We start from the raw sequence: 71326 nt of genomic DNA on the forward strand, positions 1-71326 counted from the left end.
CCCTTAGTGGGCAGCCACTCCAAGCCGTGCCCACTTAAGGTTTCAGCACACACATTTCTGACAAGGGGCAGCCTCCGGCCTTTGCTTCAAAACCTACAGAAGGGGCGGCCCCACTTCCAGAGGAGGGGAGTTGGTTCCCCAACAGCACACAAAGCACCAGGCCTGCAGGCAGGAAGACCCAGTTCAAATCCAGTTACCAGAGGTGTGTAGGCAAGTTACTGAACCCTGTTGTCTGAGTTTACTCAGAGAGATTCTAAGAGCCCCAACCTCCCAGGGTCCTTGGAGGATCAGATGAGATCATATCGTAAAGCATGCTCTGAAACCGCCGGTGATCATTATCATCTAAGGGGCAGGGAGCCTTCCTTCACATCCTTCTGCAGTTCCCCCCAATGTTCTCCTTGGGGCCAAGCACATCTATTAATTCTGAGACAGTCCTTCAAACACATTGAGAGGCTGGGCTCCCCAGATCTTCTCAAACACAGACATCTTTCGTCCATCCAGTGCACCCCATATTAGACAATGTCCAGACCCTTCCCCAGGCTGGGTAGCCTGCTCTGGTCCATCAGTTTGATCTGCCTGTCAGCAAGCTGAACACAGAACCCCAGAACCGCCGGGTACCAAAGCAGTCCAGCTTTTATCTTTCCTCAAGTCTTGTTCCCTTTCCTCCTCCATCCCTCTTTTACACGCTCCCTCTCCCACCTTCCACTATTCTCTCAGGGTGGTCTCTGATCAGCAGGGGGTGCTGATGGCTGGAAAGCACTCTGCAAACCCTTCAATACGATGCGAATACCGGGTCTCATCATTATGATTATTACGGTGGCGGCAACAGTGATCATTACCCTCTAGTCTGGTGGCAACTCCATTTGCTGAGCTCGAGACGTTTGTAGAGTAATACAGACAGCGATATTGCTGGTAAATATGGAATACTCAGGATCTGGGGGGTGGGGGATACATGAACACAAACTTTTTTTTTTTTTCCTTTTTCTGAGGCTGGGGTTAAGTGACTTGCCCAGGGTCACACAGCTAGGAAGTGTTAAGTGTCTGAGACCAGATTTGAACTCAGGTCCTCCTGAATTCAGGGCTGGTGCTCTATCCACTGCTCCACCTAGCTGCCCCTACTTTTGGTTTTAATTTGTGTCACTGGCTTTTTAAACTTAAGCAAAACAACAAATCAAGCCCTGACTTTAGACATTTCTTAAGTGTAAGTGAACCAAAAATGCATCGCTTAATAAGGCAGTGGGAGCTGGGTCCAGCAGAGCCCCTGCTTATCTGGATAGAGATGCACTCCTATTAAGGACCACACCTAAGTGCAAAACCCAGAAAGCCTAGAAAGGGTTAAAGGGCACTGCAGCCGTTAAGGAGCAGGGAGGAAAGGTCCAGGCTGTGAATCATAACACCCCTGCAGGAACTGCAAATCAGCCTTTAGTGCTGGGCAGATGTTGCTTGTGGACTGGGAATGAAACAAATCGGAGGGAAGAGGGAACTTATCATCCTCTCACGTGAAGGAATCTATTCTGCTGGTCAGAATTAGATCCCCAGCAGCCACTAGCAGGTGGCTCCCGTAACACAGCCCTCAATAAAATGCCAGGTCTTTGAGGGGAGGGGCAGTTTGTTTTTTTATTCGGTATGTCCAGGGTCTGGAACAGAGCAAGAACTTAAAACGAGTTTTTTGAATTTTAGGGAAAAAAATGATCTTGAGTTAGAAGAAAGGACCTTTGAGGTGAACTGGCCAAATGTCCTGATCTATTTTTAATGCTTGACTTCCGCCTTCACCAGTACAACAATCAAATGACAACTGCTTTTTGAATTGTGTACATTGGTTATAAACTTTGCCAATTCCAGCTCTCAGGTTCTAGGCGCCTGACTGACCAGCGGAGGCTTCTGGAGGAGACCGCCCGAGTCAGAGGAGCCGAGCCGGCCGAGGGTGAATAGAGACCAGAGAGTCCAGAGAGAAATATTCCCGGAGAAGACACCGCACAATACAGGCCGCATGAAACACAGCTCACAAGGCTCCTGGCCATCGGGCTCCCGGAGGCCGTTCCCTCCTCAGCCTCCATCCTCCTGCCCAGGGGCGAGTGAGAAAGCCGGCGGATCCCGCCAGCCTCCTCCCACCTTCCACTGCAGATGAGCTTTCGCTGCCCATACCCACCTGCCCACTAAGCACAGATGAAGCCAACCTCCCCCGGCCCGCCTGTCCTGCCCTTCAGGCCCGGGGCAGAGCACTGAGGGGGAGGAAGTGACTGCTGACTGATGGCCCACAGGTGACCACGGATCTGAGGCAGGATGCACAGTCCGAAGCAGGGGCTGAGGGGTGTTAGCTGCTGTACTCACACAGGACACAGCACTTCAGCCACGCCCACTCCCACCTGCACACTCACACAGGACACAGCACTTTAGCCACGCCCACTCCCACCTGCACACTCCCACAGGACCGCAGCACTTCGGCCACGCCCACTCCCACCTGCACACTCACACAGGACACAGCACTTTAGCCACGCCCACTCCCACCTGCACACTCCCACAGGACCGCAGCACTTCGGCCACGCCCACTCCCACCTGCACACTCACACAGGACACAGCACTTCAGCCACGCCCACTTCCACCTGCACACTCACACAGGACACCGGCACTTTAGCCACGCCCACTCCCTCCTGCACACACACAGGACCCCGGCACTTTAGCCACGCCCACTCCCACCTGCACACTCACACAGGACCCCGGCACTTTAGCCACGCCCACTCCCACCTGCACACTCACACAGGACCCCGGCACTTCAGCCACGCCCACTCCCACCTGCACACTCACACAGGACCCCGGCACTTTAGCCACGCCCACTTCCACTCCGACTTGTACACTTTCTCAGGGCGCCCTCATTTGCACTCACACTTATATGTGGATATACACACACACTCTCGGGCCCACGCGCCCACACCATACCGCCAATCCCCAAGAGGGAGGACCCGTGCTCTGACACCTGGGCACGCCCTCAGACATCCACACCCACGCTCCCGCCCACCGCCTCCCGCCCGCTCCCATGAACGCGCATGCGCAACACCTTCCTCACCAGCCGCTTTTGGTCCTAGAGAGCGAGGAGCCGCGTCGGCTTGGACTCGAGGAGCGCGCTTGCGCACTGCCCCACTCACTCGCGGTTCCGCCCCCTTAGCTTGCTGTTGCTGGGAAGAGAACGTGGCGCCTACAACGGCGCAGGCGCATTCACTCCCTGTTTCTCGCCTCCTCAGGGAGGGTGGAGCAGGAGGAGCGGGGGAGGACGGGAGCTGGCGCTGGAGCACTCACTCACTCACAGTTCCTCGCCCCCTCAGCTTGGAGTTGGGGTGGGGGAAACTTAGAAAAGAAGCCAGCGCAGGCGTAGTGTGCCCGGCCCCGCCCCCTCTGCTGAGAGGGGTATTGGGCTCACCGCGTTGTTTCCCCTGTCACTCGGGTATCGAGAGTCGGGAAGGGGCTGGAGGGGAGGACCAGGGTGGAGAAGGGACGGGGCTGGGGATCTGCTCTCCCGCTCACCCGACCCCACGGCCTCGAAGTCCAGCCCAAGGGGCGGGAAACTCCCACCCAGATAACAGCCCCCTCAGCCTCCAGTTCTTTGTAACAAAGGAGTGTTGTAGACGATTTTGTCCTTATGTGTTTCCCCCTCTCTTCTCTTTGGGACGCAGGCCTGGTGTCTGTCGGGGTGATGACTTTGGGGACTGGTTACAAACTTCTTTCCTTACTGCTCAGACAAATTTAACCCCTCAGTGCCGGCCGGTACCTGTCCACCCACAGCATCGACATCAATGGTTCTTCCCATTTGGGAAATGAAATCCTTGTGTCCTGAACAAAAGAGTAAAAACTCTGACAGACTCGTCTATAGCAAGCTTCTCTGAAATTTTTATTGCCTTCCTTTTCAACATTTATTAGATGTGAGTCACAGATCACTTCTAACCAGCGCTAGTTTCTAGGATACCAAAAAATCTAAAGGCAACTTAGAAAAGCATGTAGTTAAGCTCCTTTCAGTTACCGGCACCAAGAAAGGGGATTAAAAGTGATGTTACAGGCCTTTGGCTAACCTCCTCCCCCCCAAAACAAACCACCACAGACACTAGTATCAGTCTTGTTACAGTCATCCCCATTAGCAGTCTTTGAACAGGTAAAGTTTCAAGCCACTGTAGCCACATCACATCATGTCAATCTCGATAATGCCCGTTACAACAGCTCTGCTCATCTCCACTGTGCTCCAGATCAGAGCGCCAACTGGCCTTTTGTGTGTGATTCTGGGCAGATATCACACCACCCTTCCCTTAGAGTCCAGGCGCACAGTCACAAAAGTCATTATCAAAGGTTATATTATGATCCACAGAACTTGAAACTAACTCCCTTGTGCTTTTCTCAGACTCTTCTGGTAACATTTTGTTTTCAAGTCATCTCTACTTTTCAATGTCTCTCTCATGGCCATCCCTTATAACAAAGCATGAAAGAGAAAATAATAGTCAGCAAAACTATCCAGCACACCAAGAACTCTTTGTATCATCTCTGATATCAAAGGACTCCCTGAATTTCAGCAGGATTGGGGAATAAGCCGGGACCAGCTGCCGATCCATGCCCACTGCTTCTCAGTTGCAAACGGGTCCAGGAGTAGTGTTGCACCCAGTGCTCTGTAGAGTGAGAGAAGCATCCTCTATTGGGTGATTCTCATGAGAAGGCGCCATCCTCACAGATGAGACACACCAGGTCCCTCCGAGGGAGCAAGTTTTATACTGGTAGCTAGGGACTTTACCCCTTCCTTCAAGGTTTAGATTGGTCAGATTTATAGTCAGGATTGGTTACAATTGGTCCCATGACTACTATAGTAATTAGGTTGGAAATAATTGGTTGGATTTACTATCAAATAGTAATTAAGTTGGATACAATCAAAATCACAACTTTTGATTCACCATCCAAATAATAATTAGGTTGCATTGTTTCATCATGAGTTCTTGAGAACTGTCTTGGATCATTGTTTTACTGAAAATATCTAGTCATTCAAAGTTACTCATTGTACCATATTGTTGTTACTGGGTACAATGTTCCCCTGATACTGCTCACTTCACTTTGCATCAGTTCATATGCCATCCAAAGTTCTTCTGAAAGCATAATGCTTGTCTCTCCTCCTTTTCCTTCCCCCCCCCCTTCTTCCTTATATACTGCAATTTATTCAGCTATTCTCCAATTGATGGGCATCCCCTCAATTTCTAGTTCTATGCCCCTACAAAAAGAACTGCTATAAATAGTGTACCAATAACCTCCCCCATTTAAAAAATCTCTTTAATATATAGACTAGTAGAGATATTGCTGGATCAAGGGCCATGTATAGTTTTCTAATCCTTCGGGAACAATTCAAATTTGGTCTCCAGAATGGTTGGATCAAGAACAGAATACTTTTAAGCATTTCTGATGAAAAAACTACAGTTGAGTAGGAACTTTGAATTACAAACACAAGAAAAAGAGATTAGAAAATGGCAAAGGGATGAACTGAAAAAAGGAAATCACATGTTAAACTTTAAAAAAACATGACAATTTCATATGTATGGTCATTTTTGAAATATTTCATATTTTTGTTTATAAATATAAATTTAAAATAAGGGAATTAAAATTCAGGCAAATTTTTCCTTAACAACTAACATTGCAATGATTTTGCTAAAAATAAAATCCTGTGTTAGGCAACATTGCTCTGATTAATGCAACTCTACTGCCACCTAATGGTACCTTTGTGGAATGGTCCTTGACATTTATCTAGCTGGGCACCCAGGGGAATCTTCCCATGGTCCTTGCCCAAGCCCCGCTTCTTCCCTTCTGAATGAGCAGTCCTTAGAGTGGATAATCAAGAACCAGGCCTGCCGACAATTCCTCAGGAAGAGAATTCATTCAGTTTGGGAATTTTCTCGCTTGATAAATGTGGGCAAGTTGTTTGGAGTAGACAAAAGAGGGTGGAACACACAATTTAGTGTAGAAACGCATCAGACTCAACAAGAAAGCACATAGGGATGAGAACAGAGGTGGTAAGAAGTGGATAGTGAGGGAGCAAAAGGGGCATTCTCATCCTAAATGGGGGGGTTAAGGGATTGGATGGGGGTGAATGGAAAGAGTTATATATAAGGGATCCTCAGGGAGATAACTTCAGAGAATCCTAGATTATCTCACTTTATCTACTGAATCAAGCAGAACAAGGAGAACAATTTATACAACATTGTAAAGAAAAACTTTGAAAGATTTAATAACGTATCACTACAATGACCAATCACCTCTTCAAAAGATCTGGAAGGAAAACTATTACTTTTGACAGAGAACTGACAGACACAAATTGCAGAAAGGGACACATTTTGTGGCAAGGCCACTATATGGATTCATTTTGCTCTTCTTTATTTTTATTAAAATAGATTTTTTTCCTCTGGGTTTTTAATTGAGTGGAGGTTGTTGGGGTGGGGAATAACTGGAAATAGTAATCCTCCTTCCAAATAAAGATACGGAAACATCTTTTAAAAAGCATATTCAGAAGGCAAAAGGTAAGAAAAATCATCAAAATAACACATGGAATTTAGTTTTACATATATATATATATATATATATATATATATATATATATATATATATATATATATATATAAAGCAAGTGGTATGAAAGAGATTCATTGTTTCACATACCCTCTTTTATAGGTGTTTAAACTCTAAATACAAAAATAAATTCTCCATAGTGTTCTAGTTTGTCTAAATCTTGTTGGTTCCTATTATCCACCATATTACTATCCCTCTCAGTCAATAAATATTTTTTTATTTCCAAGTGCTAAATTCTAGGGATATAAATACAAAACATACAAGATACAAAAGTCTCTAATCTCCAATACAGGTGACAACATACAAAAGAAAAACTGAAAAGAGTTGTGAGAAAGATGGCAGAAGTACATGGAAATATAATGGAATCCAACAATAATATGACTGGTGGGATATAAAGGATTGTACTGAGCCTCTGCCTTAAAAATAGGTCCTGGAATTCATGGTCCTGCTCTAAAGCTAGAGGGTTAGGCCTTGGGGATGGATGGATGCAGAGAGTACTAATAAGATGTGAAAAATCAGGAAGATTCAATTTTGCAGGAGAATGAGATTTCCCAATGATGAATTTCCTGGGGAAAGGATGATATGATGGAAACGTTCCAAAGTACTGCAGTTTGGGAGAAAAGGGAAGAAAATTTGTTACCCGGGAATTGGACAAGCATCTAGGTCTTAATCTAATTCACTGATAAAAATAGGAAACTATTATAGATTCCCTGGGGAACCCTATTTTAGGCTTCCAATATGACATAAAATCTTCAATGACCACTTTTGAGGAGCTGACAAAATACAATCTAATCATTCCCAACCTATGAAGTTAGTAATAAAAAAGGTAAAAAATATTTTACCTATCTATCTCATAAGATTCATCATAATTAGGTTCAGTGTGACCAATTTCCTCAAGTGATAAACATCTGGATTCAAGGCTCTTCACCATTCTGGTTTCCCTCCTCTTTCCAGCTAGTTTCCCTTTGATCTGTTTTTTCTTGTGTAGCATGACAAATATGTTTAGAAGAAGTGTACATGTTTAACCTAACAAGATTGCTGTCTTGGGGAAGGGGGAAGAAAGGGAAGAGGAAGAAAAATTTGGAGCACAAGGTTTTGCAAAGATGAATGTTGAAAATTATCTTTGTATGTATTGGGAAAATAAAATACTATTAAAATTAATAGCCTTAATAGCCTTCTTAAAATATTCAGAAATAACCATAATAATTGCAGTAAGGAGTCTTTGACAAGGGAAGAGTATAGAGCAACTTAACTCCCAATTCCTGGAAGTTATGTTCCTCAGTGCAGGCCATGATTGCACCAGGATTTGTTTTGGGAGGCTGCCATATTACAATCCAAGATCAGGTAGGTGGGATAGGATCATGTACTGAGCTCACAAGCATTTGAGTTCCAATATGGCCTTAGATGCTTAGTAGCTGTGTGATCCTTGTAAGTCACTTAACATTGTTTACCACAGTTTCCTCATCTTTAAAATGAACTGGAGAAGGAAATGGCAAATCATGCCAGTATCTTTGCCAAGAAAACCATAAATGGGATCACAAAGAGTCGGATGTGACGAATCACCTAAACACCAACAAATTTCATAATCCCAGTTCACACTGAACTTGCAGATCACTAAAATTCACTTTTTAAATAACTGCTGCCTAAATCCTGCCTCCTTCCCTGCCCCCCATCTTCTAACTTTTGGAGCTGATTTTCTTCAACCTCTAGCATCCAACTTTTACTTATTCTCCCATCATTGGGACCAAATGCTCTAATCTCTAAGATTCTCATTCTGGCAGCCAGTGTGTTAACCTTCCCTCTAAGCTTGTTTTATGTGTAAATTTGATGAACATGCCACCTGTGCCTTTAATTGGTAAAAATGTTAACTTATACGAGATCAAAGAAGATTTCTCAGTTATTTTAGAGGACCCTCCCACCCTAACACATGTCAACATGGAATCAGCTGTTATTCATTTTATTACATTCAAAATGTTTCAATCCCTCTAATAAAGTCTGTCTACAGACTTCTTCATATATTTAAAATTTCCAGTACGATTCCTTAAATGTAAAATATTTGCTGGCAAATGCAATCTAAAGAGTTCCACTTTCCAGTTGGTTAAAGTTTTTCCCACATTAATTACATGCAAAGGACTTTTCTCTGATGGTTAATAAGCTTTTCAGATATCCCTTTTGGTGAGTGACATTTGTCCCAAATCCCAAATTCATTATACTGATGGCTTCCCACTAGTGTACATTCTCTAGTGTTTTGTTTTGTTTTTTTTTTGAATACTTTCCTCTTCGTTGAAGCCTTACCCAAATTCATAGAAATGTAAAAGGTTTTTCTCCAATAGTTCTGTGACCAGTAATACGGTGGTTCCTTCTGTAGAAGACGTCCACATATTCTTTACATTCAAAGGACTTACCTGCACTGAGTTCAATAACTTCTATATACTTTATTCTTTCTAAAGAAAGTTACATTAGTTGTACAGAAAAGGTTTTCCCACCAGTATTAGTTTGCTGATAAGAAATAAGATTTGCCCTATGACTAACGCCTTTTCTACATTTATCATATTCAAAGGATTTTTCTTCAATATCAGCTCTCTGATGGCTTTTGAGTAGTATACTCTCAATGGAAGCTTTCCCACATTCAGTGTATGCAAAGGGTTTCTCTCTAGTATGAGTTCTCTGATGGGTAATAAGATTCCCCCTTTGGCTGAAGCCCTTCCCACATTCATGACATGTAAAAGGTTTCTCTCCGGTGTGAATCCTCTGGTGGTTAATGAGGTGTTCCCTCCTACTGAAGCTTTTCCTGCATTCATTACATTCAAAGGGTTTCTCACCAGTATGAATTCTTTGATGAATTTTGAGTAACTCGTTTTCATTGAAGGCTTTACCACATTCACTACATGCAAAGAGTTTCTCTCCATTATGGGTCCTCTGATGATTAATAAGATGTCCTCTATGGCGGAAGGCTTTTCCACATTCATTACATTCAAATGGTTTCTCTCCAGTATGCATTCTCTGGTGGCTTTTTAGTACTTCACTCTCACTGAAGGCTTTCCCACATTCATCACATACAAAGGGTTTCTCCCCAATATAAGTTCTTTGATGGATAATAAAGCTTGATCTATGCCTAAAGGTTTTTCCACAGTCAGCACATGCAAAAGGCTTTTCCCCAGTATGAATTCTCTGATGGCTTTTAAGTATTTCACTCTGGCTGAAGGTTTTCCCACATTCATTACACACAAAGGGTTTTTCTCCAGTATGAGTTCTCTGGTGGGTAATAAGGTGTGACCGGTGCCTAAATGCTTTTCCACATTCATTGCACGCAAAGGGTTTCTCTCCAGTATGAGTTCTCTGATGTCTAGTCAGATGTTCTCTCCTGCTGAAAGCTTTCCCACAGTTACTACAAGAAAAAGGTTTCTCCCCAGTATGAGTTCTTTGATGAGTGATAAGATTGGTCCTATTTCGGAAACCTTTCCCACATTCACTACATGCAAAAGGTTTCTCTCCAGTGTGTGTTCTCTGATGGGTGATAAGATGTCCCCTCTGACCAAATGCTTTCCCACATTCATTACACTCAAAGGGTTTCTCTCCAGTATGAATTCTTTGATGGCTTCTAAGTACTACGCTATCACTGAAGGATTTCCCACATTCATTACACTCAAAAGGTTTCTCTCCTGTGTGAGTTCTCCTATGCCTCTTGAGCACTACACTCTCACTGAAGGCTTTCCCACAATCATTACATTCAAATGGTTTTTCTCCAGTATGAGTTCTCTCATGAGTAATGAGGCTGGAATTGTACCTAAAGACTTTCCCACATTGATTACATGAAAAGGGTTTCTCTCCAGTGTGAATTTTCTGATGGTTTTTGAGCATTTCACTCTTACTGAAGTCTTTCCCACACTGACTACATGTAAAGGGTTTCTCTCTAATATAAGCTCTTTGATGGATAAGAAGGCTTGACCTATGCCTAAAGGCTTTCCCACATTCAGTACATGCAAAAGGCTTTTCTCCAGTATGAATTCTCTGATGGCTTTTGAGTATTTCACGCTGGCTGGAAACCTTCCCATAATCACTACATGCAAAGGGTTTCTCTCCAGTATGTGTTCCCTGATGGGTAATAAGATGTCCCCTCTGATTAAATGCTTTCCCACATTCATTACATTCAAAAGGATTCTCTCTAGTATGAATTTTCTGATGGTTCCTGAGTACTACACTATCACTAAAGGATTTCCCACATCCATTACATTCAAATGGTTTTTCTCCAGTATGAGTTGTCTGAGGAGTAATGAGGCTGGAACTGTACCTAAATACTTTTCCACATTCAATACATGAAAAGGGTTTCTTTCTTGTATGAGTTCTCTGATAGGTAAAAAAAGTTTGCCCAGCGCTTAAAGGCTTTCCCACATTCATTATATGTAAAAGGTATTTCTGCCGCAGGATCTCCCTTATGCCTGACAAAGTAACTCCTCCTGAGGAAGGCTTCTCCACATTCATTACAATCAAAGGGTTTCTCTTCAATATGAGTTTTCTGCTGGCAAATAAAGTCTGCCTTCCAAGTAAAGGTTTTTTTATATTCATTACATGCAAAGAATTTCTTTCTGATGTGAATCCTTTGTTGAGTTAGGCTTCGACTGTGGCTGAAGGCTTTCTCATATTCATTGTGTTTAATGTGTGCTATCTTACCTCCAGCATGTGTTCTGTGAAAGTTAACTAGGTCTGAATGGTAACTGAAAGGCTTCCTGCATCTGTTATATTTAGAAAGGGTCTTCCCTAAAGCAAATGTATGATGTGTAATTAGATGTAAATAATTCTGGAAGCTCATTTCAGATGTCTTATACTGATGGAGACATTTTCCCATAGTCTCTTTGCACAATGAAATCAAGATTGACCTCAGACTAAAATTTCTCCCAAATGTAGAACATTGAGGTAGGATCATTTTATTAAAAGTGGTTCTAGGAGTTACTGTTACTTGTCTAGATTGTCTGTCCTGCTTGTATTTCTGATTCTCCAAATTAACACCATGTTCCCTAGCTTCTCTCGTCTTGGAATGCCTGACTACTGTATTCTTTGCCAGTCTTTTCTTGAATGATGCTCCTAAGCAATTGCCTTGCATCACATTTGAGTCCTTCCTTTCAAACTTGTTCTCATGAAGAAAATCTGAAATAAAGAAGAGATAAAAGGACATTGGATATTTTTACCTTTGACAGAGGAAAGGAATCTGTTTCAGAGAAAGTTCTAGTTTTTTATCTTCTCTACCAAGGAGAACAGGCACTCAAGCTGGACCAAGTAGAAAAAAATACAGATTGAAGGAACTGAGGTCAAAAGGAAGAGGAGAAAATAACATGTACTTAGGATTAAATGAGTCAGATTTTAGAGAAATAAAAGCACTTTCAGATGTCATTAAAAAAATTTAGGGGAAAACCAATTGTTTTCTGCAGAAAAGAATGGAAAATCACATAAAACAGGAAAAGTTGGCTTGAAAAATTCTTCAACTAGAACTTTATTGAACTTGAAATCTATACAGATAAAATTAAGAGATCTAGGGAGGACCTAAGATTTAATGGACTCTCCCAAAATTGTTAAGAACAAATATATATGTGTGTGTATTTATATATATATATATATATATATATATATATATATATATATATATATATATATATATAAATGATTTTTTTAATTTTAAGAAATACTAAAAAAGGATTCAACAAAAATATCTGTTGACTACCAAATGGAGTGAATATCAAATCAAATCATAGAAATCCATGGTCTATCTACAGTAAAGTAAGGGCAAGGTGATTTCTAAAGCAGCTACAAAGAAAATGAATAGTAAATTTGAACTTGATTTGCAAATTTAAGAAATTCCAAAAGCCCAAATTTGATATTTTGAAATTTAAAAGATTTGTCATGAAAAAAATCTATGATAAGGAGAAGCTGAGACACAAAGTTCAGAACACAATCAATTTATAATAGGACTAGTAAATACTAATAAATTGGTTTTGAGACTCCTCAGTAGTCAAGGACACACCTGATAGAGTAAGTCTTTTATAGTGTTTACAGACATTTTTCACTCTTATTTGGTTGGTGCTGCTTACATCAGTTCCTCACCACGTAGACCAACATTCCCAGGCTGACATCCTTTGGAAAGTTCCATTGTGAGCAAATATCTTATTACCAGATTGACTTCATAGTCAGCAAAAAGTCACATATTTGAATCTTTAGCCTAAAGGAACAGAAGAATTCTTACAAATTTTACTAATAGGTCTTATTGAATTTGATTTACAAATATTGATTAGACATACTGATTAGATATAATTCTCAATCAATTGATTTATTATTTTTTCTAATTTCACAATAGGTAACTGAAAGGATAAGCATAGAGAAGCTCAAACTCATCTAATGAGAGGGCCAACCAATATATAGTGGATTGCTCTAATTCCTAACAAACTAACTAAGCCTTATTAAATTAAGATAAAATAAAGTAAGGCATCAATTTTAAATGAAATGAAATGAAAAGTATCATTGTACTGAAACAGGGCCTCATTTTTTTTTTAATTTTTTTTTTTTTTTTTTTTTTTGCTGAGGCAATTGGGGTTAAGTGATTTTGCCCAGCAGGGCCTCATTTTTTAAAAATTACCAATAAACTGAATGAAATCACATTCACCAGTGTAATTTGTAAATAATTCAAAGCCTGGAGGGATATCTAATAAAATAGATGAGTTAAAGGATAAATCAGTGGTTTAGAAATTAATAAAAATAAAACAATGATAAGTATAAAGTCTTATATTTCAATTTAGAAATTTATCTCAACAAAGATAAACTATTGCAGTTCATATGGAAAAGGTCCAGTGATTTTAGCCACATGGAAGCTCTCTCAACTTAAGTAAAGCAATATATATGGCAGCAAATAAAATTAATATTCTCTAAGGTAGAGAATCCAAAAGTCCAATCTTAACCTGGTCAAAAACATCTGGAGAACTGTGTCCTATTCTTAATACAACAGGATTATTGACAAACTGGAGCAACCAGAAAGGAAATGACTCTGGATGCTTATACAGGTTCTGAAGTCACTGGGAACACAGTCTAGAGAAGACTTTTCCCTCGACGTGGAGAGAGTTCCCAAATACAGAGCAGTTTCACATCTTGTTCCAGGCCAGTCATTTGAACAGCTCTCCTATGGAAGAGTATCACACTTGACCTGTTGGTTCCCAGAGGACAGAATTAGGAGATTTAAGAAGCACATTGAAGTTTATACACTTCCTAATAATTAGAGCTTTCTCGAAAGCAAACAAGTTGCCTCATACTGAAAGTCCTTATGTACAAGCTGCAGGATCACTGTTAGGGGAGCAAGGAAAGAAAAATATCTCTTGTGCCTACAGATAGGGCAAGAGTTCGTAACTAAATAGAAGATAAATAAAGGAGATAAAATAAAAAGAATAATTTTTATTATTTAAAATTGAAAAGTTTCACATGAGCAAAATCAATGTAGTTAGAATTGATGCAGAGTGGAGTAGAACCAGGAGAAAAAGTTCAGTAGAAACCACATTGTAAAGGAAACATTTTCGAGAGACTTGTTTTAACAGTTTGATAACTAGTTCAACATAATTGATTTCCTTTGTAATCCTAATTTATATTTATATATTTTGAAACATCATGGTGGGTATGGGTTCTTAGGTTTCACTAGACTATCAAAGTGATTTATCACACACACACACACACACACACACACACACACACACACACACACACACACACACACACACACACACGAGATTCACTTTGTAAAAAAATAAAATAAAACTTCAAAGATAAAAGAATTCTGATCAACGCAATGATCAGCACAATCCCAGTGAGTTGATGATAATTACTAACAAAGAAATGATTGATTCAGGCACAGAATAGCTCAAGCACATTTTCAGATGTGGCCAATGTGTTTTAATTGAGTACAATTAAGTGGTTTTTTGGCTGGGGAAGGTAGGGGTGGGAAAAAGGAGGAGAGGAGTGGGGAAAGCAAGGTCAAGAATAGCAGAGGAAGAGCAGTGCATGAAATAGGGATGCCCAAAAACAGAGTTAAAAAAAAAAAAAAAAAAAAAAAACTATGCTAGAGAAGAATTTCAAAAATGCAATTGTTTTGGTTCACCAAGCTAATTTGTGTTTTCTTTTTTTGCATTTGGAGGGGAAAAGGGATCAGTGGTAGGGACAGCTAAAGGAAAAAAGCAGTTATGGGTCACAGCAGAATCTAAAAGAAAATAGACAAAAGAGAACTGAAATCCAAACAGAGAGTGTTTTTAATTTCTGAGGAAACAGAATCTAAAAGAAAATAGACAAAAGAGAACTGAAATCCAAACAGAGTGTTTTTAATTTCTGAGGAAACTACTGACATATATGCACTGCCCCGCAAACATGAAGGAAGAAGCAGCACTTTTTTACTGGTATCTTGTGGGCTTCCTTATTGGTCCTAAGCCTCCTTTTTGCTACAAGGGCAATCCAGCAGCTCACCCACACTCAAATGAGCATTAAAGCAGAAAGAAATGTTTCATCTCTAAGGAAACTTGGAAGAATCCTGAACGGGCAAGATGTGGTGAAATGTGTACTTCCTTGGTTCGAGTCGGCACAGACAGGACTTAATCTAATCTCAGAGAATACAGATGTCTCCAAAACAGATGAAAGAAAGTCATCCCAAATTTTGTCCCTCCAACCCAGCAAATCTTTCTATTCTAATTCTTAATTTAAGAAATGTCCGAGTGACTTATTCTGAGTACTACTTGACATGCAAAGATGGACTTCTCACTGACTGCTGGTTAATATCAAGACCAACCTTCATCCCACAGAACTAGGAATGAAGAATACTGCCCAACAAGAGGTGAGGAGGAGCTTAATATGAACGATGAGACATTTTGGATCAAGGCCCATTAGTGGACATTTTGCCTATTTAGACATATTGGCTTGAAGGTGTTTTTTGTTTTCCTTTTCAGAGATGGGAAGAGGAGAATAGATGAGAGAAGAATTTTGCTCATTGATACAAATCTCTAAAATTTTATTTTAAAAAAAGTTTTTCATTTCTTCTAAAAAGTAGTTTCAGGTGCAGTGGGTCCCACATTGGGTAAAGAAGACTGAGTTCCAATCTGACTTGAGACCCACACTAGCCGTGTGACCCTGGGACAAGTTGTTTAACCTGTGTGCCTCAGTTTCCTCATTTGTAAAACAGTGATAATAGTGACTGCCTCCCATGGATGTTGTGAGGTTCAGATGCGATAAGTGCCTGGGATATAGTAAGAGTTATAAAAATGACAGCTTTAATTATAATTATTACTGAATAATAAATCAAAATGTACAAGGGAATCATTTGTGGTTTCATATGCAAGCATCTTTTTATGTTCTATTTTGTAGATGGCTTTCTCTTTTTTTGGTGTTTAAGTGTTAGAATAAATCAAATGTATTAAAAACAGAAACTGAAAGTGAGGTAAAAGATACAGAATAACACATGTTTTCAGACATGACCAACATGTGTTTTAATTGAGTACAATTATGTATTATAAAAGAGAAGTTTGGTTTTTTTTTTGGCTGGGTTGGAGATATGGGGGAGGCACGGGCAAGAATAGCAGGGGAGGGGCAGGGCGTGAGATGGGGATGCCCAAAAACAGAATAAAGGGGAAAAACTATGCTAAAGAAGAATTTCAAAAATGCAAAGGCTTGTTGTCGTCGTTGTTTTTTCTTCCTTGTGATTTTTTCTCTTGTCAGATTTTTCTTGCACCAAATGATGAATATGGAAATGTTTTAAAAATTGCACATATTTGATATCAGATTACTTGCTATTTTAGGGAGGGGGAGCGAAAGAGGGAAAAAATTAGAATGCAAGGATTTGCAAAGGTGAATGCTGAAAGTGATCTTTGCATGTAATTGGAAAAATAAAATACTGTTGAATGCAGAGGGCACAAAGAGAGGTTCAGAAGATACAAATAGAAAAATTCTGAATCTAAAGTGCTAGGTTTAGTTTGTTTTATTAAAAAGAAACAAATTCAATCTGGAATTATGCCCAAAAAGTTATCAAACTGTGCATACCCTTTGACCCAGCAGCGCTATTACTGGGATTATATCCCAAAGAAATACTAAAGAGCGGAAAGAGACATATATGTGCCAAAATGTTTGTGGCAGCTCTTTTTGTTGTAGCTAGAAACTGGAAGATGAATGGATGTCCATCAGTTGGAGAATGGTTGGGTAAATTGTGGTATATGAAGGTTATGGAATATTGTTGCTCGGTAAGAAATGACCAGCAGGAGGAATATAGAGAGGCCTGGAGAGACTTACATCAACTGATGCTGAGTGAAATGAGCAGAACCAGAAGATCACTGTACACTTCAACAATGATACTGTATGAGGATGTATTCTGATGGAAGTGGATATCTTCAACATAAAGAAGATCCAACTCACTTCCAGTTGATCAATGATGGACAGGGGTAGCTGCACCCAGAGAAGAAACACTGGGAGGGGAATGAAAATTGTTAGCACTAATATCTGTCTGCCCAGGTTGCATGTACCTTCGGATTCTAATGTTTATTGTGCAACAAGAAAATGATATTCACACACATGTATTGTACCTAGACTATATTGTAACACATGTAAAATGTATGGTATTGCCTGTCGTCGGGGGGAGGGAATAGAGGGAGGGGGGGTAATTTGGAAAAATGAATACAAGGGATAATATTATAAAATATATATATATATATAATAATAAAAAAAAAAAAAAAAAGAAACAAATTGACTATATTGAAAATTCAGTTTCCTAGTCTGTTCTTTATATATGGATGTGTTCATGTTTATTGGTATTTGCGGGATTCAGAATAAAAATAAACTTAAAAGAAAAAATTAAGATGAGGTAAAACAAGATTAAAGCTTTCAAAAAAACCTTTTGAAAGGAACATAAATTAGCAAGAGTCACCAGAAGATTATTCAAATGCTCCCGATAATTATAAAAATTCAAATGAAAACCTATTCAAGATATAACATAAATCCCACTAAATTAAAAGGAGAATTACAGAATGTGATGCCAATGGGGCTGTGCAGGTGCAGACATGACATTATCCAAGTAGCATAATTTAAAATGGCGCAGTCTTTTTTGGAGAGCAACAAAGCCATAACAATAAGAGAAAAAGGTCAAGGATTTAGTGGGATTTTGTGGGATTTAGTAACGCTGCTACAAAAGTAAGAACACAGAATGGAACCGGGGAAAGGCTAGCTGCAGTGACGGTCACTGACCTGCTCTGGCCGCACTCACCTTTGCCTCTGTGAACTTCTCCCTTGGCCCTCCTTGGAACTTCTTGTTTATCCAGTAAGGAAATCACATCCAAGGTACAAACAGGAATTCCTACCCAGAGGGAGGTAAATGAAAAACTGATGGAGACAGAAAGGTGTCTGGGAAGCTAGTTCTCTTTACAGAAAAGCAGGCAGCTAAGTACAATGGGCAGCTGGGCCCTGCCAGGGAGGAAGATAGGCCATAAGGCCAGATCCCAGAATGAGTCCATCAGGTTCTAAGCTAAAAAAAAAAGGTAATTTGGGGCTCAAGATACTGAAGTGGGAAAGAGGAAGGGCTTCCCTCAGGAGACGGCCTCCTGAGTTAGGTTACACAAAGGTATGGAGAGAGAAAAAGTAAACTGTACAATGGGAGGACAGGAAATAAGACAGGTACACAGTAGGTGCTTACTAAATGTTTATTGACCAGCTGGACCTTAGAGTAACCAAAGCAGAAAAATGTGCAATAACCCTGGAAAGGAAGTTTGGAGTTAAGTTGAAAAGGCTTTAAATACTACAAGATTCTATAATTGATTCTCTGGTCAATAGGAAGCCCCTAGAACTTCTTGAGCCACAACAGTGACGTGGTCTGATCTATGAACTTTATCTAACTTGAGACTTAAAAAAAAAAAAAAAAAAAAAAAAACTAATCAAAAAGTTATTTACTATTTACTACAGCCGGAAGAAAGAAGGTACAGTGGATGAATACCAGGCCTGGAGTCAGGAGAATCCAAGTGCAAATCCAGCCTCAGAAACTTACTAACTGTGTGACCTTGGGCACCTCACTCAACCTGTTTGCCTCACTTCCTCATCTATAAAATGAGGACTTACTGGAGAAAGAAATGGTGAACACCCCAGTATCTTTGCCAAAAAAACCTTACACACAAAGTCCACGGGGTCACACAGAACCAGCCTGAATGACAGAGACAGAGGATTGTATTGGGAGAGACCAAGTTCAGCTAAAACATGGTTCATATCTGCCTCCTGGTGCTCCCAATGTGGAGAGAGTGAAAGCCATGCAAAGCAGATGGAGGAAAAGTCCTCCCATCTCCCATGAAGAGTGGGAGGGAAGACTTCTGGAGCAAGTGACCTACAAGTCCATGAAGTAGGAAGGCCTTAGCCAGACAGCCGGCAGGAGAAAACTCGGGAATTTCCATTTGAACAGTTTCACCTGGATCTGTCCAACAGAACCCTAAATCCCGGACATAAAGGATCTGGCACTGCTCATGTGATGCCCTTCAGCATTCCTGCACACAAGCCCACATTTGGCTGAGCCTTTCAGATCTCCCACATCCTGCATCGAGAAGAGTGCAAAGACACCCTCGTGGGCCAATTCTGAGTCGGGGGGAGGGGACAGTCACACTTACCCAGAAAAACCAGGTTCTGGTAGTTCCCCCACATCACATCCCTGTACAAGGCCCTCTGGGCCGGTTCCAGGCGCCTCCATTCCTGCCCGGTGAAGTCCACGGCCACATCCCTGAAGGTCACTGATTCCTAAGTCAAATACAATCCTGCTTAACCAAAGATAGTTTTCCAAATTTTTCCTGATTCCTTGCATACTTCAACTTGTACAAGTCTCAGTAGCATATTCTAGTTTCCCCGGAGTCTCAAGTTCATCTTGACAAAAATCTCTCTACAAGTAACCCCAAGAAAAGTATTCATTATACCTTTAAAATCCCACCAAACCACAGAATCAACCTCCATCAGATGATCAATAGGAATATTAGCAAACACATTTCAAATCAGATTTTTAGCAATCATTCTCTATTACTAATCAACTGATTCTGTCCAGAGTAACAAGGGAAACAATATCCCAGAGTTCTAAACACTAATGGCAGTCTGCTCTCCTTTGCCTGTGGAGATCTGAAATAAATTTCTGCCTCTCAGGTTGATAATATTAATTTGCTACTGATATGCACAGAGAACTGTGCTAAGTTTTAAGGGAGAACTTTTCTCCAGCATTTCTTTTTTTTTTTTAATTTTTAAATTAATTTTTATAATTATAACATTTTCTTTGACAGTACATATTCATAGGTAATTTTTTTTTTACAACATTATCCCTTGTACTCCCTTCTGTTCCAAATTTTTCCCCTCCTTCCCTCCACCTCCTCCCCTAGATGGTAGGCATTCCCATACATATTAAATATCTTATTGTATATTTTCTCCAGCATTTCAAAGGTACTCTGACCTTTCCATGACCAGCACCTCCTTCAGACCCTGGTGGAGACTGCTCAGCACCTAAGGTCCTTGGAAATGGAAATGCTTTTAAAGTGTCCTGGGAAGCGGCCCCTGTGGAGACGCAGCCTGGCCCCTGCTCCTTCAGGGCTGCAGCTACAAGGACCGACCACCCAGAAAACAAAGGTCTTGGCCCTGCGTGTCTCGGATTCTAACAAAGGTTCCGAATCAAATGCTACCATTTCATCACTGGAAATGGCATTAAAAAGGCCTAACCTCAGCTTCGCTGCTGCCACCTTGAAAACCCTGGGATCTCTCCATCTGACCTACACAGATGCAGCCTCCCCCATTAAATGTGAGCTCCAAGAGAGCAGGGTCCAGCTGCCTTCTCTGTTTGGATCCCCACTTAGTAGGGGATCCAACTCCCCTTATTCAGTGATTACCCAATGGAAATGTGCACCTAAGCTTGCTTGATACTTCCTCCCAGAAAATCCTCCACGAGATGCACGGGGCTTTCCTCTCTGTCTCTTATTGTGCCCTAAATAACGGGATGGAGAGAAGGGAAGGGGAAATCTATGTTCCTCTTCCATCCCTCATTCTCCAGCCCATCACGGGCCCACGTCATTTTCTGGTCAGCCTTTTTCTGCTGATGATTTTCTGTGCTGCTTCCAGTACGTAGCTTTGACTGGCAACAGACTGCAACCTACCGACACCTAAAAGATGTCCAATGGCCCGAAAAAGGACTTCTTTGGTTGGTGGTCTTCCTCATTTTACTCCCAGAAAAGCAAGAATAATTTTGTTTTGGGCAAAATCTTGTGTCATTCAAAAACCTATATAATTTCCCAATTTCAGCCTATTCACTTCGGCTGGTTCACTTTTACGTCCAGATCTGAAGAGATTACATAAACGTCTATGCTCAGTCCTTACAACTGCCTGTCGTAGCCCTTGCAACAGGCCTTTTTCTCTACCTTGGTTTTTCCTTTGATGACGACTAGGCTCTACGAGGGTACAGATCTCTTTCAGGAGGCCCTCCACTGTGTACCATGTTAAGGAAACCCTATCAATGCCAGACTCACACCAAAAAAGAGTATTTGGAAAACTCCTACAGGTAATCCTGTTGGTAATGGGCCTTGGGCAGAATTTCCATGACAGTAGTAAAGAGTTTCCACCTTGGAAGCTTTGCCTGACACAAAAAATCAGGAGCTCTTCCAAAAAATTATTTTTGTTGTTATTTTGTTGTCACATCTACAACCTTAGCGCTCTCCTAGTTACCAACAGTGTTGCTAAAAAGCTGGGCAACAAATTGAACAAAATATTCCAGACCTGCATCACTGAATCCACGATGCCCGGTACATTACGCTGAAACGAAAGGGCAAACAAATCTTGAGGGTTCGGAGGGACCACCCCTGAGAGCAAGTGCTTTTTGTTTCACATTTAAATGGTGACGTCCCATCCTTCACATATTACCACGATCCCAAAGACACCTGGTTTTCATATTCCATATACTGATTCTAAGACTTTCTGCTTTGTTTTGGGGAGACATTCCAGTTCTATGAGCTGCATCAGGAAAGAGAGAGTGCAGGGGAGGTCAGCCACACCTTCAGCCCCTCATCCAGGCCCTCCCCCGCCCACCCAGCTGGGGATCCGAGGGTCACACCCCGACCTCCTGTGGCCCACTGTGAGGGGCACTTTTCTGCCCAACTTTTAAACTTATTCTCAAAAATGCACACGCTTCGCTCACACCCTGACTGTCATGCTTACACGTAAATCTCCTTCATTACAGGTAGCTCACCCCCTGACACCCGCGCACCCCACACACTCAGGCCCTTCTGGAAAAGTCATAGGTCTTGGACACAGAAATAAGTGAGCGATGAATTTCAGTCAGGGAGAATAGCCGTGTGGCGGACACCGTAGGGGAAACAGACCGTTGCGGAACGCTGGCCAGGCGGTGACCACTCGTGTGGATGTGGCAATGCCCGTCCTAGGCACAGATCCGGAGAGAGAGGACGCGCATTAGGATTAAGGAAATGAGCAATCTGGACGCCCTTTTATTCCAAACTTGTCTCCCATTTAGTATGACCGCACTAGTGACTGTTAGCAAATGTTAGTATCACACTTATTTACCTTTACTAACGTGAGTACAGGAATTGCACATACTCATGTGCTTTATATACCTCAGATAGGAATAATTAAATACGGCTGGATAGATTTCTATTAGTACAACTTTACTACAAGCCGGCCTGTCTGACTCTGTCTCTGCCCCCCAGAGCTGGCACAGTGCTGGGCACGGGGCGGGCACCCGTCCTCATCCTGCCCCATTACCCAGAGCAGGGGCCTCCTCAGAGGAGACCCTGTCCAGCCCCTTCCACGTGCCGGGGCCCCAGTTCAAATCCTGCCCTCTCCTTTGTCCCCCTGCCCCGGCTCCTTTCCCATACTCGGATCCCTCTAGTTCAGACACTTTGGGGTATATCGAGGGGACCTCCGTGCAGAAATGGGGATGGGGGTCACCGCCACATGTTGGGGTGCCTCAGAGAATGAGCGGGAGCTTCAAGGGGGGGGCAGAGGAAGAGAGCGGCAGGTGGAGGGACTGCGAAGCTGCTGGAGGTGTGAGGCGGCCACTCCTCCCTCAGGGCGATGATGTCACCCACGCCCCATCGGGCCACGGCACAAACTGTTACACTTAAACACACGTGGAGTCACACGCGGGCAGTCACCTGTGGATCCTACACAAAGGTGCTCACCGAAAGGGGAGGGGGTGGGAAGCTGGCTGCGCGTGCGCACTAACTCCCCACTCTCACCTAGGCGCCCACATCCTGGGATGGGGTCGGGGCGCAGAGCGAGCACCGCGCCTGCGCACTGCCTCAGGTTGACACCTGGAACTCTCCCAACAGGAAAGGGGAAAGGGAAAGAGCAGAGCCGGGGCCGCGCGTGCGCACTTCCTTCGCCTCACTCACCTCTCAACTCGAGCTCCCACTGCAGGCGCAGAGGAGGACGGAGGGGGCGCCGTGGCGGAGCAAGGCGCAGGGAAAGTCTCAAAGCAGAGACCGCGGCCTCCCACCATGCAGTCTGGGAGTTATTCCCATAATGCACCACTTTACTATAAGACCAAGCGGGCCAAAGCGCGGCATTACCTAGGAGTGCATTCCGGGAAATGTAGTCCGGAAGCAGGAAGGCACGGGCACATCCCTGTCTCCAGACTCCATTCCCCACAAGATATCACGGCCCTACTTTTCAAAATTTGAGTTTGCGCAGTGAATGGGGCTCTGCGCCCATTGACCCTTTCACTTAGATATGTGGAAAAGAATTGTTTTTTCGTGCTTTTATGTTAAAAGAATTCGGGTCACCTCCATAACCTGAGCCTCAGTTTCTTCCTCTATAAAATGCCCCCTGCCAACTCTTTTGGCTCTAGGACCCAGGGATCCAGGTCATTCTGTGGGCCCAGAGTCTGACCAAGACTTTGGCCCCTCACGGGGGACTCGGGTCTCCCTTATTGAGGAGGACCCCAGATCTTCACAAAGCAGTGGTGCCAAATTCAGATATCAGGAGCCATTAATCCATAATGGGATCCTTGCAGGCCATGTATTGCCTTCTTTGTAAAATATGGCATCTGTGTTTTCATTTATTAAGCATCTCCCAGTCCATTTTGATCTGGTTCAGGTGTTTGACATCGGTGCCCTGGAGGAGAGCCTAGATCATGGACCACAGAAGGCAGGCCCTCTTAAACATTCTATTTTATTTAAAAGCCAAAAATCTGCCCGATTTGCCTCCCATCTCATGCCTGTATTGAGAACCGAAGAAAAACAAAACCATTGTTACAAATGTATACAACCAGGAACAACTTTCTGCATGGGCCTTGTGCAAAGAAAGGCCTCCCTAGGGGGCTGGGGGCTTCCTTCCATGAGCGTTCTAGAGCAGTGGTTGGTGATGACAGGCGGCTGAGTCCGCAAGTCTTTCCAAGGACGGATTGTTCTCCTCTTTAAGCGTCACAGTCAGATAATTAAGCCCACAGTCTAGGAGAGACAAGGGCAATTGATGTTTTAAAACCTCAAAACTGAAGTTCAGGAAGAAGTTTTTCCAGAACAGGAGCAGGATGTTTTGCAGAATATTGGATTGCAAGGATGACTTAAGCTGATATGAAAGGCACAGCTCATCAAAGTTATCATTGGCAAAGGCATCTGGGAACGAGCAAAACTTTGCCTCATTGCAGACTTCTGATTTTCTTCTTTTGGCAATAAGGATTGCTCTGCAAACAATGCACCTGCCTGGAAAGTAACTCATAGAAAACAGACATATTAATCTCAGGGACATTCTCACAGGGGCAATGCAGAATAGAATCAATTACAAAATGGAATTGGAATAATTTGATATTCTCAATTTTCTCCCTTTTCTTAATGGGAGAAGAGTCAGAGTTTTCCCAAACTGGGGAACGAAAGAACAAGATTAATTAATCATAGTACACGTCATAGCAAGAATATCTAAATTCAAGAGTAATTGGAGGGAAATTTTACATAACACCAAGATGACTGGGAGAACTGAGTATAAGTGAAAGAAAAAAAAAAGAAAACACATTCACATAATCATGATAATCAACATTAACAAACATCAGGGTTTTTGTTTTTGTTTTTTTTTAATTTAAAAACCTATTCCCAATGTTCATTTGGGCAGCAAATTTCATTTTGGCTCTCAGATGTCCTATATTGCTGCTGGTCTCTGGAACATCTCTTGGACACTTTAGGATAGGTTTTATCCTTAGTATATTTGCTTCTCTAGTTCCAACTTTTTTGTAATGACTCCTTAGATGTTTCTGCTAAAAGATTTTACAAAACCGATCTCTATGTAACCTCTCAAATTTTATTTCCCCGATAACTACTATGGTGAAAACTAGCTCAAACCTTGTGGTTCTGATCTTGTGAACAATAGGGTTATGAGAGAAATACCAAATTAGGAATACATAGTTTAGTTGAAATTCCAGATTATTTAAGTTTTGTATACTCCATAAGAATCATTTACATTTCATATGTTGTATTGTCTAATACTGTTGCTTTCTGAAAATTTTCTACTTTCACAATTCCCCTTAGAAGGATCAGATGCTATTGATGATCAAATCCTAGATATGAAAGCATAGGACCAAAATTCTTGGCTCTTTCTACTCCTAGGGTTCAATGGTTATACAAATGAATTTTCTTATAAAAGGCTGACTTTAACTGCAATGGTAACAAAAGACCTGAGAAGTGATATACAGATACAATGAGATAATTCACAATTGTGTACAAAGGAAAATGTGTGTCAGATGAGAAGCTATAATAAAACCTGTTCAGAATTTAACCACATTCAAATGAAAAAAAAAGTAGTGGCATGATTATAACAGTTCAAAACCGGACCTTCAGGCCAATGACTCAACACATGTATACCAGAATAAAGAATCCTTAGCTCTGTTTCATTTCAGATAAAGAGTCAAATTTGACAACCAGTCATGTAGTTACAATTTCATCTCATAGACAGACCTAGGATAACCAGGTAGGAAACATTCCTGTTCAAAAGGAAGTGATACAATGGGGAAACTGAGATCTGGTGGCTAGGCCACTTTCACAGTTCATTTTCATTGATTTCCTTAATCTTCTTGACCATTTTTTCTTCCAGATGAATTTTGTTATTTTTTCCTAGTTCTATAAAATAATTTTTTGGTAGTTTTGACCTGGGTGTGAAATTGTGTTCCTTTTTTTTTTTTTTTTTTTTAAATAATAATAGTTATAATTTAATAACAGTTATTTTACAAAGGTTAACTAAATATGTTATTTACATTCTCTTGTTTGAGTCTCTCAATAACATCCATGAGATAGCTGTTACCGGTATAATATTTTCCCCATTTTGTAAATGTCTAACAATTGTGTTCCTTTTAATCTGTAAAATTAACACTCCAAAATTGTGTACCCTTGATCTGTAGAGAAGGGAGATTAGAGTCTCAGGCCTTTCTGGGAGGCATATCTCCCCAGACAAGTTAAGTGGTTATCTGGTTGGGTCATTTCTAGAGCAAGACAGATCTCTTATTCAAATTCAGGCTGAGGAAGCCTTTAAAGCAATTTCATTTGGGAGATCCTGGTCTGATCAGCTTAGGCTGCCCTAACCCCACCTTCCCCACCCCAAGATCTGCTCATATAATAGGTTTTGTTTTGTTTCTTTGCAGAATATTCAAAGCATGACTATGCCTTATCTCTTAGTATAGCTTCCAGGACACTGACCACTGAAAAGACAATCTCTTCTCAGTGCCAGCCTCCATTTCCCTAATAGGACTTTGCCACTAAAAAAGTCAGTCTCTTAGCAAAGCTGGCTTCTCCCCCAACAATAAACTTCTATTTTTGCCATCTAAAACTCTTTGGGTTTGTGAATTCTTTCACAAAGAACCTGTGCCTCTGAACAAATGGGCATTTCCACCACTCTCTGCATTGCCACTAACCTCATCAGTTTGATTGGTATGGCAGTGAATGAGTGGGTTAATTTAAGTAGAATTGTTTTTTTTTGTTGTTGTTATATTGGCTCTACCTAATCATGAGCAATTAATATTTTTCTAATTATTTAAATTTTGTGCGAAAAGTGTCTTGTAATTGTGTTCATATAATTGCTAGGTTTGTCTCACCAGATAGGCTCAAACTATTTTATATTATCTACAATTATTTTAAATTAAATTTCTCTTTTTATTGCTTTTAAATTTATATACATATATCTATATATACATATGCGCTAGTGATTTATAGGGGGTTATTCTATATTCTATAGCTTTGTTAAAATTATTTTAAATAGTTTTTTAGTTGATTTTCTAGGACTGTCTAAGTCTGTTAAGGCACAACCCACTGTGCATTTACTAGATGTCCTTGTACTTCTGCAGCTCAGGTCAATCCTAGTATTGCCCCTGACAGACATGCTACCTATTCCTCCCAAGGATCCGATTTCCCCTGTGGAGGTCTCCCTCCCCAAGTTCATGTCTTTGGTATCCTTCCAATTATTCCAAATATTAAGGGAAGGTTCTGTCTTGCCAATTATAGGGTTACTAAGATACCAAAGAAAGAGAAGGCCATGCTAGTTTGGTTATTACCAGGTTTGGGTTTAATAGGATAAATTGGATTAACTGGAGAAGCTAATTCACAAGAGTCCAGTCCTCTTGAGTAGCAGCAGGAGAAAGTAAAATGTATCCCTGCACTAGAGGTCAGGCCAGGTATCATACAGAAGCACAACAAAGAAGGCACAATGCAGAGATGGCTCAAGGGGACATGCAAGTTCTTTTATGGGAGAGTTGGGATTTCTTTTGCTGTTTACATTTACTTTAGGAAGTTTTTTTTTTTTTTTTTTTTACATTTTTAAAAATATTCTTTTTGTAGTTATAGGTCACATTTCCCAGGTTCTGATTCCTACTATACAAATCTCCATCATTCTGATAGTATAACTATATATATAATTGTACATATTATATATGCTATAACTTGTCCATTCTTTGGTTTTTGGAGATTCCCATTATTTGCCACCTCAATAAGACCTTTAAATATTTGTGCATATCCATATAGTTTTAAAGCAATCTTTGTTTCGAATCCCTCCAAGATCAAGCTGTTTGAAAAATTTATCAAGTCAAGGATTTTCTTGGTCAAGAAGAATGGGACCTACTGGAGAAGTACAGCCATCATTGGATACCTGTGAGTCCAAGAAAGAAGGACAAACGGAAAGCCAAGACTTTGTATTTTACTAAGGAAGTCTGCTCATTGTATAGCAGCCTTCAGTTTCCTAGGATAAAGATATTTTTTTCCCCTTAAATGTTTAAGTCCCCTTAAAAGAATCCACACAGCCAGTCAGCAACATTTTCTTGAGACAGATTAGATAACTAATACAGAAGATAAAAAAAGATGGAAATCATCCAAGGGAGAAAAGGGGAGTACTGTATTTGGAATGCAACTGGCAGAACTTATTACAAGAAAGTCTTTCCCATTCAAGGACCAGAGATAATTGGGAAGTATCCAAATCATTTTTACAATTTTGAAAGAAGTCCTTTGAGACAAATTTGCAGCATCTCTTCTACAAGGACAAATAGTTGTTACATCAGTAGATGAAGTCATTTGCTTTACTATGTCCTTGAACAATTTGTCCCATTTTATTTCTCCTTCAGTAGGGGTTGGAGACTTTCTAATATTAGGCCACCAGGGAGTTGAGGTGTTATTTCATTTATTTATTTATGTTTATTAAAGCTTTTTATTTTCAAAACAAGTGCATGGATATTTTCAACACTTGCAAAACCCTGTGTTCCAAATTTTTCCCTCCTTCCCCCCAACCCCTCCCCCAGATGGCAAGTAATCCAATGTATGATAGATATACATGTCAAAATGTTAAATCCAATATATGCACACATATTTGTACAATTATCTTGCTGCACAATAAAAATCTGATCAAAAAAGAAAAAATGAGTAAGAAAACAAAATGAAAAGTGAACAACAACAGAGAGAGAAAATGCTCTGTTGTACTTGTCAGATTGGCTAAGATGACAGGAACTAATAACGATGAATGTTGGAGGGGCTGGGGGAAAACTGGGACACTGATACATTGTTGGTGGAGTTGTGAAAGAATCCAGCCATTCTGGAGAGCAATCTGGAACTATGCCCAAAAAGTTATCAAACTGTGCATACCCTTTGACCCAGCCATACTACTACTGGGCTTATATCCCAAGGAAATACTAAAGAAGGGAAAGGGACCTGTATGTGCCAAAATGTTTGTGGCTGCTCTTTTTGTAGTGGCTAGAAACTGGAAGATGATGGATGTCCATCAGTTGGAGAATGGTTGGGTAAATTGTGGTATATGAAGGTTATGGAATATTATTTTTCTGTAAGAAATGACCAGCAGGAGGAATACAGAGAGGCCTGGAGAGACTGACATCAACTGATGCTGAGTGAAATGAGCAGAACTAGGAGATCATTATACACTTCAACAACAATACTGTATGAGGATATATGCTGATGGAAGTGGAAATCTTCAACATAGAGAAGAACTAATCCAATTCCAATTGATCAATGATGGACAGAATCAGCTACATCCAGAAAAGGAACACTGGGAAATGAGTGTAAACTGTGAGCATTGTTTTTTGTTGTTTGTTTGTTTTTGTTTTGTTTTTCTTCCCAGATTACTTTTACCTTCCGAATCCAATTCTTCCTTTGCAACAACAATAACAAAATTCGGTTCTGCACATATATATTGTACCTAGGATATATTATAAGATATTTAACATGTATGGGACTGCCTGCCATCTAGGAGGGGGTGGAGGGAAGGAGGGGAAAAACTCGGAACAGAAGGGAGTGCAAGGGATAATGTAAAAAAAAATTACCTATGCATATGTACTGTCAAAAAAGTGTTATAATTATAAAAATTAATTAAAAAAAAAGAAAAGAAAATGCTCTGTTGTGATCCACACTCAGTTCCCACAGTCCTCTCTCTGGATGCAATTGGCTCTCTCCCTCACAAATCTAATGGAATTGACCTGAATCACCTCATTGTTGAAAAAAGTCACATCCATCAGAGATGGTCATCCCTGTTACTGGCGTATAATGTCCTCTCGGTTCTGCTCACTTCACCGATGTGGTATCTCTCTTCCTCCTCCCCTCCCCCAAGCCCATTGCACACCGCTCTCCAGAATGGCGGGACCAGGTCACAACGCCCCTAGTAACCCTCCCTGATTCTTTCCTACAGGCCCGCCAGCATTCGCCATTTTCAGGCCTCAGTTCTCCCGGAGGCTGAAGGTGGCAGAGCACAGCACCCTGGGAAAGAACTAAGATAGGGGAGGAAACTAACCGCAGCCCTGTCACCAGAGCTGACATACAAGTTCTGGGGCAAGAGCAGATCCCCAAATGGGAGGCAGACCGGCGGTGTGTCCTTCCTACATGGGCAGAGAGCTTAAGTTAGCGCAGACCGGCGAGCCGGCCAGAGAGAAGCAGAAGTGGCGAAGTGACTGCACCGCCCTCCCCTGCACGCTCTGCTCCGGCTCGGCTTCGCCAACACTTCTTAGCCTCCGAGACCCTCCCAATCAACTGCTCATCAACCGACATTTACTGGATTCAAACAGTGTCTACTGGGAACAGAGTTAGGGAAACTGAGGCAGACTAAGGTCAGATCAGCTCTGGGGGGTGTCCCCGCTTTCAGGGCCAGCTGTCCCCCGCACTGCCTGCCTCCGTACTGGCTAGCAATGGCAAGGCCTTGGGGTCACCGCTTTCAGGGTCTCCTTTCTAAGCTCACAACCCACTGGCAGGGAAATGCCATTAGGTTCCCCACTTTATTATGACAGATCAAAGCAGGAGCTAGCAGTCACCACGGGAAATTCCCGAAGAATAGCCCGATAGGGGTCTTGGTTAGTGGGGAGGAAAGAGTGGCCTTCCTCCTTCGCTTCTAGGAGGAGCAGGACAGACTCCCCCAAAGTACGGGGCGGGAGTGTCGGGGAAGGAGAGGGAAGGACAGTTATTACAGCTTAACAGACCGCGAAGTCTTCTGGGAGATAAAAGCGTCCAGGGCCCGGACTCCATTTCCCAGAATACTCCGAGAGGCTCTTCCGGGTGTAGGGCACGTCGCTCTTTTTGCCTTTCCTGTGAGGGCTGTGGCAGAGCGGGTTGCTCTGTGACACTTTTCCGGTCACACTGTGACCAACTTTGGTACCTGATGGAGCTCTAGGCCTCTAGACCCGCTGGTTGGGTGGGTGAGTGAGAAAATCAGCGCGCACGGCGACCCCAGAACTTCTCTAGTTGCCTTCACCTTAGCTCCCGAGCCTACACCCGAGGGCAGGGGACTAAATTGAAGGAGAGCGCAAGTTCCGAGTTTCTGCTTCCGTTTCCGCTTCCTCCTTTCTAGCTGCGGGAGAGCGCTTCCTTGGGGGGGGGGAGGGCAGATTGAGTGCGCAGGCGCAGCTCCTGGCGCGCGTTGCACGTGGGTGCGAGCCAGAGGTTGTTTGGGGACCAGGGTAGGGGGGCGGTGCGTGGACGTTGTGTGAGGCGGTGGGTGTGACTTGTTTGTGGGGGGGGCCCGATTGCATGTGTATCGACCAATACGCGTGTGTGAGAGAGAGACTTGCGGTGTGGGGGAGGCCGCAGTTTTTGTGTCCGGGTGGCTGTGGCTGCTGGTGGAGCCCGTGAAGGCCCGCGGGGGAGGGGGTGGCCACCCCCGCACCCCCCGCAGCCTTACGCCGGGGGCTTTGCTGTGACCCAAAGCCTCCCGCGTTGTGGTCATTTCTGGGCCGCTTCTCATCCTATAGGGATTGGGGGCGGGGGAGGGGAGGTAGCTCTTGAGGAACCCCCAGCCCCGCTTTCCTAGACAGGGCAGCCCCTCCCCAGGAGGAGGAAAACGAGCCTTCCTGAGACCCCCCCCCCAAAAACCAGGATCCCGCCATGCAGAAGGAGCCGATCCTGGCAGGCTCCTGACCCTCCTCGCACCCAGTGGGCTACAAGGCTGAATTCAGAACCCCGAGAAACAGCGAGGAGGGGGCGGCCATGGAGGCGGGGGCGGCCCTGGAGGCGGGCGCCCTCGTGCTTCGGGACCGAGGTGAGAATGGCTCGGGGGCTGGGAGGAGAGGGAGGATGACGTAACTGTCGCCCCTCCGGTCCCGCGCTCGGGCAGCCTCAGTCCTCCTCCCGGACAATAAACGCGCGTCGCTTCGGGAAGCGTCTCCCGGGCTGTGTTCAGGCCCCAGGGTGAGGGACCCTTTTGTCTGGTGCATCTTCGCAGTGATTAGCTTCTGGAGAAGAGCAGAGGGCTGCTTGGAGGGAGATCCCGACTGGGGGACGGAGGAAGCGGAACGACTTTGTAAAGGGAGACAGGGCTGTGCTGTATGGGAGGACTTTGTGAAGGGAAACGGGGCTGTGCTTTATGGGAGGTCTTTGTAAAGGGAAATTGGGCTGTGCTTTACGGGAGGACTTTGTGGAAAGAGACAGAACTGTGCTTTACAGGACTTTGTAAAGAGAGACAGGGCTGTGCTATAAAGGAGAACTTTTTTTAAATTTTATTTTTTTTCTTTTTTAAGCCGCTATTTTAATTTTTTAATAAAGCTTTTATTTTCAAAACACATGCATGAATAATTTGACAACATTGACCCTTACATAGCCTTGTGTTTCAGATTTTCTCCTCCTTCCCCCAGATGGCAAGTAATTCATTATATGCTAAACATGTTAAAATATATGTTAAATCTATTTAACATGTATTGGTTAACCTGCCATCTGGGGGGGAGGGGAAAAATTAGAACAAAAGGTTTGGCAATTGTTAATGTTGTAAAATGACCCATGCATATATCTGGTAAATATACTATTTTACATAATATGTTAAATCCAATATATAAACATTTATACAATTTTATTGCTGCACAAGAGAAATCAGATCAAAGAAAGTAAATGAGTTAGAATACAAAATAATAAGTGGACAACAACAAAAAGAGAGAATGCTATGTTGTGATCCACATGCAGTTGAAGGAGGACTTTGTAAAGGAAAACAGGGCTGTGCTTTACAGGAGGACTTTGCAGAGGGGCTGTGCTTTATGGGAGGACTTTGTGAAGGGAGATAGGGCTGTGCATTATGGGAGGACTTTACAGAGGGATACAGGGCTGTGCTTTACAGGAGGACTTTGTGAAGAGAGATAGGACTGTGCTTTATGGGAGGACTTTGCAGAGGGATACAGGGCTGTGCTTTATGGGAGGACTTTGCAGAGGGATACAGGGCTGTGCTTTATGGGAGGACTTTGTGAAGAGAGATAGGACTGTGCTTTATGGGAGGACTTTGCAGAGGGATACAGGGCTGTGCTTTATGGGAGGACTTTGTGAAGAGAGATAGGGCTGTGCTTTATGGGAGGACTTTGTGAAGGGAGATAGGGCTGTGCTTTATGGGAGGACTTTGCAGAGGGATACAGGACTGTGCATTACAGGAGGACTTTGCAGAGGAATACAGGGCTGTGCATTAAGGGAGGACTTTGCAGAGGGATACAGGGCTGTGCATTAAGGGAGGACTTTCCAGAGGGATACAGGGCTGTGCTTTACAGGAGGACTTTGTGAAGAGAGACAGTGAAGTGGCAAAGCTCGCCTGGGTACTTCAACAGGGCTGTGCTTTATGGGAGGACTTTGTAGCAGGACTTTACACTTGGAATGACTTTGACTTTTTTTCTTGGAGCAGCTCATTCTCAAGCATTGGCTCTTCCCCAAAACGGGACTACAGAGAGTGAGGTGGGCGTGACTTTTGGGTTCCTGACAGCAGAGATTCAGGTGAGTTAAAGTTGACTCTGGGGCTTTCTTTCTTTTGTCCTTTTTCATGTCTTTGTATCTGTTCTAAGAGTAATATTTCTTTCCTTTCACCTCTCAGTGTATCCAGTCCTTCTGAAGCCTCTAACTGTTCTGATCACAGACAGAGAAGGCAGATCAACAGAACTGGAATATCTCCATGATCTAAATTAGGAAATTTTAGAACAGATGTATGTGATTTGAAAAGCAGTTACCTCATATGCTGGTAGATGAATGGTGAGAGATTAGCATATAAAAGGTTAGTCAAAATGTTGTACTAGTTGGCTAGATTTCTATTAAGATTTTTTTTCCTTAAAATTTAGCAAATGTTTATAAAGTTGATCCACAGGCAGTACCCTGATAAAAATGAAACTGCCCTTGCCTCCAAAGATCTCACATTTTGTTGTAGGGTAGACTTAAAAACAGGAAAGACACAGGGGAAGGGGTATAATATAAAGAAGAAGACAATACAGGAGAGAGCAGGGAGGAAGGAACTAGATCTGAGGCAAGGGGAAATAAAAGGCATTCTTCGTTGGTACTTCATGCTGGCACTGCCATTGTGGGTATTGTGAATAGCGGGGAGCCCCACTTTTTAGGTAGAGGATTGACAAGCAGGAGCATGCCCAGAGAAGAGTATTCAGAATAGATCTCGGTGATGATGACGTCAAATATTTACATCAGTTGAATGGGCTGGTGTTATTTGGGTTTGAGTAGAGATGACTGAGTTAGAATGGGAATGTTTTGCTAACCCCTTTGAAGAGATTTCATAAAGAAAGCTTAGTCTTGATCTGCTGAGCACTTAACTAGAAGCAGTTTGGCTTTTCTGACAGTTAAAAATATCAAAGTATGGAATGAGTTGCCAAGAGAGAGTGGAGCTCGTAAAGAAAAGGCAAGGTGACTTTCATCCGCAGTGCTGTATAGTGGGATCTTAAACAGGTATTTCTTGGACTAGAAGCTTCCAGGGTCTTAATCAAACTCAATGATTCTTTTATTATGAAGAATATTGCTTCATTGATTAGGAATAAACAATACAGGGAAAAACAAATTTATAGAAAGCTTGGCATTTAAAATAGATCATCCTGATAATAGTTGTGAAGGAAACTAGAATGAGGACAACAAATAAAATGGGAAACATCTGTTAGGAAACCATAGCCATTTCATAGCCAACAGGGACATTGGAGCCACCATATTCATACTCTAAATTTACAAACTATCCCATGGATCGTGGGGAAGTAGAAATTACAGTGAAGAAAATAAAGAAAAAGCATCTGTTATAAGTCAAATATTGACATCCATTCGGGAGGGCGTATGGTATTGTGAGCATTGAAGGATAGGCTTCCAAGAACCCCATGAAAAAACATTTTCTAGCTACTTGGAAAAGTCACCAAATATTCTAGAAAAAGCTAGACAGAAAATTTTAGGAAACATCTACAGACTTCTAGAATGACTTTCCCATCTCTACAAAATATGTGAGGAAACAATGCCCATGTAACAGGGTGAGAAAGCATGAGAAGCAAGCAAGTCTTGCAGCAGCGATTGCCACATCAGTTTAAAACAGGAGTCATTAAATTGTAGACATAAGGATCCTTGTGGGCCACATATTGAATTAAAAAACCATGTATGAACATGATTCACAATCTGTTATATTTTTGTTTTTAGAAATAATCAGATTAAGTGACTTGCCCAGGACTTGTCATCCAGCTAGTAATAGTCTTGAGGACAGATCTGAACTCTGCACCTCCTGATTTCAGGCCTGGTGCTCTCTCCACTGCCCACCCTGGCTGCCCCTTGTTCTCTTGTCCGATTACATTGTAATTTGTGTTTGCCACAGTGTGGCCAGGCTGCATGTTTGGTACCTGCCTTAGAGTATACAACGTATCACTTTAATGAAAGATGCAGAATAGAAAGTCTTCCTGAATTGATTGTTTGCTATAAGTTAGCGTTTGATCCTATAGAGTAAAAATGTGACATTGAAACCTCTCAACAATGTGTGTGCATCCTAGAGGCTAAGGGAATAGAAACTTATTTGATTGTTATAGCAACAAAGATAATATTTGGATGATCTCTGGGTTATTAATGAAAGTCAAGCATGGCTTCAGAGAGGGAGATACTATAATCATGGGGATTGTCTTGCTAAAGGAATATCAAAGAAATATAATGTATAAAAAGTTTGAGACATAATTTCTGCGTAATAATCATCATATTAATACTAGCATATTATTAGTAAAAGACTAGTAGTCTGGCTGTCTTCTCTTAAACCAAAGACCAGTATGGAACCCATCCAACTCTTATATGCCCTTGGAAGAATGGATGTTCGTGAGAGTAGCAATTGACTCTAATTGGTTAACACATAATGAGAAGAATAAATGTTATGAGGATTGGGGCCAGGACTATTAACATTCAATTTCAGTTGAAGAGAATTACTCGTACAATCGATATCATCCATCTGACCCATCTTGTGTAAAACACAATGGGTGGAATTTATCTTTGGGAAAAAATCTGAGTTCTTCGTCTCAGTATCAGCCCAGTGCTTCAAATTCTGTCTGAATAACCTACCAGAGCTGATTTCTAAATGAAGAAATAGAAAAGAGGAAAAACCTGGGTCTTAATTCATTAATTAGCTATTAATAGAACAAAGAAGTGATCGTTCCTGTCAAAAAGATTATCTTTAGGATATTTTCTAAATACTCTTTCTTATAGCACATTTTTTTCTTTGGCTTTATTAAGACTCAGCACATTGGTGAGCCTCCTGAATGATTCAAAGTACTTTAACCTAGATATTCCCAGTGGAAAAGCCAAGGTTAGGATGAATGACCATTGTCCAGAATGTGAAAAGCAGTTACAATTACTGGCCTTGGTATTAGGCCATACATTCATATAGTATGTTCAGACAGTGCAATTTAGAAATGAAATAAATCTGTACCTAAGCAAATGGAAGAGAGCAGCAGAATAGCATTTGGGAAACTGTTGTACTTTAAATAAAAATGGAAATAGAATTATATTTTTCCAATTACCTGTAAAGATAGTTTTCACCGTTCTTTTTTCTCTAAAATTTTTGAGTTCCAAATTTGTCTCCCTCCCATTATATAAATGCAATCATGTTAGACATAATTCCACATTAGTCATGTTGTAAAAGAAGAAACAGAAAGAGGAAAAAACCATTTTAAAAAAACCCAACAAAGTGAAAATTGTATGCTTCAATCTGCATTCAGACTCCCATCAGTTCTTTCTGTGGATTGGATAGTATTTTCCATTATGAGTCTTTTGGAATTGTCTTGGATTATTGTATTGCTGAGAAGAGCTAAGTCAATCATAGTTGACCATCACACGATGTTTCTGTTATTGTGTACAAGGTTCTCCTGATTCTGCTTACTTCACTCAGCATCAGTTCATGTAAGTCTTTCCAGTTTTTTCCCTGAAATCTGCCTGCTCGTCATTGCTTATAACAGTAGTATTCCATTCCATTCATATACCACAGCTTGTTCAGCCATTCCCATTTGTTGGGCATCCCCTTTGCCACTACAAAATGAGCTGCTATAAATGTTTTCTGTATATATGAGTCCTTTTCCCTTTTTTATGATCTCTTTGAGATACAGACTTAGTAGTGATATTGCTGGATCGAAGGGTATCTGTGCAACACTTTTAATGACCTTAGGCTTCTGCTTGAAATAAAACATCACCATTGTTTTCCTAGTGGTTCATTATGGCTGTGAATCATGCACTACCATTGTCTCAGAAGAATTCATATATTGAGAAGACTAAAGGGCTACAGAAGGACATGAGATGGGTAAACATTGCAGCCTATTACCAGTAAAGACGTGTGCCTAAGAATCACCGCAAGAGTTATCCACCCAAAAAGTATGACTGGAAAACAAGTCACATGGGGAGATTGAGGGGATGAGAGAGGGCCGTCTCCCAGGCTGCCCAGGTATCCCTGTGTGAGAAGAGACCTAGAAGAAGGTTCCTGTATGTTGGTTGGAGCATTTGTGGAGGTCTTTGGATGATGGAAACAAAGACAATGCACACTGAGGAGATATGCTTGGATTCCATCTTACCAAGAAAGTCAGAGAACCCCTGACATATTGGAGAAAAGCTTTTCCTTAGAACTGGGCACTGTTTGATCTCTTTATATTGTAAGTACTTAAATGTTGTCATAATAAGGAGGGCAGGATTTTATTCCAGGTCTCCACAGTACAAAGGAGATGGTGACCCAGGAGAGAGAACAGCATGCTATTAGTGCTTGGAACCAGGAAAAACTCTTCACTTGTTAAACCCTTTCTGGTATACCACCACTTGAATAAATCTGCCTAGAATTAGTAGATGATCAGTAAAGGAGAATGAAAACCCAAAGGGTAGAAATTAATATTTGGAGTTGGATCGCCATTGTAAGTGTTATGTATGTAACCATCAGATGTTTGTGAATCATGTATATGGTTTGGGGATCTTAAGGTATGACTTATGACCTCCCTGGCTTCTTTTAAGTACCAACTAAAATTCTATTTTACAGGAAGCCTTTTCTAACCCGTCTTAAATCCATTTATTATTATTGCATATTTATCCTTGATATAGCTTGTTTTCTTCATATTTGATTGCATGTTGTCTCCCCCATTAGATTGTAAACTCCTTGGGGGCAGGGTTTTTTGTTTGTTTTTTGCCTTTTTGTATCCCTTGTGCTTAGCGTAGTGCCTGGCACATAATTGGGGCACCATAAATGTTTATTGTTGATTGGTTAACGTCATGATTTTCTCGGGTTTATTTGCAGAAGCGCTTTGTGAATGTGACTTTGAGCTACTGAATCTAGTCCAAATGGAGACACACTAGAAGTAGGTAATGAAAAAGCATTTGGAGGAATGTTTTCTAGTTAAGCAGTTATGGGTTTGATTTAGGAATCAGTGACATTCAAAGACGTGGCTGTGGACTTCACTTGGGAGGAGTGGGAACATCTGGATCCTACCCAGAGGGACCTGTACAGGAATGTGATGCTGGAGAACTACGAGAACCTTGTCTCAGTGGGTAAGCGCCCTATCTGTACCAGGACTCCTATTCTTCCATAAATTTGCTATGTCAGTCCAGCCCACGTGCTTCCACTTTTATGATTTAATAACTAACATTTGTGGGAACGCCTGTATTCTCCCACCCTCACCATGTGATCAGCTCGATGTCTTTTCTCCTCACATGTTTCCTTCATTATATCTTTTATTCCTATTCTTTGGAATTTCTCTTAGCGTGTGTGTGTGTGTGTGTGTGTGTGTGTGTGTGTGTGTGTGTGTGTGTGTGTGTGTGTGTGTGTGTGTGAGATTCTAACCCTCTGCCTCTGGTGTGGGATTCATCTTAAGTAGGAAAACAATGCTACAGATTAAAAGGGTAAGCCTTTCTTTCCATTAAAGGAACTTGGGAATTCCCCAAGGCAGGAAAGCCAGGCTTCCCTCCCAGCTCTCTGAGAATATGTCTGGGTTTGAGGATATGAACCAGAGGCGATGGGTGGCAGGCAAGACCTGCCCTCTCTTGCTCCCCCACTTCTTGCTGGCCTTCTTTGCTGGCTTTTCGCCAGGGCTGCACCTGCTTATTGGGGCTTTCTCCCAAGGCTCAGTCCTCTTCTTCTCCCAGCTGTAAGATGTGTTGAGTGCTCTCACCAGCTCCGAGGGATTCAGTTGTCCTCTCTCTATATTGATCGTTCTTGGATCTCTCCAGCTCCTGCTGATATCCAGAATCTTTTCTCCAGCTGCTTATCGGAAGCTTTTAGTGGATGTCACGTGGACGTTTTAAGCTTCCAAAATTGAACTCCGATTTCCCTTCATTCCCAAATGGAGAAACAGAGGCTAGAGCAGAGCTCTAGGCCAAAGCTCTTTATTAAAGGGACCTAGCTCCCTCTAATGAAGAAAGCCACAGGTCTTCCTGCTTCTCTGAGGTGCCCACTCTTTCTCGGACCTTGTGTTTGTGGGATTGGGCACTGTACTTAGTGCCTCGACCATTGAGAGCAGCTGCATAGAGTGCAGAACTTCCAGACTGACTATGTTGTGTGAGCAGAAGATTCTTGCAGGTGCCATATTGGGTGGAATCTCTGCTGGTCTCGGTGGGCCCTGCCTGGGGAAGGTGGCCCCAGCCAGGCAGGCCCCCACTAATGCTGCATCCTATGGGCCAGCCCGTTCTGCCTTTGGAGCCTCCCTACGCCAGCTTCTTACCCAGGCAGGCCCTACTGTGCAGCAGCTTCTCTTGACTTCTCTGCCTCCAGTTCATCCATTTCTTTGAGGTCCAATTAGGCTTTCTTCCTAAAACTCAGTTCTGATCCTGTCCCATTCCTTTTCCCTACCCAGCTGAGTTAACTCCAGTGCTCCTTGTTACCTCCAGCTTCAATCCTCAGAAAATCCCTACAGAATCTGGCCCCCATCCCCTTTCTGGTCTTAATATTCTTCACTCAGGGATCCTAGGACACTGGCTGCCTTGCCACTCTTCAGACAAGGAAATGCCATCTTCCACCTGTTTTTGGTGGCTGCCCCGCATGCCTAGAACTTTCTTCTTCCTTATCTTTGTTTTCTGGCTTCTCCAGCTTCTTCAGTTCCTAGCTAAATCCTCCTGTTCATGAGAAGCTTTTTTTCATCACCTTTAATTCTAGTGCCTTCCCCCTTTTTTATTTTGCGTGCATGTGCAGCCCATGTATTTGTATTCCCCCATTTGTACACAGCTGTTGTCTTCTTCCATGGGATTGTGAGTTGGTTTTTGCTTTTCTTTGTATTCTCAGAGGTTAGAACAAAAGAAAGCTTGATATGTGTTGGTTGATTTGATTTGATTTGAAGGATGGTTCATTATGGGTGGTGAAGGCACCCCATGCTTATGTCCTGGTTGCATCACGCCTGAACCATTTTGAGTCTTGTAAGCTGATTGTCACACAGAAAAAGGACACGTGGAAGACCACAGTCTGTTGTCCAGATTACGTTTGGGCAAATTGCCTAAACACTGTTCACTAGCATCTGGGACACATAGTACAGGGTAGGGAGGTGAGGAATTTGGCCTAGAATTATAATGCATGTTCCCTTGGAATACAGAGAGAGTCGGGACCACCCTCTGCACTTCCTCTGCCTCTTACTAGTTCTTAGATGTCTTCCTAGTGTGATCATGTTCTCTTCTTTCCCCATATATAGGAATTCCTGTCTCCACAATGGACATGGTCTCCGTTATGGAGAAGCGAGAGGCGACATGGATGCCAGAGAGAGAACTCTCCAGTGGCACTTGTCCAGGTGAGTAAAAATCAGGCAAATGGGCCTTGTTGCAAGCAGCCTTGAGCTAGATTGGGTGGGTTGCTGAACTTTTGTAATGGTATCACTAGGATATGAGCATTTTATGGCTCTTGTTTATTCCTTTCTAAAGAGATGCCATCATGTATTGGCTCTTCTCTCTGCAGCCCTGCTAGCTTACATTTTATAACTCTCCTTGGAATTAAATGGATTTGATGTATCCCAGAAATGTATTCATCTGAATTCTTGAAATTATTGGAGAGTAAGAAAAGGGATTGGGGTTTTGTTTTTTTTTTTAAGCTTTTGCTTTTTGTTTATCATCTTTGAAAATTCTGTGTTTTTTTTTTTTTTTTAATGAGCTTTACATTTTAAATCCATTTTTTCTCTGCTAAAAATGTCTTTGTTTTATTCTACACTTAACACCAACAACTGTGAACATTTATATAAACAACTGCAAAAGAGGACAACTTATGAAATGGCAAGTAGACATTCTTCAAGTTTCCAGGGTTTTAAAATAATACAAGAAATTTAGCTTTTCATTCTCAAACTTGTGCTTGTTTTCCCCTAAAAGAAGTTTATGTTTTGTGTGTTTTTTTAAGTTCTCATTCCTTTCCTTTACTCCTTTTTAGTCATCACTCTCAACATTCTGCTATCCCACACACTCCATAATGTTTTTTTTAATTTTATTTAGAATTTTTTTTTCCACAGTATATATGCATGAGTAATTTTTTTTTATAATATTATCCCTTGTATTCATTTTTCCAAATTATCCCCCCTCTCCCTTCATCCCCTCCCCCCAATGACAGGCAATCCCATACATTTTACATATGTTACAATATAACCCAGATACAATATATGTGCCACACACTCCATAATAAATAACTGAAATCACACAAGACAAATTCATGCACTCACCCACCATGTCTAGAAGTAAATGTATGCCTCATTCTGATTTTCTCACATCAATTTCATGCTTCTCCTGCTCTCTCACCTGCCACCATAAGCCATCCATCTATGAATCTAGAAAAGTAACACATCAATTTAGTATAAATATAGGATTCCACATTTGTCTCACATCGCAGTGAAGAGAGGCAGTAGACACATTTTCTCATCTCTTCTTTAAGCCCAGATTTAGTTATTATAATTATGCAGTGTTGATTTGGGGTTTTCCTCTCTTCCTTTCCTTCCTTCTCCCTTCATGTTTATTCACCAAATATTTTGTGTTCTGGTTCTGTTTACTTTAGATGGTATCAATTCATGTTTTTGGGTTTTTTTTTGCATCTCAGAATTTTTTATCATTTTTATTGTTATCATGGAATGTTCAATTATATTAACATACCATAATTTTTAAAAACATTCTTCCCAGTCAGTGAGCATGAACATTACATCTAGCTCTTAGATGTTGTTAGAAGTGCTGTTAAGAATATGTTGTATATGGCAGCCCTTCTGTCTTTTACTTCTTTGAGATATTGCATAATAGTGGGATCGCTGATTCCAAGGAGATGCATTTTTTTTTCTCTCCCCCTGAGGCTGGGGTTAAGTGACTTGCCCAGGGTCACACAGGTAGGAAGTGTTAAGTGTCTGAGACCAGATCTGAACTCTGGTCCTCCTGAATTCAAGGCTGGTGCTCTATCCACTATGCCACCTAGCTGCCCCTTGGAGATGGCATTTTCTAACCCTAATTCCAGGGTACTCTCCAGAATGGTTGAGACAGTTCACAGTTCTTCTATTAGTCAAATAGTGTGGGCATCTTGCCATAAAAAAACTGAGAAAGTGAATTTTGATTCTGCATAAAGATATTACTATTATTTTAGTAGTGTTGGGCATGACTTCTTTGTGAAACCTTGCTATCTCTTTTTTCTGTAATATTTTGTTTTTCCTAGTTACGTGTAAAACTTATTTTTGAACATTTTAAAAACTTTTAAGTTTGAAATTCTTTCCCTTCCTCTCCTCCTTAACTTCTCATTGAAAAGGCACGTGTGTATTTATGCAAAAATTTACGTGTTGTAAAAGAAAATAGAGATTTCCCCTCTTTCCCTCCAAAAAAAAAGCCTCAAGAAAAATAAAGTGTTTTTTTTTAAGTATGCTTTAATGTACCCTGGGGTATGGATAGCATTTTTCATCAGAAGTCCTTTAAGAGTAGTCTTGGATCATTGTACCGCTGAGAATAGCAAAGTTATTCACAGTTGGTCATCCCAAAACATTGCTGTTACTTTGTATTTAGTACATTTCACTTTGCTTGAGTTCATGGAGGACTTTCCAAATTTTTTTTTCTTTTTTTTCTGAGAGCATCCTGCTTATCATATCCCATAGAACAATAATATTCCATCACAAACACATACTGCAGTATATTGAGCCATTCCCCAGTTGATGGGCATATCCTCAATTCATACTTTGCCCTGAGAAAAGAGCTGCTATAAATATTATCGTACATATGGGTCCTTTTCTCTTAAAAAAAAAATCTTTTGGGATACACATCTAGTAGTGGTTTTGTTGTATAAGTATGATTTTATAGCCCTTTGTACATTGTAATGTTCTGTTGTCTCCAGAAACCGCCGATTGATCTCTGGGAGGAGATCTGCTATCTCAACTCAATCTCTCGGCCAGATTCTTCTTCCTGTAGAGAGCTGCCAACTCTGACCTAGAGTAGACTCCTTCTCCTCCAGAGTGCTGCCCTCTTTTATCCTCTCAGAGAATGGGCATGGGATAACGCAAGGGCTGTGGGAAGATTGCTCCTTTTAAACATTAAGCTCCTCCCCGGAAGTTCAAAGGGGTAAAACTCCCTTTAAAGGCCGGAACTAGAGAATTGTTAAGTATTGACTTAGCACTTAGTAAGAACTTAATATCTCATTATCTCATTAGCACTTATTAAGAACCTAACAGGACATAATTCCAAATTTTCATCACAAATATTGCTATCTCTTTTTAATTGTTGCTTTTCTTTCTAGATGTTTGTCTTAATCCCTGGAATAATATTTTCTACAATTTTTGAGGAATTGAAGGGCAAATTGTTTACATATAGTTCTTTTCCTCTTATTGAAAGTTAGGGTAACATTTGCTCTTCTTCAATCTTGTGGTCAGTCCCCTTCTATTTTCCATGACTTTTCAATTATCATCCATAGTGACTCAGTGCTATACAAATACAGCCACAAATGCAAAAAAATAGTCACTGTTTCCATGTTAGATTTGTATGTGAGATATAAGGATATGATAGCATTTAGGACATCACATTTAAAAAAAAAAACACCAAACTTACATGAACATATTAATAATTATATGCCATAAAAGCTTGACAAGTCCATTTTTTCATATTAATACAAAGTTTATTCCTAAAACCAAAAACGAGCATTATTTGTAGTCAACAGATACATTGGTCTATATGGCATATTCTTTTTTATTATTATTATTATTATTATAGCTTTTTATTTACAAGATATACGCATGGGTAATTTTTCAGCATTGACCCTTGCAAAACCTTCTGTTCTAACTTTTCCCCTCCCTCAGATGGCAGGCAGACCAATACATGTTAAATATGTTAAAGTATATGGCATATTCTTAAAATCCAACTTGCTATATGTTGAGGAATTAGTATTTCTGTTCTTTCTACCCAAAAAGATATCTTAATAACCAATTATAGTACCACCTTACCATTCTTATGTTTACCCTGCTTTATAATGAAGTTTTTTCGCTATTTCTGTTATGTTTATATAATGGGAAGCATGTATATTTCCTGTCAGCTCTTATTTGTTCACTTTTACTATGGGAATTAGAAACTTCCTCATATTTCCTGGCTTCTTCTTGTTAATCCTTCTGATTAATAATACTCTATTATGTTGTTATACCATGGGGAAGCTAGATGGTACAGTAGATAGAATCTTGGACTTGAAGTAAAAAAATCTCTTATTCTTCATTCAAATCTAGCCTCAGAGACTTTCTAAGTTGTAGGACCCTGGGCAAATCACTTAATCCTCATTGCCTCAGTTTCCTTATCTGTAAAATGACCTGGAGAAGGGAATGGCTCACCATTCCAGTATCTCTGTCAAGAAAATCCCAAATGGGGTCACAAAGAATCAGCCAAGTCTGAAATAAGAGAATAACAAAAGCATTATTATAACAAACTCGGCTATCCCTCATTTCTTGGACACTCAGTTGTTTATTCTAACCAATAATTCTGCTAGGAATATTTTTATACAGATTTCTTTTCATTCCTTGGCTCATTGACCTGGAGCTGGAAAGAACTTCAAGGTTCAGAGAAATTAAGTATTTTACCTGGTTTACCTGCAGTCACAGAGGTAACTAAGAGACAGGATTGGATTCCCCATTTAAAGCCAGGTTCTCTTAGGCCAAAACAAGTGTGTGTTTTGTAACATATTGCCTCCATTCCTGTCCAAATGTCATTTTAAAAATAATTAATGACAATAAAGATTTTTTCCTAGTTTCTTTGTCGTACTGGAAATATTAAATCTTGTCGTGAAAAAGCACTTTATTTTTATATTATCAAACATTGTTCTCTGATGTCTTTTTTCCTCCAAAATAGATAGGAGTATTCTTTCTTTCCATAGTTGTTATCAACTATCATTTTCTTTAACTGTATATACATTATATTTTACAAATACACAGCTCTCATTAGAAGAGTGATTTGGATAGGTACCTTTGTTATAGCATGTATATATAGGGAATCTATAGGCTGTGACACCCCTATGGATGGACTCCAGCCATGAATACATATGTCTAGAATTAATGTATAGAGGGGTATCTCATACTTCTAACATTGCAGTGTTGCAAATATTTACCACTGATGTTACCATATCTCTTTCTCCCCCTCACCTCATCACTTCTCTGTTATTGCATTTCCACTATTCTTTCTTCCTTGCTTATCATCAACTTTGATCTTATCTTGATTCTATCATCATGGAAGCTTAAACTCTGTTGACAATCCACAGAAATAGTAAAACTTTCCCCTGAAGAGAGGATCCAGGGGAAATCATCCAGCTCCTTGAACTTTTTCTACCATCTTTTGGGTTTGTATGATTAGTAAGCCTATCCTTAGCAAGGGAGGAAGCTAGATCTTCCATTTGTTGACTGCTTTCATCTGCTTATCACCATGCCTTTCTTGTTCATACAGACCACATGGTTGAAGAAGGGGAATTTGTCCCCTTACTGTCCAAGACAAAAATCACAAATCAGTCTCTTCTCTCTATAGATAAGTTAAAACATTTATATGTGATTATATATTTTTTCATTTTTATAATCCATATGAATTTTTACTATTTCTAACACCTTTCTTCAGAAGATTAGTAAAATAGCAATTCCACATTATTGAAATTCATGGAACTTTAGAGATTCACTAAACTTCAGTTTCTGGACAAGACCTTTCCATCTACTTCATACTGATAAAAAAATGTAATCTGTAGCCTGGGTGAGTGACCATTCACATTGTGCCTAGAAAACTTCAGTGAGAGGAAGCACATTTTTTTTTTTTAACTTTTTTTTTCTGACTTCCAAATTCTTACCTTTCCTCCAGCCTTTCCCCCATCCATTGAGACTACAAGCAGTTTGCTATCCCTTATATATATTGTCATGTAAAACATATTTCCATATCAGTCATGTTGCAAAAAAAGAAAGAAAAAGGAAAAGAAGTAAAGTGGGAAAAATGCTTTAGTCTGTACTCAAGTTCTTTATTCTTCCTCTAGAGATAGAAAGCATTTTTCATCATGAGTCCTTTGGAATTATCATAAATCATTGATTAGATCTGAGTAGTTAAGTCTTTCACAGTTGATCATTCTTATATTCCTGTTACTTGATCATTCTTATAATATTCTTGTTACTTTGTACAATGATCTCCTGGTGCTGTTCATTTCACTTGATGTCAGTTCATATAAATCCTTCCAGATTTTTCTGAAAGCATCTGCCTTTGATTTCTTACAGAACAATAGTATTCCATCACAATCACAACTTGTTCAGCCATTCCCCAGTTAATGGGCCTTCCCCTCAATTTCTAATTCCTTGTTGCCACAAAAAACTGCTCTAAATATTTTTGTACATGTAGGCTCCTTTCCTTTTTCTTTGATTTTTTTTGGAGTACAAGATTTGGTAACCCCTTATATCTTTAAGTGAACTATGACACTTTGAGAAATTTTATTTATTTGTTTTTGGGGATTTAATACAAATTTGCCTTTTTGCAGTATATTCACTGATTCCTAATTTTGAACTTGAGATCACACAGACTAAGCTTAATAGGTTTTCCACATGAGAGCTTTTCAAGTAGTTTACTACAATTATGTTCAAAAGTCAAGAATATAAATGGAATTAATGAGAAAAAGTGCAAAGGAAGGTGGCCTAGCTGTACCAGACCTAAAACCATATTTATAAAGTAACAATCTTTGAACCATTTGGAATTGGCTAAGAAATAGAGTGGTGGATCAGTGGAATAGGTTAGGTATACAAAACACAATAGTCATTAACTATAATAAAGTCAAAATCTTACAAAAGTTGAGGCCTATCTTAATATGTAATTGGAGAGATAAAATGCTATTAAGTTAAAAAAAGAATAATTATTATGTATTCCCTGTAAATCTTCTACAGAGGCAGCATAATAGAGAGGTCTTAGAATATGGTAGTACTAGGTTTTTGTCCTGTTTCTGACACATCTTGTTGTATGTCCCTGGAAAGGATGCATTTATTTTTTGGTGCATCAGATGGTTTTTCATTAGTAATGGAAATTTATTATGTGGCTTTCTCATTATCCTAACAAACATGTCTGGTGGGGGAAAAAATTGTTGTCTAGGGTAAACATCCCCTATTCCTTCATATTCTTTACAAGATCTAAGGTAAACTCACTTTGCTTATTATTCTTGTTTATATCATTATCCTTTTGATAGCATAGTTCTAGAATTAAGAAAATATTACAGATATGGTTTGACTGGGGCAAGACCTTGACCTTCTACATTTTTTGCTTTTCAATACATCCTAACATAATATTAGCTTGATTGGTGGCCATGTGTACCACATTAATTCTGTTGAGTTTTCAAGTTCTTAAAGTCCTTATACCTTTTTTCAAATGAACCTTCTGGCTACATCTTCCCTGTTTTGTTCCTTTCTAAATGAGTTTTTCACTTGAAATGGAGGACTTGACATTCATATCTATTAGACAGATTAGTTTTAATTCAATGATTTAGCCTACTGATCTCTTTGAATCCTAACTGATATATATATATATATATATATATATATATATATATATATATATATATATATATATATATATATATATACATATATATATATATATAGCTAGCTAGCTAGCTATCCCTTCCAGTTTTGTGTCATTTATAAATTACATTGGCTAATTGTATATTCCTTCATTCAAGTCATTGGTGTAAACAGGCTGATATTTTTGAAAATAATGATCCCATATTACATTGAATTGATAATATTAATCACCACAGGCAGTCATGTTTAGGTTTTTGTCATTTCTTATTTTTGTTTAAAACCTTTTGCGTATTGGATATGTAACATGTGATGCTTTTCTGGACTGTTTTAAAACTTTTGTTGAAATATTGTAGATGAACAAAAAAATAGTGGTTCTGTGAAAGTTGTATTTGATGTAAAATAAAAATTTGGAGACTAATAAATATTGGGGTTAATTTCCCTTTTCCCTAGTGTTTTTCTGAAAAACAAAATAGACTTTCCAGAAACATTGTTTTTGTTGTTTGAAATTTTGAAGAATCTCAGTAATAAGTTTGTTCCCAGAAGTTTAGATTTTGAGATCTGTCACTTGTGTCTGCATAAAGTGCAAGTTAAATAAATTTCCAAATGAATAAATTTTCGGAGCTAATTTCCCTCATTCTATGTGGTTTTCTATTCTTCTATATTGCCAAAGATACTTATGTTTTTTTTACTGAGTGTTGTTTTTAATAACCTCTTGAAGTGCTTTCTGTGCCCTTGCATGTAATTTATTTAGTCCTGCTTAGCTAATTGCTTTGTTGGTAACGTCTCATCTGTTATTATTATTTTTCTTAAACATAAGTGAGACCTTAATTTCTGTAAAAATCCAGATAAAGTATAAAATCTTGGGGAGGAAACCTTTCTATATCTGCTACTGCTTTTCCATTGCATTTATCCTTTTGTATCTTATATTTACTAATTTATGTCTGTTTTGTTGACCCCATTATAATCTAAGCTTCTTAAAAACAGGAACTGTTTTTGTTTTTTCTTTGTATCCCCAATACTATGCATAGTTCTCCATACTTAATAAGAACTACATCAAATGATATAAGACAGAAACTAGAATTTGCTCTTAAGATTCTCTCAGAAAAGCAAACAATGATTATTGACTTATTAAAACTTTTTTTTTTTTTTTCCCCAGATTCCCGTGATGAGAAAACCAGCTTTGAACCCAAAGATTCAAATCCAGGGCAGGCCTTTCGTGTGGGAATATCATCCAAGATAAGACTGGACAAGGATACAGAAGATTGGCGTTACAAGATGAGAGAAGCAGGTGAAGGTGATGTTAAGATAGAGGAGCTGAAGCCCACCCAAGAGGGACAGTGGAGACAAAGAATAGTCACTCCCAGAACAGTGTACAATCAAGTACATGCACCTCAACACAGTGCTCGAAATGTTATTTTTGTGTCAGACTTGGTTGCAACATCCAGAGGGATAATGGGAGAAAATCTCTACAAATATAAGACCCTTGGAAAGAATTTCAGGGGTGATTTTCCTTACTTAATTACATATGATGCATTCTCCCTCCGAAAAGAACTTTTTAAATATACCAAATGCAAAAGGCCCTTTAGTTACCATTCAGACTTAATTAAATTTCATAGAATTCATGCTGGAGAAAGGCGATATGAACAGAATGAATGGGGGAAATCCTCTGATAGAAGGTTAGATAGTACTGAACATCAGAAAATTCATAGTGGGGAGAAAAACAACAAATATAAAGATGAGAAAGTTTTTGCCCATAGGGGAAGTTTGAATAAACATAATGTAATTTATACTAGAGAGAATTTCATTGCATATAATGGATGTAGGAAAGCTTTCAGTGATGAAATCCTTACTTCACCTCTAAAGATTCACACTGGAGAGAAAATCTCTGAATCTAATGAAAGTGAGAAAACTTTCAGTGTGAGGGGAATTAATAATAGAGGGAAATCCTTTGTGTATGATGGATATGGAATAAGCAAAAGGGAATCACTTATTATGCAAGAAAGTGTTCATGATGAAAAGAAACCCTTTGCATATAATAAATATGGAACAGTCTTCCAAAACAGCATAAGCCTTAATTCCTATCAGAAAACTCATGCTGGAGAGACACCTTTTGGATATAATGAATGCAGGAAAGACTTCAAAAAGAGTGGGAATCTTACCACACAGCAGGGAATTCATATGGAAGAGAAACCCTTTGCGTGTCATGAGTGTGGGAAATGCTTCAGACAGAGTGCATATCTCGTTATCCATCGGAGAACTCATACAGGAGAGAAACCTTTTATATGTAATGAATGTGGGAAAACTTTTACCCAAAAGGCAAGCCTTATTACTCATTACAGGACTCATACTGGAGAGAGACCCTTTATATGTAATGAATGTGGGAAAACTTTTACACAAAGGGCAAATCTTATTACTCATCACAGGACTCATACTGGAGAGAAACCCTTTGCATGCAGCGAATGTAAGAAGACCTTTACTCAGAAGTCAAGCCTTGTTACTCATTACAGAACTCATACTAGAGAGAGACTCTTTCCATGTAATGATTGTGGCATTGCCTTTACCCAAAAGGCAAACCTTGTTGCTCATAGAAGAATTCATACCAGAGAGAAACCAATACCTTCTAATCTACGTGGGAAAGGTCCTCAAAAGAAAAGACTTACCCATCAGGGGACTTATACTGGAGAGAAACCCTTTGCATGCAGTGAATGTGGAATAGGCTTCCGATACAAAGTAAACCTTAGTATCCATCAGAGAATTCATACAGGAGAGAAACCCTTTTCATGTCACGAATGTGGGAAAGGCTTCAGACAGAGTGCACATCTTAATACCCATCAGAGAACTCATACAGGAGAGAAACCCTTTGCATGTAATGTATGTGGGAAAAGCTTTACCCAAAGGTCAAACCTTAATAGCCATCAGCGAACTCATACTCAAGAAAAACTCTTTGCATGTAATCAATGTGGGAAAACCTTTACCCAAAAAGGAAGCCTTGTTACTCATCAAAAGACTCACACTAGAGAAAAACAGTTTATATGTAATGAATGTGGAACAGGCTTCCTACATAGAGTAAGTTTTATTGTTCATAAGAGAATTCATACTGGAGAGAAACCATATATATGTAATGAGTGTGGAAAAGGCTTCAGACAGAGTGGACACCTCATGATCCATCAGAGGACTCATACTGGAGAGAGACCCTTCTCTTGCAATGAATGTGGGAAAACCTTTACCCAAAGATCAAACCTTACGAGCCATCAGAGGACTCATACTGGAGAGAAACTCTTTGCATGTAATGAATGTGGGAGAGCATTTACCCAAAAGGGAAGCCTTGTTACTCATCAGAGAACACATACTGGAGAGAAACAGTTTGTATGTAATGACTGTGGAACAAGTTTCCTTCACAGAGTGACCCTTATTATCCATAAGAGAACTCATACTGGAGAGAAACCATATGCATGTCATGAATGTGGGAAAGGCTTCAGACAGAGTGGACACCTCATTACCCATCAAAGAACTCATACTGGAGAAAAACCCTTTGTCTGTAACGAATGTGGGAAAACCTTTACACAAAGAGCAAACCTTACTAGTCATAAAAGAAATCATGCTGGAAACAAACGCTTTCCATGTAATGAATGTGGGAAAACTTTTACCCAAAAGGCAAACCTTAATACGCATCGGAAAACTCATGCTAAAGAGACGCATAATGAAAGGGAGAGATCTTTTACTCAGAGGATGAACCTTAATAGCTATCATAGAATTTTGACAGAATAAAAGTCCTTTGAATAATTAATACAGAAAGGGTTTCAGACAGATTAGATATATTATTCCACAATAGAGAATTAATCCTGGAGAGATACTTTATGTAATAAATTTAGAAATGTCTTCCATGGGAGGGGATACCTCCTTGTATATTAGAGAACTTATACTGGGAAAAGCACTAAAATGTAATAAATAGAGTTGCACCAAATTTTCATTATCACTGTGTTGGGTGGAATGTCCTAGGTATCGCTTTGAATTGTGTAACATTTTAATGATGACTTGTATAAATGGTATACTCATCAACTTTTCAGATAACTTGGAACTGGGATAGATAGCTAACACTATATAAGAGAACTACCTAACAACATTTGCACACCATTGGACTGAAAAATGAAATTCTGAAAAATGAAATTCAGTAGTGATAAATGCAAATACTTAGAGTAGGCTACAAAAAAACCTACTTCACAATGAATGTCTCTTAAGTACTTAACTTTTTTCTTGGCTGTAGATATAAAGAAATACAAAGTAGTTGTTGGCATCAAGGAATTGACATTCAGATGGAGAAGGCAGCATGTAAAACAGCTATGTATATAAGAAATATACAAACTAAGTGGAAGGTGATTTCCCATTCCTCAATGGAGGTGAGGAAGGGAAAGATCCAGGTATGAGGTAACCAATGCAAACCCAGAGATAAAGATGAGGGAGTATTGTGTAGGTAAGCAGCTAATAAGTAGGCCAGCATAGAATAGAGCAAAGTGCTCTCTGACTCCATAGATACGAAAGGTAATTTCTTCCTTGTTCCTCTAATTTGCTTGTAATTTCACCCATTATATCTAAATCCCATATTCACTTAGAGTTTTTTGTTTTCTTTGGAGTTGTTTTTTGTTTTTTTTTTAATCACATGTTGCGTCCTTATCTTAGTAGCTAGGATCTTTGGGTTTATCAGAAATATACTTTTATTGGTTCGCTTCTCTGTGTTGCATATTTATTCTCTTCTAAAACAAATAGTTTTAACACTATTGCTCTGTAATAATTACTATTGTGCCCTTCTATATCTCTAACACTCAGCACATAGAAGGTGCTTAATAAATGTTTATTTTATTGAAAGACTGCTTTATTTTTTCAGGCAACACATTTTTTAAAACTCACTTCTTCACACTCTCATTAAGCAATTTTTTGAAAATAAAAAATAAATCCTTAATACATGACTGCATAATCGCAAAACCATTTCCCCATTGTCTGTGTCTGAAAATGTATGTTTCTTGGCATTTAAAGTACGTTTGCTTTTCTGTGAGGTGGGAATTGTTGTATTTCATATTAATGTTTGGAATTGTAGTTTTTCATTGTATTCATAAGACTTGTAACATCTTTTAAAAATTGTTTTTTCCTATAACATTATTGTAAAATATGTTCTAGTTCTTTGACTTCATTTTGCATCAATTCACAAAGATCTTTGTTTACTGTGTAACTATTCACTTTACCATTTATTATGGCAAAATAATATTCCATTACATCATTATGCCACGATTTATTTAGCCGTTCCCCAATAGGAGGGATTCCTTATTTTTGGCTACTACAAAAAGATCTGCTATAAATATTTTTGTACGTATTGAGATTTTTTTCCTCTTTGACTTCTTTGGGGGTACAGAGTTAGTAGTGATCTAGCTAGATAAAAGCTTATCATGTGAACATTCTTTCCAAGTTATCTTAGCTTTATAGTTATCATGGAAACCTAATTAAATTTCATAAGAGTACATCCTGTAACACAGTATAAGCAAAATGAATATGGAAAAAGCCAAATCTTTTATTTCAAAGAAATAGTGATGTAATCAAAAGGGGAGGAGTGGGATGGGGAAAGGGGGGGAGGGAGGCTGTATGGCTACTAGGTACAAGTCAGAAATCTCAGCATTAAATTAAATTTGCTTGGTATTCTATCTCAGTACCTTCTGCTCTCTCGACAACATCCTCTGACCAGAGGACAGGACCATAGGCTCCAGAGCCTTTTTTAAAGAAAGGGGCCCATTATAAACTTCTCGCCCTTTTCACCAGCTACATCCCTTTTGGACTTCTCTATCATGCCTTCATGTCTAGAATCTCCATCCCCTTCTCCCCTCCCTTTCTTTCATCATCTTTTGTGTGTTGTCTTCCATTAGATCATAAGGTATTTGAGAACAGGAACTGCTTTTTTAAAAATGTGTTTGTATTCTTAACACTTGGCAGAGTGCTTAATGCTTATTGTCTAATGGAAATTTTTTAATTTGCCATGATTTTAAATCCATATACTACTAGAGAAATGTCTAAATTGACATTCCCTCATGTTCTCAAGGTTCTGCTTTTCTCACAGTGACTTGATGTAACACAAAATCATAAAACAGTTCTAGATTAACATTTTATTTTAATAAATCTAGTCAGTTATTCAGAGGGTGGAGAATTATCTTGAGTTCATTTGTCTCCCCTTAAGGTTTTCTCCTCCAACCCCTACCTGGTAACAGGTAACTTGAAGTTCCTCTAATTAATAATCTTTCTAATTAATCTTTCCAGGAGTTGAGAAAAGGGGGCAATAGTCTGATCACTTCAGAGGGTGAGGAAGGTGATGATTTTAACTATAAGAGAATTTAAATTTCATCATTACTCTTAATTAATTTTCTGAGGAAGATTGTTCTTTTTATTCAATCTCCTAAAAACAAGTTATTCAACTTTTATTAGGTCCTACTATGTACCAGAGACTGTGCTAAGTGTTTTTCAATGATTATCTTGTTTGATCCTCACAACAATCCTGGGAAGTGCTATTTTGTTTTTTCTTCAGTTTTACAGTTGAGAAAACTGAGGCAGACAAAGATCGTGATTTACCAAGGGTTAATTACCTAGTAGGTTGGCTAGATTTAGACTTTCTCCAGATCCCGCATTGTATCCACTACATCACCAAGAACTGGATAAAAGATTTTTCTCAATATTTTAGTTTTTTTTTTTTTGGTTTTTTTTTTTTTTTGCATGCTTCTAAGCACTTCTTTAGTACCACCCAGCCGTCCTGTGGTTCTCTCCATTGTTCTCTTCAATATCTGCCTTCTTTTCTGCTTCCCTTTATGTATTGTCTTCTCCCATTAGATTGTAATGTACTCCAGAGCAGGGACTGCCATTTGTATCCTTGGTCATTATTGCTGGGCCTATATAAGAGACACTTATTTGTTTATTAATTGGTTAATTGATTGCCACGCAGAGTCGAATTAGCAAATTGTAAGTCCCTCACTTTCCAGTAACAGATTCTTCCAGAGAAGTCAGGAGAAACATGGTTGTTCTGGACTCCACCTTAGCTTTACTGAATGGCAGAAGGGTTGTCTTTGTCCCCGATGATAGCTAGGAAAGGCCAGCAGAACCAGAACTGATTGGCGTGCAGGGGTAGTGGCCATACCCTCCAGATCCAGGTCACAACCCTTTTCTTTCTTCTCTTCCTGCCCTGAATTATATCCCAAGGAAGCCAATATCCCTGATCTAGCTGCCCTAAATGACTTATTTTCCCAACAAGTGAGAGGTAGGAAAGAAACCACTTCCTCTTCATCCTTTCTCTGTAGTTGGAAGGCTACCTTTAAAGGCTTGTTTTTCTTTTCTTTTTTTTTTTGGCTGAGGAGGCAATTGGGGTTAAGTGACTTGCTCAGGGTCACACAGCGTTAAGTGACTGAGTCATATTTGAACTCAGGTCCTCCTGACTTCAGGGTTGGTGCTCTAACCACTCTGTCATCTAGCTGCCCCAAGGCTTTTTTCTATGAGATGAAGCTGCTTAAATATTATCTTTTACTATCATTTTTGCCAATGTCTTTACACATTCAGTTCAAAATTTAGAAAAGAGTTCTTTTGTGATGGCAAAGAATTAGAAACTGAGCTGGTTCTCATCAATTGGGAATAGCTGATCAAGTTATAGGAGATACGTGTGATGGAAAACTATGGTGCTGTAAGAAATGATGAAGGGAATGATTTTAGAGAACCCGAAAAAACTTGTATGAATGGATGCAAAATTCAGTGAGCAGAACTAATGCAACAATTTATACAATGATAACAATATGGAAAACATAACTCACTATGAAAGATGGGAACTCTGAGCAGCATAGTGACCTATCATGATTCCAGAGGACTAATGACGAACTCCTAGAAATAAAATAGAATATTGAATGAGACTTTTTTTTTTTTGACATGGGCAACACATAAAATTTGTAATGATTGACTATCCACATTTATGACTGATTTTGCTTTTCTTCCTTGATTCTCAGTGAAGGACAGGAGTAATGGTTTTAGGAGAAGAAGGTAGATTTTTGCTGACTTAAAAAAATCAATGAAAGATTTTAAAATAGCTTGCTTGAGAGATTTTAAAAAATCTAACAAATCAACAAATGAAAAAGCATTTATTATATATTCTAGATATACTGTGCAAAAGAGAGGAATAAATAAGTGAGATAGTCCTTGCCTTCAAAGAGCACAACTTCTCAGAGACAGCATAGATATGTGTTCAGGGAAGACTTAATTTTGACCAATATATGTTCCAAAGACAATCAGCTGATATGCCCTTCCCAAAAGCAATGGGAGTATAGATGTTATAACTATTCTCACATGACTCAAAAGACATCATAACAGTGATGTCATTTTGGTCCTATTAGGCTCACAAGAGATTTCTCAATTTAAATTAATAACTAATTAATTAGGGGGCGCAGTGGAGAGAGCACCAGCCTTGAATTCAGGAGGACCAGAGTTCAAATCTGGTCTCAGACACTTAACACTTCCTAGCTGTGTGACCCTGGGCAAGTCACTTAACCCCAGCCTCAGAAAGAAAAAAAACCAACTAATTAATAATTTGTGATCCACCCTTTTCCTTTTGTTAAATAAGGCCCAAACCTTTCTGAAAAGGTCCATTTCTGCAGAACATGGTGGAGTAATGAGATTACTCCTAGCCCCCAAAATAGTCATGTTAATGAGGTTAGACAGGCCCTCACCCAAGTGGGAAAACTAATTTCTATTTATAGGATAAACAGAATCCAATCTGGGTGAATCTTTGCCTGGGGAAGGGATCCCCAGTCCTTGGTCCCCTCCCTCCTGTTGGGCAGCCTAGCTCATTAAGGAGAAGCCCAGCCCTTGAGAATCCTTCTGGTCCTGGGGTGGAGGGGAGAACTGATTTAAAAAAAATTTTTTTATTATAGTTTTTTATATACAAAACACATGCATGGGTAATTTTTCAATACTGACCCTTGCAAAACTTATGTTTCAACGAGAATTGATTCCTAGGGAGCTCATTTATGGCTTGTTCAATTTCTTTCTTTTTAAACTTTTTTTTTTTTTTTTTTTTTTTTTTTTTAAAGATAGGCCTATGGGGAAGCTAGGTGGCGCAGTGGGTAGAGCACCAGCCCCTGAAGTCAGGAAGACCTGAGTTCAAGTGTGATCTCAGACACTTAACACTTCTTAGCTGTGACCCTGGGCAAGTCACTTAACCTCAATTGCATGAGCAAAAAAAAAAAAAGCCTATTTAAGTATTCTATTTCCTCTTTTAATTTGAACAATTGATATTTTGTAAACATTCCATCCATTTCACTTAGATTGGCATATAATTGGGCAAAGCAGCTAATAATTGCTTTAATCTTTCTCTTCGTTGATGATTTCACCCTTTTCATTTTTGATATTAATTTGATTTTCCTCATTTTGAAAATCAAAATTAGCCAATTTTATTATTATTATTTTTAAAACCAGGTCCCACTTGGTTTTTATTACTTCCGATTTTTTTAATCTTTGACTTTCAGGATTTACAATTTAGTGTTTGAATTGGGGATTTAAAATTTGTTCTTTTTCCAACTTTTTAAAAAATTACATGCCCAGTTCATTGATCTGCTCTTTTTCTTTTTCACTGATTTAAATAATAACTGTGGGTCTCTCCCCGGAACCCCGAGGCAGGGACCCAAAGTCGCGAAGCCCCAAAAGCCGACGGAATCCGCCCCGAGGACGCTGCGCAGACGCGGCGCTCTAGCGTGGGGAAATTTAGGGCTCGGTGCCTTCTGGGGGATGAAGTCCGGCTGAGTGCGTGCCTGGCAGGAGTCCTCTGCTTCCGGACTCCATTTCCCAGAAGGCGCGGGGCCTCCTCGCCTGTTGCGTACTTCCTCTCGCTCTCTCCCGCTTGTCCCTAGTGAATGACCGCACAGCACGACGCATGATAGGATCGTTCTTCCGGTGTTTGGAGTCGGGAGTTACGGGCTGCCATCCGACCTGGGAAGTCCGACTTCCAAACTTGGACTCTTGGTGCGGCCCCGAGAGGCCGAGCCTTTCGTGGGGAGGGAGGGACGAGAGGAGTGCGCACGCGCGGTGGCCTTCTCTAGCCCCGCCCCGAACGAGGCGGCCGCCTCTGATTATCTGGGGAGGAGGGGAGGGCATAACAGAGCCATTAGAAACGCGAGTCCACGTGGGAGCGTGCGTGACTGTGCGTGTAAGTGTCGGACGGGGCACCCCCCACACCCCCCCCAAACGGTTGGTTTGGCCGAGGCCCGAGGCCCGGCGTGGGCGTGGACATAGGCACTCCTCCCCCGCGTGGACACGCCCCCACGCACTTGTGCACACCCGTCACCTAGAGGCTCCAGACACACCCCACCCAAGACATGCACACACCACACCCACGTAAAGGGCACGTGAGTGGACACACTCCCACATATGCTCGCCCCTGTTCTATAGTCCCTGCTCACATCTAAGCACCCGTCACAATGCACACATGGTATCCCATGTGCACACACCACACCATGCATGCACACCCATGCACATCACACCTCTGCAGCACACGTGCATCCATACGTCGCAGAGCCCACACATGCACACACCGCACACGTACACTCCATATCCCCGTGTGCATGTGCACATCCTGCACACCACATCACAACGTACACACCGCCCCTGCACACCCTGCATGCATACACCACCCATGCTCACGTATCACCCATATATGTGTGCGTGCACACCCTGCACCACTCACGTGCACACATCTATGCACATCACAATGCATGCACCATGTGTGCACACAATGCACACGCCACACGTTTACACACTGTGCATGCACCCCTGTGCCACACGGGTACACACCCGTACACACATCACAATGCACTCACATACCACCTGTGTATGCACAGCACCACTCATGTGTGCACACCCCCCACAACGCACCCCCCACCCTGCGTCATACACGCTTGTGTGTACACAGAGGTTGCTTTTCCTGGGTGAGGTCAGGTCCCTTCCCCCGTAGCCCTCTGGGGGGCTGCACTGTCCAGCCAGGGCTGGGTCATCCAGGCCAGAGGGAAAGGCCCTGATGGCGTGACCTTGCTTCTGAGCCCCCAGGTCCCAGTTGTCCTGGAAGAGGAAGGCAGGGGGGGCCTCCCTCAGGAGAAGGAGACCCCCCCCCTCCAAGAGTCTGCTGAGCCCCTTCTCTCTGGTGCCAGGGGCCCTGCTGACCGGACAGACCATGGAAAGCCTGGCCCAGATGCTTGGAGGGAGAGGTGAGCAAAGCTGGGGGGCAGGGGTGAACCCCATTCTCTGTCTCCTCGCATCCTCTTCCTCTCAAATGAACCTCTCCCAACCTTTGCTGGTTTCATTCGATCACTGAAGATTATGGATTGACACTGCCTGAACCTCGTCTACACCTCCCTGCTGAGTGGTTGGGGGGGTCCGATCAGAGGGCTCCCCGCTCCTTTTACCTCATGTGGGACAGTTTCATGACGTGGGCAGCTTGGGGAGAGGATCAGTGAGAGAAGGCTTTGGGGCGCCCTGAGGCTCTGTGGGGGGGCCCCGAGGCAGGCTCCTCCCCTCTGTCTTCCTCTCTGCTCAGGTGCTCTCCGTCCCCAGCATGGGGGTGCAGTGGGTGAAGCGCCAGTGACTTCTGGGGACCTAGCCACCGGCTTTCAGGTGAGTTGGGGGGTCTTAGCGTGGACCTGCCACAGCTCTAAGTAGGCGCAAAGGACCCAAGGATCTCCTGGAAGTTTGGGGTTGTTTGATGGATGACGCAGTGTAGACTGAGTGTGAGAAAGTGTCGCTACACATTATGTCATTAGTGCTAACAAGTCATTTGTAAATGGACAAATTGGAGGTTGTAGATGCTTTAGTAAGGGGCAGTTTCTGTTTTCAGTACTAATTGTGCTAAGCATCTCCCCAATTAATTAATTAATAATGCATCTCCTTGCATTACTGGTATAAATCTAACTATTATGAAGATTGATTTGGGGGATAAATAGTGGGAGCCCTTTTGCTAGGATTCTCTTGAAAATTTTTATTTTGATATTCATTAATGATATTAATCGGTGTTCTTCTTTCTTTACTTGATTTAGGTTTTAAGATTTTATCTGTCTTGTAAAAGGAATTTGGTAGAATCCAGTCTCAAATTCTTGTAAATAGTTTGTGTAATACAGGTATTAATTATCCTTTAGTCAGTCACTCATAAGCAATGATTAAGCACCTACCTTGTGCCTGGCACCGTGGTAAGTGTGAGATACAAAAAGAGGCAAAAGACAGTTCTTGCCCTCCCAGAGCTTACAGGCTAATGGGGGAAACAGCACGCAAACATAGAGCAAAGCAAGCTCTGTACAGAAGAGAAAGGAAAGGGAGCCCAGGAAAGGCACTGAAGCTGAGGAGGTGGGGAAGGCTTCCTCTGCAAGGTGGGGTTTTAGTTGGGATTTCCATTTGTGTTCCATTCCTTTGAATATTTTATTCTTTCGCAAGTAATTATCTTTCTGAATGCTCAGGATTTTTCCATATAAATGTATGTAGTAGGTTCTGATCATTCTTTTTATTTCTTCTGTGTGTTGTGATTTAGCTTGTGGATTATTAAAAGTAAATTTAATTTTCTACTCTTTTTTTTTTTAAGTCATCTTGACTAAAAAGTTATTGCCTATTTTGTTATTTTCAAAGGCTTTGACTTTTAGTTCTAGATTTTGTTGATCAATCTTCAGTTTCTATTTCTATTCTAATTTTCACGATTTCTTGTATGATTCTTTTGCTTTTGTTATCTTTCTAGTTTTTATTTCGTTTATTATCTCTTTTTAAATTTTGTTATTGGATGAATGAACAGACATTTATTAAGCTCTTCCTATGATTTGATGGCTGAGTGGGATGCACAGATGAACCCTTGTTTGATGTCTACAGTAGATACAGTAGACTGTAGGGATTAGTTTGCCCATGCTCACTCACCCTTTCCCTGGAGGTGTAGATTCTGTACAACCCTGGTTTGGAGGTCAGGGCTCAGTGATAGAGGGACTTTTGTCTGGGACTGCCCTGGCGCAGGGTTTGGGGGCAGGTCAATGGCAGGTTATGAGAGGTCTTGAGTGAGGGACTGGTTTATGTTTTACGGGTTATGATTTTTCCTCTGTGTGCTGTTCTAGCTGCATCAGGAATTTTGGTGTGTCATCTCATTATTATCATGTAATTATTCATTATTTCTATGATTTATTCTTTGATCCACTTACCATTTAGGATTTCATTATTAAATTTTCATTTAGATTTGCTTATTATTACTACTTTTATTACGATTACTATTTTTATTTCCTCATAAAGTATGACATTCTGTTTTATGAATATTTATTTGAAATTGTTCAAAACTTCTAAATGGAACTTGAACCAAATTAAAATGCATTTGAGAATTGTTTGAAAAAAATAAATAAAAAACCCTACAACATAGTGCTAATTTGTGGTTTTCTAAGCTAATTTGGAGCCTACTGCCCTAGAATATACTCTATATTTTTATAAAAGTGCTGTCTAGTGCTGAAAATGGTCTCAGGGGCCATATTTAGCTCTTAATTATCTAGTTTATTCACCTCTACATTTCCCTTTTTGTTTTTCTTTATTTTAAATTTCTCCATCAAGGAGAGAAACATTAAATTCTCTTACTTATTGTACACTATTGTCTTTTTAAAATTCAGTAAATTTTTTCTTTATGAGTTTAGATCCTAGGCTGGCTGGTACATTACATATAAGTTTAATGTTGATGTTGGTTCATAGGATCATTGGTATAGAACTAGAAGAGAGGTCGGGGGCTACTGAGTCTCGCCCTTATTCCTTAGCTGAATAGTGATGATGTCTGGCTTGGAGTAGGGAAGAGAATTAGAATCACAGGACTAGAGGAGCAGAAATGTGTAGGGGGAAAAGACCACAGACACCATTAAATCCAGCTTCCTTATTTTACAGATGAGCAAACTCAGGCCAGGGGATAGGGAGAAGGAGTGAGACTTGCCCAAAGTCACATAGCTCATAAGCATCAGAGACAAGTTTGAAGCCAGGTTCTCTGACTCCAGAATCAATACTTTCCTCCTGTTCTACACCTATACTTCCTTTAGACATAATATAATTTTATGTTTATTGTCTGTTGATATTGTGGACTTTTATTTTTATTTTGCCCACTTGCATAATTGCAACTCCTTTTTTTCTTTTTCTTTTTTATATAGCTTTTTATTTACAAGATATATGCATGGGTAATTTTTCAGCATTGACAATTGCAAAACCTTTTGTTCTAATTTTTCCTCTCCTTTCCCCCACCCCTTCCCCCAGATGGCAGGTCGACCAATACATGTTAAATATGTTAAAGTATATGTTAAATACAATATATATATATATATATACATATGCATACAGTTATTTTGCTTCACAAGAAGAATCAGGCTTTGAAATAAGGAAAATTAGCCTGAGAAGAAAATAAAAAATGCAAGCGGACAAAAACAGAAGGAGTAGAAATGCTACATAGTGGTTCACACTCATTTCCCAGCATTCTTTCTCTGGGTGTAGCTGGTTCTGTTCATTATTGAACAAATGAAACTGATTTGTTTCTTCTCATTGTTGAAAATGGCCACGTCCATCAGAATTGATCATCATACAGTATCATTGTTGAAGTGTATAATGATCTCCTGGTCCTGCTCATTTCACTCAGCATCAGTTCATGGAAGTCTCTCCAGGCCTTTCTGAAATCCTCCTGCTGGTCACTTCTTTCAGAACAATAATATTCCATAACCTTCATATACCACAATTTATTCAGCCATTCTCCAACTGATGGGCATCCCCTCAGTTTCCAGTTTCTAGCCACTACAAAAAGCTCCCACAAACATTCTTGCACATACAGGTCCCTTCCTCTTCTTTAAGATTTCTTTGGGATATAAGCCCAGTAGTAGTATGGCTGGGTCAAAGGATATGCACATTTTGATAATTTTTTGGGCATAGTTCCAGATTGCTCTCCAGAATGGCTGGATGTATTCACAATTCCACCAACAATGTATCAATGTCCCAATTTTCCCACATCCCCTCCAACATTCTGCATTATCTTTCCCTGTCATTTTAGCCAATCTGACAGGTGTATAGTGGTATCTCAGAGTTGTCTTAATTTGCATTTCTCTGATTAATAATGACTTGGAGCATCTTTTCATATGGCTAGAAATAGTTTCAATTTCTTCATCTGAAAATTGTTCATATCCTTTAACCATTTATTGGAGAATGGCTTGATTTCTTATAAATTAGAGTCAATTCTCTATCTGTTTTGGAAATGAGGCCTTTATCGGAACCTCTGACTGTAAAAATGTTTCCCCAGTTTATTGTTTTCCTTCTAATCTTGCCTGCATTAGCAACTCCTTTTTTTTCCTGATTCACATGATCCATAGTTATTTTTTTCTAGCTTCTTATTTTGATTCTCTTTGTCTTTTTTAAGATATGTTTTGTATCAGTCACAAATTGTAGGTTTTTTTCTTATACATTCATTTTATCCATTTATTTACCTTTCATTTTATTGGTTTAATCAACTCTCATTTAAAGTTTGAGTGTTAGTATTGCTTTAAGAAAAAAGTTCAAGGTTCTTCCTCCAACTTCTGGGAGGTTGGTGGTGGGTTTGTTCCTTTTTCTGAAAAGGAATTCTTTGCTTTGTTCTCTTAATCTTGCTTGCTTCCTGCACAGACTGGATTTTTCTTCTCAGATTCAGGGCCTCTGTCAGTCCTTCGTCATTTCTTCTGTAATCTCTTTGTCTATTCATGCAGCTAGAGCTTTGGGAGGACAGCTTTGAGCTGTCACTTCTGTTTGATTTGTATGTTTCAGGTCTTGTTCCATCATCCTTTTTCTGCCTCATTTTCAGCAATATCCATTCAGGAGGGAAGTCCTAGAGCTGGTAGCAAGGCCAGCGGCGGATGTTGCCGTGCCCCAAATCTTGCAGTATAGCTCTGCCCCTGTTGTCCCCAGGCTCCTTCTTCCCATGGACTAGGGCCTTGTCCTCCCATCTTTCTGGGGAGTGGCTGCACCGAAGCTTCTTGCTCTGGTTCTTTGGGCAGGATGTTCAGATAACACAAGACTATCCTGTATCCACTAGAAACTTCAGAAAGATAATGAAATAATGTATTCTGACCAGCAGAAGAATTCAAAATGCAACAATGTTGAGTCCTGAAAATCTGAACCTCATTATCAAGATGAAGGAATAGATTAGAGTTGGAGACATTTCTGAAAACAAAGCCTTTCCCCATCATTGAAAAAGAGAGGCCTAGGGCAGCTAGGTGGTGCAGTGGATAGAGCAGCAGCCCTAAAGTCAGGAGGACCGGAGTACAAATCTGGCCTCAGACACTCAACATTTCCTGGCTATGTGACCCTGGGCAAGTCATTTAACCCTAATTGTTTAAAAAAAAAAAAGCCCTTAAAAGGCACCCACAAGAATTCTGAAGAGTTAGATTTTTCCAGCCCCCACAGAAAATCCAAGGTGACAGAGAATGGTGACATGACGGGAGTGGGAAATGCGTTGAGCTGGAATTGGAGGTGTTTGGAGGAGAACAGGCTGCTCTAGAGCTGAGAAAGTAGGCTGTGTCTAGAATGACACTAAATGTGTATCTGAAACAGAATTCCATTTTTTTCACACCACTGTTTTTTTGTTGATGCATTATTGTGGAAAGTCATAGGCCATTTCTGAATACCCCAAAATGAGCCAATGAAAGCACAGTAGGGCATATTTGTGAATAGACTCCAGCCTATTTCCAGTGAAGAATTGTGCACAAGCAGCCCTCTTTGTAGTGGCCAAAAACTGGAAACATAGTGGATGCCCATCCATTGGAGAATGGCTGAATAAATTGTGGTCTATGAAGGTTATGGAATATTATTGTTCTGTAAGAAATGACCAGCAGGAGGAATACAGAGAGGCTTGGAGAGACTTACATCAACTGATGCTGAGTGAAACGAGCAGAACCAGAAGATCATTATATACTTCAACAATGATACTGTATGATGATCAATTCTGATGGACGTGGCCCTCTTCAACAATGGGATGAACCAAATCAGTTCCATTTGTTCAATAATGAATAGAACCAGCTACACCCAGCGAAAGAACTTTGGGAAATGAGTGTGAACCACTACATAGCATTTCCAATCCCTCTGTTTTTGTCTGCTTGCATTTTGATTTTCTTCACAGGTTAATATTAATATTACCTTATTTCAAAGTCTGATTCTTCTTGTGCAGCAAAATAACTATATGTCTATGTATACATATATTGTATTAAACATATCCTTCAACATTAAAAAAAAAAGAATTGTGCACAAGGATATTTTAAAAAATTACTAGAAAATGATGGGAGGAGAGAGAGAGGGAACAAGCATTTCTGAGCCACCTCCTGTGTGTCAGCACTTGCTGTTACCTCATTTATGAGATTCTTTATAAAGGCAGAACAAGGGAAGAGATTGATGGTCCCCATCATGCCCTTGTATAATCACAGACTCCAAGGAAGATCGCCGGCACTTTGCTTTGATTCCTCTCAAGGTTTTCTGGTGGATATAGGCAAGGTCCATGTAGGCCGAGGAGGTGTGGATGACTAGTTATCTGCGACGGGCTCTCTCCTAGGATGTAGTACACCTGGGGTAGGTCATGAGTGTCATAGGGAAAGGGTAGGTGGTGGTGATCTCTGAGAAAGAGCAGAGTGCTCCAGCCTAAGAGAGCATTTGCACCTCCCCTGTCAGTCTCCCCAGAATGTAGAGATTAGGATGGAAGTGGTTGCTAAACATTGCAGAGTAGAAATTAATATAATTAATATTGGGGGTGTGACTATCGAGTCGGCATTGTGCATTTGGTATTTGTCTTAAAATAGCTTTAGGAATAATTTGCATGATTTTCTTGGTTTTCACTTAAGCGAATACATCAGGGTAAACTTAGTGAAGGAAAACAATTTCTATGCTATGGAGTCAAGCACAAAGTAAGACCCAGAGCACCCAGCCACTTAGAAATAGAATGGAATACTCAAAACTGAATGCTCTGCAAACTGTTTTTTTGATTCCTCACAGTTTTGGGGCTCTTGAATCATGAGTTAAGCAGGAATTTTTTGATTCAGGAATCCATGAGCTTCAGGGATGTGGCTGTGGACTTCACTGGGGAGGAGTGGAGGTGCCTGGAGCCGGCCCAGAGGGCCCTGCATAGGGACGTGATGCTGGAGAACTACCAGAACCTGGTCTTTCTGGGTAAGCACATGCATCCCCTGGGGAGTCTGGGCAGGCTTCCTGGTCACTGGCTGTGAGTACACTCAAATCCTGAGCTAAGTCTGGCCTTGTTCTGTGCAGATGCTCAAGGCTGCCTCTCGTGGGACAGGATGTCTATTCCTTATGGCCAGTAAAGATAATATTTCTGTTCAGTCTTCCCAGGTGAAAAGTGTCCCATAGCTTCCCTGTCCTGGCCCTGAGGATGCTCAGGTCAAAAATATTTGCTAAAATACTGGAGGCCCTCCATGTCCCTTTCCCAGGGATTTCTGTGGGTACTCTGCTTTGTAGGGGTTTTCTTTTCCCTGAATTAGAAACTCCATGAGATTTAATTAAAGTTCCATCTTCTCATTAAAGTTGTCTGCACATAGGATACAAAATAAATCCACATAAATCCTCAGCATTCTTATATATCACCAACAAAATGCAACAGCAAGAGATACAAAGAGAAATTCCATTCCAAACAAATGTTGAGAGTATAAAGTATTTGGGAATCCATCTACCAAAGAATAGTCAGGAATTATATGAGAAAAATTACAAAACACTTGCCACAAAAATAAAGTCAGATTTAAATAATTGGAAAGACATTCAGTGCTCTTGGATAGGCTGAGCGAATATAATAAAGATGACAATACTCCCCAAACTAATCTATTTGTTTAGTGCTATACCAATCAGACTCCCAAGAAACTATTTTAATGACCTAGAAAAAATAACAACAAAATTCATATGGAAGAATAAAAGGTCGAGAATTGCAAGGGAACTAATGAAAAAAAAGTCAGAGGAAGGTGGTCTAAGTGTACCTGATCTAAAGCTATATTATATAGCAGCAGTCACCAAAACCATTTGGTATTGGCTAAGAAATAGAACGGTAGATCAGTGGAACAGATTAGATACAAAGGACAAAAAAGGGTTCATCTATAGCAATCTAATCTTTGACAAACCCAAAGATACCAACATTAGGGACAAAAATTCATTATTCGGAAAAAACTGTTGGGAAAACTGAAAATTAGTATGGCAGAAATTAGATGTGGACCCACACTTAACACCATATACCAAGATAAGATCAAAATGGGTCCATGATTTAGGCATAAAGAATGAGATCATAAATAGATTAGAGGAACAGAGGATAATCTACCTCTCAGACTTGTGGAGGAGGAAGGAATTTATGACCAGAGGAGAACTAGAGATCATTATTGATCACAAAATAGAAGATTTTGATTACATCAAACTAAAAAGTTTCTGTACAAACAATACTAATGCAAACAAGATTAGAAGGGAAGTAACAAATTGGGAAAATATTTTTAAAAGGAAAGGTTCTGACAAAGGTCTCATTTCCAAAATATATAGAGAACTGACCCTGATTTATAGGAAACCAAACCATTCTCCAATTGATAAATGGTCAAGGGATATGAACAGACAATTCTCAGATGATGAAATTGAAACTATTTCCACTCATATGAAAGAGTGTTCCAAATCACTACTGATCAGAGAAATGCAAATTAAGACAACTCTGAGATACCACTACACACCTGTCAGATTGGCTAAAATGACAGGAACAAATAACGATGAATGTTGGAGGGGATGTGGGAAAACTGGGACACTGATGCATTGTTGGTGGAGTTGTGAAAGAATCCAGCCATTCTGGAGAGCAATTTGGAACTATGCCCAAAAAGTTGTCAAACTGTACATACCCTTTGACCCAGCATTGCTGTTATTGGGATTATATCCCAAAGAAATACTAAAGAGCGGAAAGGGACCTGTATGTGCCAAAATGTTTGTGGCAGCTCTTTTTGTTGTAGCTAGAAACTGGAAGTTGAATGGATGTCCATCAGTTGGAGAATGGTTGGGTAAATTATGGTATATGAAGGTTATGGAATATTATTGCTCTGTAAGAAATGACCAGCAGGAGGAATACAGAGAGGCCTGGAGAGACTTAAATCAACTGATGCTGAGTGAAATGAGCAGAACCAGAAGATCACTATACACTTCAACAACAATACTGTATGAGGATGTATTCTGATGGAAGTGGAAATCTTCAACATAGAGAAGATCCAACTCACTTCCAGTTGATCAATGATGGACAGAAATAACTACACCCAGAGAAGGAACACTGGGAAGTGAATGTAAATTGTTAGTACTACTGTCTATGTACCCAGGTTACTTATACCTTCGGAAGCTAATAATTAATGTGCAACAAGAAAAAGGTATTTACACACATATATTGTATCTAGGTTATATTATAACACATGTAAAATGTATGGGATTACCTGCCATCGGGGGGAGGGAGTGGAAGGAGGGAGGGGATAATTTGGAAAAATGAATAAAAAAAATAAAAAAGAAAAGAAGTTAGGAAAAAAAAATAAATAAACTAAATGAAACTTCAAAGACTGAAAAAAAAAAAAAAAGTTGTCTGCACACAGAGAGCACTCAATAAAGCATGGTGAATTACAAAAGAACTTCCCCCTCCAGATCACTATTTCTCACGACTTCAGTGGGTCCCGCCACCCCTAAGATCTTGGCGTTCAGAGCCCTTTATCATTCAGCTCTGCCCATCTTTCCAAGCTGATCCACATTTTTCTCTTTTGGGCATTCTGCAACCATCAGAAATGGCCTTTTTGCTTTATATCTCATATACAATTTGTTTTTCCTTTTAAGGAAATAAATTCAGTACATTGCTTTCAAAGTTGTTTTGTATTCTATTTTCATCTGCTTTCTCCTTCATTCTGTAAAAAGGCTTCAATGATCCTCTCTTTGATGTCCCCACACACTCGTGTCTCCTTATGTGTCTACTTATTGTTTCCTTCCAGAGAATGCTGTCCTTTTGGAACAGTGATTTTTATACTTTTTCATCCCTTGTGTCTTGCCTGGGCCTTGACTAATGTCATCAGTTGATTGAAATACTTGAATCTTTTTTGAGATGTACGGAAAAAGTTCTTAGCCCCTAAGCATGAATTGGGTCAAATGAAGGTGGTCTGGAAACCACCCACCCTCGGAATATAAAACCCTGCCATGTGATTCAGGGGTCCTGTGCCGCCCCTGGAGCCCTCCTAGCTGCTTTCTTTTCTATTACTAGAACTAGATTCTTGGATCACTTTCCAAATTCCCTTTTTCAGTACTTGATTTCTGTGCCTTTTTGTAGGACTTCCTGTTTCCAAGCTGGATGTGATCTCCCTGTTGGAGAGAGGAGAAGCCCCTTGGCGGCCCGAGGGAGGAGGCCCCCCCTGACCCTTGTCCAGGTAAGTGAGTGAGGGAAAAGCAAGCAGATGGGAGCCATCTCCCTATTGAGTGAGCAGCAGTCCCCAGCAAGGTGGTCATACCTCTGTCATGTTGGATCATGTGTGCTCTCTCTCGAGCTGATTCCCGATCATTTCTCATATTTTTCATTTTTCTCTGTCTCCTTCTGTGATGTAGAGAAATGTAAAATTTAGTAGCTGTCAATAAAATGAGTGGGCTATAAGAGTCTCACTCTATCTTTGTTTTTGACTTATCTGCATTTTCCACTCTATTTCTCTCCCCTGTAAGAGGAGGATTTAAAATAACACCCACAAAAATCCGGTTCAGTCAGACTAGCTCAGATATACTCAAACTCGGAGGATAAATGCAATTTTCCTCTCTCAGGTCCTCTCAGGCCCATTAATACCAGGGTGGTTGGACAAATCTCAGAAAATCAATCATGAAAAGATCCCAGGTTTGTGAGAGAGAGTTGCCTGTGGTCTCCTTCCACTGTGACTCTTTCATAGTAGAGGAGAAAGAAGGCAGTGTGAGCCCCTTCCTCAGAGGAGGCCTCCCCTGGGGAGCAGTTTGGAGTTGGATGGAATGAGAGAGGAGTAGGTCTGAGGCCTGGTGAAGCAGCAGGCGAGTGATAGGGATTCCACAAGACCAGAAGGCCCATGAGGGACCCTGCAGAGGGAAAAGCTGCCTCAGTCCCATCTGGCCCCAACTTTAGGGATTTTCTCCTTATGCACCCATTTTTTTTTTTAAATTAATTTGTTGAAAAAAATTTTTTTTTAACATCATAATTTCCCTCAGTATCCCTCTCTTTCCCCCTCCCAGAGCCATCTCATAATACAAATAGTATCTTTATAAAGATCTAACACAAAGGGGCAGCTAGAGGGTAGAATGGATAGAGTACCAGCCCTGAAGTCAGGAGGACTTGAGTTCAGATGTGACCTTAAGACACTTACCACTTCCAGCTGTATAACCCTGGGCAAGTCATTTAACCCCAATTGCCTCAGCAGGGATAAAAAATCTAAAACAAAAAAAGAAAGAAAATAGAGCGGGGGAAATCAGTATAATTTATCTATACCATAAAAAAAAAAATTCCAAAAACTTTTGGCTTCCCCCTTCTGCAAAGGGATAGGTGAGACATGTTTCATATCTCTTCTTTTGGGCCATACTATTTAACAAGATTTTACAATTTACAAGATTCACTTTTGATTTTTTTTTTTGTGGTTCTTTCTGGGTGTATTATTTTTATTATATATTTTTTCTTGTCTTCACGTTCACTCTGCATCAATTCCTGTAGCACTTTTCATGTTTTTATCACGTTTATCATTTCTTACAGCTTAGTAACATGTTATATTTATGAACCACAGTTTGTTTAGTCATTTCCTGGTTGATGAATATTTACTTCCAATTCTTTCCTCACAAAAAGTGCTGCTAAAAATATTTTGTTGCATATGGGACTTTTCTTATTAATGACCTTCTTGTGTAATAAGCCTAGTAATGGAATCTCTGGATCAGAGTATGGCTGTTTATTCAGTTTACTTGAATAATTCAGTTTTCTTTCCAAAATTATTGTACTGACTCGTAGGTCACCCGCAATGCACTAATGTGTCTATTTTCTCACAATCTCTCCAGCACTGACTATTCCCTTGCATGGCTACTGTTGTTATTAGGCCATTTTATTGAATGCCTTTGCTTTTTATTGTTTCATCTAGTTGACTAATAAACTTAAGCACACAGGTTGGGGTTGATGAACTATCCAGTAGTTTTAGTAACCTGGACATAGACACACAAAATACCTCGAACCTGGAACAGTAATGTCTCTAACAACCCAGCTTTTGAATTCAAGTTGCACGGTTACCAGTAGGGAGTGCTATAGTTATTTTTGAAGAAGATCTGAAAGTCAAACTTCTGTTATCTCTCATGTCTTTCATCATGATTACTTTTTAAATCATCTTGTCATATTTTTAAAGAGTGATAAAAATATGTCTGGTTGAGTTGAATTTGTTGTTTTCTGCTTTTGGTATTCAGTGAATTTTTTTTTGGTATTTTGAGAATTTTTTTTAAAGTTTCTGAATTATATTAGACAGATTCTTTTGCTTTTTACAAGTTAGAGAAAGATCA

General features: G+C 40.3%; 4 protein-coding genes across 14 annotated transcripts in view; 2 read left to right on the forward strand and 2 right to left on the reverse strand.

Annotated features, from left to right (window-relative positions):
• Nucleotides 1-8523: 8523 nt before the first annotated feature.
• LOC141540382 (uncharacterized) lies at nucleotides 8524-10589 on the reverse strand. The gene has a single exon (XM_074264338.1). The coding sequence runs from the start codon at nucleotides 10441-10443 to the stop codon at nucleotides 9037-9039; it is 1407 nt and encodes a 468-aa protein (XP_074120439.1). The 5' UTR covers nucleotides 10444-10589; the 3' UTR covers nucleotides 8524-9036.
• A 173-nt stretch (nucleotides 10590-10762) lies between these two features.
• LOC141540383 (uncharacterized) lies at nucleotides 10763-23117 on the reverse strand. Of its 5 annotated transcripts, none has more exons than XM_074264340.1 (4): nucleotides 22989-23117; nucleotides 19227-19353; nucleotides 17846-17935; nucleotides 10763-11727 (listed from the first exon to the last, which is right to left on the reverse strand). In XM_074264340.1, the coding sequence occupies exons 2-4, from the start codon at nucleotides 19258-19260 to the stop codon at nucleotides 10892-10894; spliced, it is 960 nt and encodes a 319-aa protein (XP_074120441.1). In that variant the 5' UTR covers nucleotides 19261-19353; nucleotides 22989-23117; the 3' UTR covers nucleotides 10763-10891. The 5 variants fall into 5 exon arrangements, with proteins under 5 accessions (XP_074120441.1, XP_074120440.1, XP_074120442.1 ...); XM_074264339.1 differs by having other exon boundaries at nucleotides 19227-22015; nucleotides 22989-23104; XM_074264341.1 differs by lacking the exon at nucleotides 22989-23117 and adding an exon at nucleotides 22833-22936 and having other exon boundaries at nucleotides 19227-22015.
• Nucleotides 23118-30604: 7487 nt separating this feature from the next.
• Nucleotides 30605-52911, forward strand: LOC141540381 (uncharacterized). 7 transcript variants are annotated; one of them, XM_074264336.1, is made up of 6 exons: nucleotides 30605-30748; nucleotides 33202-33290; nucleotides 33388-33564; nucleotides 38192-38318; nucleotides 40445-40540; nucleotides 48906-52911. In XM_074264336.1, the coding sequence occupies exons 4-6, from the start codon at nucleotides 38285-38287 to the stop codon at nucleotides 51515-51517; spliced, it is 2742 nt and encodes a 913-aa protein (XP_074120437.1). In that variant the 5' UTR covers nucleotides 30605-30748; nucleotides 33202-33290; nucleotides 33388-33564; nucleotides 38192-38284; the 3' UTR covers nucleotides 51518-52911. The 7 variants fall into 7 exon arrangements, with proteins under 7 accessions (XP_074120437.1, XP_074120435.1, XP_074120433.1 ...); XM_074264332.1 differs by lacking the exon at nucleotides 33388-33564 and adding an exon at nucleotides 31425-31587 and having other exon boundaries at nucleotides 30648-30748; XM_074264334.1 differs by lacking the exon at nucleotides 33388-33564.
• A 4742-nt stretch (nucleotides 52912-57653) lies between these two features.
• LOC141540384 (uncharacterized) overlaps nucleotides 57654-71326 on the forward strand; it is a 17219-nt gene continuing 3546 nt past the window's right edge. The window contains 5 exon segments of the mRNA XM_074264344.1: nucleotides 57654-59013; nucleotides 59343-59419; nucleotides 65836-65962; nucleotides 69117-69207; nucleotides 69816-69820. Of these exon segments, the coding sequence (XP_074120445.1) occupies nucleotides 58980-59013; nucleotides 59343-59419; nucleotides 65836-65962; nucleotides 69117-69207; nucleotides 69816-69820 (334 nt within the window). The 5' untranslated portion in view covers nucleotides 57654-58979.

Source organism: Sminthopsis crassicaudata, chromosome 4 (assembly GCF_048593235.1).
Source record: "Sminthopsis crassicaudata isolate SCR6 chromosome 4, ASM4859323v1, whole genome shotgun sequence".
In the NCBI taxonomy this organism is placed as follows: Eukaryota; Metazoa; Chordata; class Mammalia; order Dasyuromorphia; family Dasyuridae; genus Sminthopsis; species Sminthopsis crassicaudata.

What these genes read in the sequence shown, in the direction of transcription:
- LOC141540383 (XM_074264340.1), bottom strand. Translation starts at nt 19,260, where the DNA reads ATGTGGGGGAACTACCAGAACCTGGTTTTTCTGG. An exon ending in CCAGAACCTGGTTTTTCTGG is followed by an intron (nt 17,936 to 19,226) that starts GTAAGTGTGACT and finishes CCCTCTGGGTAG; the next exon opens with GAATTCCTGTTTGTACCTTG. An exon ending in AGAAGTTCACAGAGGCAAAG is followed by an intron (nt 11,728 to 17,845) that starts GTGAGTGCGGCC and finishes TCTTTATTTCAG; the next exon opens with ATTTTCTTCATGAGAACAAG.
- LOC141540382 (XM_074264338.1), bottom strand. Translation starts at nt 10,443, where the DNA reads ATGCTCAAAAACCATCAGAAAATTCACACTGGAGAGAAACCCTTTTCA.
- LOC141540381 (XM_074264332.1), top strand. Translation starts at nt 31,536, where the DNA reads ATGGAGGCGGGGGCGGCCCTGGAGGCGGGCGCCCTCGTGCTTCGGGAC. An exon ending in CGAGAACCTTGTCTCAGTGG is followed by an intron (nt 38,319 to 40,444) that starts GTAAGCGCCCTA and finishes CCCCATATATAG; the next exon opens with GAATTCCTGTCTCCACAATG. An exon ending in CTCCAGTGGCACTTGTCCAG is followed by an intron (nt 40,541 to 48,905) that starts GTGAGTAAAAAT and finishes TTTTTTCCCCAG; the next exon opens with ATTCCCGTGATGAGAAAACC.